Source organism: Camelus ferus, chromosome X (genome assembly GCF_009834535.1).
Source record: "Camelus ferus isolate YT-003-E chromosome X, BCGSAC_Cfer_1.0, whole genome shotgun sequence".
Taxonomy (NCBI): Eukaryota; Metazoa; Chordata; class Mammalia; order Artiodactyla; family Camelidae; genus Camelus; species Camelus ferus.
The window spans coordinates 39,875,781-39,947,869 of NC_045732.1; the positions used below are offsets into that span (position 1 = coordinate 39,875,781).

The 72,089-nt window shown below is 37.1% G+C and overlaps 1 protein-coding gene across 2 annotated transcripts; it reads left to right on the plus strand.

The window, feature by feature from the left end:
* The first annotated feature begins 7,104 nt into the window (after positions 1 to 7,104).
* On the plus strand, positions 7,105 to 33,440 carry RRAGB (Ras related GTP binding B). 2 transcript variants are annotated; one of them, XM_006194299.3, is made up of 11 exons: positions 7,105 to 7,842; positions 8,676 to 8,709; positions 11,524 to 11,623; positions 15,889 to 15,972; positions 17,893 to 17,959; positions 23,586 to 23,808; positions 26,279 to 26,374; positions 28,548 to 28,670; positions 30,701 to 30,792; positions 31,868 to 31,983; positions 32,910 to 33,440. In XM_006194299.3, the coding sequence occupies exons 1-11, from the start codon at positions 7,751 to 7,753 to the stop codon at positions 33,005 to 33,007; spliced, it is 1,125 nt and encodes a 374-aa protein (XP_006194361.1). In that variant the 5' UTR covers positions 7,105 to 7,750; the 3' UTR covers positions 33,008 to 33,440. The 2 variants fall into 2 exon arrangements, with proteins under 2 accessions (XP_006194361.1, XP_006194362.1); XM_006194300.3 differs by lacking the exon at positions 15,889 to 15,972 and having other exon boundaries at positions 7,107 to 7,842.
* The last annotated feature ends 38,649 nt before the right edge of the window (positions 33,441 to 72,089 follow it).

Genomic DNA, 72,089 nt, shown 5'->3' on the forward strand with positions numbered 1-72,089 from the left:
TATACATGGTCATGCTGGATTAAGTTAAATTTAATTAGATCAATATATTTTGTTACTAAAAGTAGGCTAGTAGAAGACAAACTTTGGTTCCTCTCTCTGTTAAGAGAGTGAAGTTTTCTTGGAATACTGCTTTTGATAACAGATTGCATAAGTTTCCTTGCCTTCAAGTGATCTGTATTTATTTTTTACATCCTTTGTCACTTTGATGAAGTGAGCAAGTATTGTTTCACAGTAACCTATGATCCTATTTGACCAAGAATTTTTAAACCTTTTTGATATTTTTGACAGCTTTCCCAAATATTAAATTCTAACTAAGTTATTATGATCTCCAGCTAACTCTAGGATGATTCAAAGAAACCCTGAGATATCTCAGAGAGAAATGTTAAATTAATCAGGCTTTATTTGGTATGTTAAATTACTTGAAAAGCATTGTCAAGTGACTGGATTTAAACTTTAGGTTATATAGTATGGGTAAATGTCATAAATATAAATATTCCAAAATTTATATGAAATTCCTAAAAATGTGCTATATCCTGGTATAATGTTGTCAGTCATAATTCTAGTTATTATCTTAAAATTCTATTTGTCACAGAAATATCCAAGTTTCCTGTTAAATAGCAATTTAATCCTTTCCTTAACCATGCCATTTTAAATCTTTTGTCATTTGCAGACAATTATTATTTTACTCTGATACTCTTATAAAATGAAGAACTTCAAGAAGATTCATATAAAGAACTTTTTGACAGATATAACCTGATAACTTTTAGATCATACCACTTAACTGAGTAAGAAATTATAAAACTCTAATTTAAAAACTGATGACTTCATCTAGATCAACAGGAATCAATTACACGAGACTGAATGAACTGATAAATATGATTTATAATTTTATAAACTTTATGTAAAATATATTGCCTTTTAATCTTTGTTCTCCAGAAAAATCTAACCCCTTTGCTATGACCCTCAACAAGTTGATAAAGTATACCTTTGTGAACAAAGATGAAACATTTATCTTTTTCTCTCTACCTGATCCTTCCAGAATTTCACTTCTTTAACTGGCTCCCCTCTGGACTTGCTGGTTTATTGTCACCAGATTACAATTAGTTTACTAATCATTCCTTTAATTTTTTTCTCCTTGTTTTCAAATTGTTTATGCTTTGTATCTCTCTCTCTGCTGTACTATGACTTTGTGGATGAAGAATGTCCCCTACCATATCAATAAACAAAGGATGTTGCTGCCATTGAGCCAGTAGCCACTACAGCCACCCCCAACTGTGCACCATGAAAGGATTCGGGATGGAGAAAAGCAGTATACAGGCCCTAGATAGTTAAGATGTGTATGAAAGGAATTATTTCAATAAGCTGAAACTCTTGTATCTTCCCATACGTAGAAAAGCACTAAATTCATTAATTGAGATGTCAGGTTTTTCCGGATTTTTCTTTAATCAACAGTAATTTTTTGATATTCCAACAACCTGTTTTTGTTGCAAAAACTCCCATATATTCTGGCTCTTCCCTTACCTCCTTGGAGCAGCCCCTCAGAGCTATCTGGGAAGCTATCTTCTGGGCCTGAGTACTCAAATTCTGTCAAAGAAAACACAATTCTCAATTTTCAGGTTGTGCATCTTTTTTCAGTTGACAACTTTATTAATACTATTAGCTGTATTACTTATATCCTATCTATTTTATGAGGTTGTTATCTCTTACATTACCCAATGTGTAACCTGGCCTCTGAAAAACTTAAAGATGGCTAAAAGTCTTGAGGCAGTTGATCATATATATAACTCTGCATAGAATAATTGTAATAGTGCAACTCTGGATATGAGAAGAAGCAACAAGGGAAAGCATTTCCTGTGTCATAACAGACTAGTAAGACAGGCAATCCATAGTATTCTAGGTTATTAACAGGGCCTGATCCAAAAAAAGAAAAAAATGAACACATTAAATGGCCTATCAACAGAATCTTCACCTCATAAGGGAATAAGCCTCCTTAGCACCGTGGGACAAAATTTAGTCATGAAATGCCTCCCAAACATTGATTGAATTTATGACCAAGAGGAGGCGCTGTGGACTAGGAATGTCACCTACCATAAAGCTAACAAAGGAAGTTGAGCCCATAAAGGCATCAGTCACTGCAGCTGTTCTTGATCTCAGGATTGAAACAGATAAGATAGTAACCCTAAATAGCTAGGTGCATACCAAAGGAATGATTCCATTGAGCCCAGAATTTTGCACCTTCCTATACAAAGAAAAGCGCTAAATTCTTTAACTTGAAATATCTGGTTTTCTTTAATTAACAATAATCTTTTGATGTTCCAACTACCTGGTCTTTGTTGCAAAACCTCGTATATATCCTGGCTCCTCCCCTACCTCTTCTGAGCAGACTGTCAGATCTATCTGAGAGATTGTACCCCAGGCTTAAGTGCTCAGAAAGTCCACCGAATAATACGTAACTCTCAACTTTTAAGTTGTGCTTTTTTTTTTTTCAATCTACTGGAAGAAGAGAAGCATGGAGGAGAGAAAGGGCAAGGAAGTTATGAAGGACACTTTTGGAACTGGAGACCCATGGATGTGGTTGAGGATAAAGATGAGTAGAATGAGTTTTGCAAGAAAAGGAAATATCTTATTGGATCTTAGGTGTTCTGTATTACTTTTACTTGCTGAGATGGATGGTTGAAAAAAATATGGGGTGGGAAAAACAAAAACATTAATTCAGAAAGATACATACACCCTGCTATTAACAGCAATGTTATTTATGTTTTTATTTTTCTCAATATATGCCCAGGAGTGGAATTGCTGGGCCATGTGGTGGCTCTGTTTTTGGGTTTTTGACAAACCTCCATATTGTTTTCCTAGTGGTTGCACCAATTTACATTCCCACCAACAGTGTACAAGGGTACCCTTTTCTCCACATCCTTGCCAACATTTATTATTTATGTTCTTTTTAATGATGGCCATTCTGAAAGATGTAAAATGATATCTCATTGTGATTTTGATTTGCATTTCCCTGATATTAGTGATGTTGAGCAACTTTTCATGTTCCTGTTGGCCATTTGCATTTCCTTTTTTGGGAAAATGTCTATTCAGTTCTTCTGCCCATATTTTAAATGGGTTGGTTGGTTGGTTGTTGGCTTTTTAATTGAAGTACAGTTCATTTAAAATGTATTAGTTTCTGTTGTACACCATGAATGGACTTGGAAGGCATTATGCTAAGTGAAATAAGTCAGACAGAGAAAGACAAATACTGTAAGATACCACTTACATGTGGAATCTTAAAAAAATACAACAAACTAGTGAATATAACAAAAAAGAAACAGACTCATAGATGTAGAGAAGGAACTAGAGGTTACCAGTGGGGAGATGGAAGGAGGAGGGGCAAGATGGAGGTGGCGGATTAAGAAGTGCAAACTATCAGGTACAAAATAAGCTACAAGGATGTATTGTACAACAAGGAGAATATAGTCAATATTTTAAAATAACTATAAATGGTGCATAACCTTTAAAAATTTGTGAATCACCATATTACATACCTGTAACATATTGTACATCAACTATACTTCAATTAAAAAATATGATATTGTAAAATAAATACATAAATAAATTTTAAAGTGGTTAAAAATATGGGGTGGGATCTGGACAGATGGAATACTAATATGTTTGTACGTGTGTATAAGTGTATATGATTATAGTGAAGCTGAGGTGCTACACAGAAGCATCTGACAGGCAGTGGGACCTGAAATAAAGGAATGTTTGTATCTCTAGTGTGTAACATAGTTCCTGGCACTGAATGGCTGCTCAATAAGTATTTGTTGAATGAATGCATGAATAACTCTGCAGAATTTAACACTTTCTGAAAAGAATATAAAATAAAAAGTTTAAAAATTAACTAGACAAAAATGAAAAAGCAAGCTTTTTTGCCTGTTATTGCCGAAATGTTGGCCTCTATGCACTGGTGTTGAATTGAGTCTTGGAGACAGTTTCAGGTGAAGTAGAAAAGAAACAGCTTTAATTGCTTTGTCAGACAAAGGGGACCACAGTAGGCTAGTGCCTTTAGGACTGTGTGTCCACCAGGCATGGGTATGGGAAAGTTTTATGGGAAGATCTGGGGTGCAGAGCAGGTGATAAGGATCAGAGGTGAGGGTCTTGCATTCTTCTTATTCCAGAAGTCCACTCAGACACAATTGCATCTGGTGTCATGGTCATCTCATGATGGGTTTGTGGATTTCTGGAGCTCTGGTAGTTATTAAAATGTGATCTTCTTCCTAGAACAAAGGAGGTTGGGGGGATGAGTGAGTGTAATGGGAAGGTTAGAGGCTATTTAGCACAAAACCAGTTGAGCAAGGTAAACAGAGATGGGGGTTTGTCAGAAGAAAAAAAGTTGCAAGAATTCCAAGTCAGAGTGAATCAGCAAACAGCTTTAGCATCAGGGGAGCCATTTTGGAACAGAGGCTAGTTTACTGCTTCGGTATCTATGTAAGATTCTTTAATGAAATGTAAAAATAAGCAGCCAAGGATACCTGGGTGAAAACCAGAATCTTAACCTCTACATCATAGAGGAATGCATCATATCAACAGTCTTCTTTGTCATTCTCTGGAATCAAATCTCAATTTTGTTTAGTTCCTCTATCATTTTCTAATCCTTTTCTTCCACTCCCATCCTCCTACCCCTATTCCTCCTCTTCCCTATTCTCCTTTCTCCTCTCTTCCTTACCTCTTCCCCTCTTCCCCTTTTCTTCTTCATCCTCTCTTCCTTTCTTCATCTGTTCTTCATGGAACTTGAGGGAGGTAGTGAGAGCAGGTAAAGAAGTATGATGGTTTGGAGCAGAAGGAAAGGGAGACTAGCAACAGGGAGACTGAATTTCTATAAAAGAGTGGTTTAAGGGGACAATTTGGCTGGTGAAGCCTTGTGGTAATGGGGGTTGGAGGCTATGTTGAAAGCTGCCTTTACATAACAAGCACATTATTTACACTGAATGCTTTTCTAGGGGGTGAAATGACTGATGACCATTATTCCATCCACTCCAAACTCCATTGGAGCTGCCACTGTAGGAAAATCACTTAGCAGATTATTGCAATTATCCAGGCCTGATATTATAACAGCTGGGACAAAAAAAGCGACACCAAGAATAGGAAGGAGCAGACAGATTGTAGAAAATGGATTGAGAAATGCAGAACTCTCAGCACATAACTCTGTCCAAACCCCTGCACCAAGAGTCTTGCCAAGCCCCTAGGATGACCCCAGGCTCCCCATTGATCCCCACCCCAACTCCCTCACACCCATTAAAAAGCCTGCCTGAGAATTCTCAACACTGCAAGGAGAATTTACTGTTTGCCTGATGATAGGCCCTGACCTACTTTTCTCAGAACATTTACTCAAAAGAGCTTACAATTGTGAATATGTATCTATTGCAACTCAGAAATGTCTTTTTCAAGGAACTGAAAGCCATTCCTTTGAAACATAATCATCAAGAAGGATAGGTGAGGGAGATTAAGAAGTACAAATTTCCAGTTGCAAATAAATGAATCACAGGTATGAAATGTACAGTGTGGGGAATATAGTCAATAACTATGTAATATCTTTGTATGCTGACGTGTCAAAACTAAACTTACCATGGTGATCATTTTGAAATGCATAGAAATATCGAATTACTATGTTGTGAAATGGGAACTATTAACATAGTGTCATAGATCACTTATACTTCAAAAACAAACTCATAGAAAAAAAGATCAGATTCGTGGTTACCAGAGGTGAGAGGTGGGAGAAGGGGGATTTGGATGAAGGTAGTCAAAAGATAAAAACGTCCCGTTATAAAACAAGTAAGTACTAGGGATGTAATGTACAACATGATAAATATAATTAACACTGCTGTATGTTGTACATGAAAGTTGTTAAAAGAGTAAATTTTAAGATATCTCATCATAAGAAAAATTTTTTTCTATTTCTTTATTTTGGTATCTATATGAGATGATGAATGTTCACTAAACTTACTGTGATAATCATTTCATGATGTATGTAAGTCAAACTATTATGCTGTACACCGTAAACTTATACAGTGCTGTATGTCAATTGACAATACAATATTTTAATAAAACTGGAAGAAAACAGTAATAAAATGACTTTCTAGTTTGGGACTTAACGTCTTTCACCACAAAAGGAAAACTAGAACAGGAGCTGATTAGGGGACAGCTGGTAGGGAAGAGGGAGATTTAGCAAGTGATAGGGTTAAGGAGGCATGGTCAGAATAAAATGAATTTTTCTTGAAATATGTCAGTTGTGGTAAGAAGGAATCATACAGTATGGAAAATGGGGACATCTGGGGGTAGACAACACCCTGTTTCTGTCGTTTCTCTTTCCTTCCGTCTGTCCTTCCTTCTCTCCCTCCAGTTCTTCTTTCTTTTCAAGTAATATATACATGTGGTTTAAATATATACATAGTATATATATTTAAAAGGATTAAGATGAAAAGCAACAACCCCCTCACTTTCTATGCCCTGCCCCTCTCCAGAAGCAGCCCCTTTGAACTATTTCAGACGTTTTTCCCTTGAGTCCCTACATCTAAATGTGTTATGTATATGTCTACCACTAGTCCTTCAGTCATCAATTCTAGACTTTGTCTATTGGCTTTTTACTATGGTGTATGATGATTCGTTTCCCATATTTCCAGTTGTAAACAAGTAGGGAGATGAGGGTGAGTCTTAAAATTCCTTATGAATCCCTGATCACAGCAATAACTTTTATTGCGCGCTATGTGGAAGACACATTTGTAATCACTTTGGATGTATTAACTCACTTAATTACAAGCTCAGTTATAGGGATGGGACTAATAATAAAAGCAGGACGATAAAGATTTAAAAAACAGGAAAAAAAAGTTAATGTTGGGCCTTCCTCATTGAAAAACGTTAAGGGTTAAATAGCAGTTTAAAAAAAAAAAAAAGGCTAGCTTTGACGCACTGAAATTCCAACCGTCTCCTTTAATTCTCCGCAGCGGCGCTGGGGCCTGGTTGCCCACAAGGGAAGCCCCTTCAGACGGGCAGCACCCAACCAAGCCTGTGGCTGAGTCAGAAACCGGGCCACGTGACAGCGACAGACGGCACTCTGTCTTTCTCCGCGCAGTCTCTATGGTATTTTTCCCAGACCACCCGCCCCTAGGGAAGCGGCCGTCAGGTGACAGACTCCGGGTTTACGGCAGGTGCCCACGTGATCCTGGCCTGCAGTCCAGTGGTTGTGGTGAGGTACCTGCGCTCCTGAAGGGCGGGCGGTTAGGTCGTCACCGCTGCAGCCACTGGCGGACTCTCCCGAGCGGCGAGGCTCGGGAACAACGAGCCGGCTGAAGCATTCATCGCTTAGTGCCTACGGCACGGGCCTGCTCTTTCCGCCACCTCTGCCTTCGTCATCCCCACCTCTTTGCGGGTGAAGTCCCCTTTGGGTTTCGAGACTTTGGGGCCAAGGCCCAAACTCGAGACGAACCCCTTCCCCAATCCTTCTTTCCTTCTCATCCTCCATCTCTTCCTTTGCACCAACGAATCATTTAGCCTTTGAGCTGGCCAGCTCGGCGGTGCCTTGAGGCCAAGTTCGAGGCGGTAAAGGTAACCGTGGGGAAAGCAGCCCCCCAGTGGACAAAGGCGGAGGCAAGAATAGAGCAGGCCTAAGGGCCGCAGGCGACAAGAATAGGCGGCAGAGGGGGTGAACAAGGAAAAAACCGAGAGAGTACTGCGTGTTTAGAAGGGACTGGAAAAGACTTGTTGCACGATGGAAGAATCTGACTCTGAGAAAAAGATGGAGAAGGAGAATCTGGGGCCGAGAATGGATCCTCCCATAGGGGAACCGGAAGGATCGCTTGGGTGGGTGAAGGGTATTATGTTAAACCTGGAGGGGGGAGGTTGCGCGTTCTAACTGAAGAGAGTATTGTGAATTAGAACACCCCACCCATGAGAAATTGCTTTGATTTACCAGTAAAGTTGCTTTTGGGTATTGGATAAACTGGGAAGAGTACTGGTTGCTATCTGGGTGGAAGCAACCCTTGGGACAGGCCTGATAATCACTCCGGGGAGGGGGATGTGTTCTAATTGAGGAGGCAGTTATGAATTCCTTTGAATTATCCATAAAGGAGATTTGACACCATCATGTTGAGGATGAGAAGACTAGGAAGAGGGTTGGCATTTCCTGGGCAGCTTGAGAGTGCTTTCTGTGCTAATTTGTACCTGAATTTGAGACTTGTGTTTTATATACCTTGTGCTTGTGATAAGTGAAAAATGACTTGGAAGAACAGCTGAAGGACTAAAGATTTTTAAAACATGCTGTCTTAAAAAAAAGGTATTCAAATATGACAATATTGCTTGAATTATTAAAGCACTTGTAAATGTTGCTTTGATAATTTTTTTTAAGATGAAGGAAAGGTGAATCTTGAATTTTAATGGCTCATCTATATTTCTAAATAAATCCTCCCAAGCACTATCTCCTGAGCACAGAATCAGGAAAGAAGAAGCATAAACCCAGTTTTATAATGTAGGAAAATGAGGGCCTCTACTTAACTGAGGTCCCTCAGACAAATGTACTCAACTGTTGTGCTAAACAGTGCTCTTTTCCACCTCCACTTTTTTTTTGCTATTTCTTTAATTCCAATTTTTAAGGCAACTGGATCATAGAAACTCTGTCTTTTGGTTTATATCTGCAGATGGGTGCTACCAAATACAGCCATGAAGAAAAAGGTAAGATGTGTTAGGTACATCAAAACCACGAAGGTAAAGGTAAGAAGTTACTGGTCAGGAAATAATGTGGTGCATATTTGCCATCTTTTCTGGACTGTTGTAGGAACTTCTACATGTTCTCCCTGACTCTTGTTCCCTTCTTTGTTATCAGGTTTAATTTTTCTAATATATAAATCTAACTAGGCCATTCACATACTTAAGAACTTTTTGTAACTTCCCACAGCCCACAGAATATAATCCAAATTACTTCATCTTGTAGAAAGCCCTTTAAAGATCTATTCCTGACTAAACCATCTGCCACACCTATGCACCCTATCATAGCTATGCAGAATCTGTTTTTCTCCACATTTACAAATTAACTTGCATTTTGTGCAAGTCATATACACACTACACAAGCCTTTGCCTGGACATTTATGTTGAACCCAACTCAAATGTTACCACTGTAAGGTCTTACATGAATTCTCCAAATGGAATTGAACACTCCTTCCGTTGTGCTTTTATGGTACTGAGCTCTACCTTGAGGTTTAGGAAGAATCCATATGAGCACAGCTCTGGAGCAAATTCCTGTACCTTTTGAGCTTTCAGTTTCTTCATTTTTAAAATGGTGATAATAATATTCCCTATCTCATAGAATTGTTATGAAATTTAAATGAGCAAATGCATGTAGAATACTTAGATTAGTACTTAATACAGTTGGCCTTGATAAGTCTTTCATAAACTATTAAAATTAGATTTCTTAAATTGGAAAACAAAAGCCCATAAAAAAGAATGAAATATTGCCATTTGCAGCAACATGGATGAACCTAGAGACTAGTATGTTTAATGAAATCAGTCAGGCAGAGAAAGACAAATACTATATGGTATCACTTATATGTGGAATCTAAAAAATAATACCCATGAATCTATATACGAAACAGAAACAGACTTAACAGACATAGAAAACAAACTTACGGTTACCAAAGGGGAGAGGGAGTGGGGAGGGACAAATTAGGAGTGTAGGATTAACAGATGCAAACTTCTACACAAAATAAATAAGCAACAGAGATTTACCTTTGCACAGGGAATTATACCCAATATCTTGTATTAACCTATGCTGGAATATAATCTGCAAAAAAACCCTCAAAACAAAAATGAATCACCATGCTGTGTACCTGAAACTAACACAATATTGTAAATCAACTATATTTCAGTTAACAGAGAAATGTACTGTATTTAGCCCTAACTTTATCTAATAATTCAGTTATATAACTCCAGTTTGATAAGGAAATGTTCTTGATGAGCCTGTCTAAAGTTGCTATCAACAAAGGTGCCTAAAAATAACAGAAATTGTACGTGATTAAGAATAAAAGCAAAACTTTTTTCTAACAATTTTAGACTGGCTCCTCAGTAACATTTCCTTAGTAAGATAAACTTATGTAGCTAAATAGTTAGATTACATTGAACTTGAGTGCAGCATACTTTCATTAATACTCCATTAATATTTGTAATTGGAAATTTTTATAAAATATCTTGGAATTGAAGTTAGAATATCTATCCCCTCATTTGAAAAGCAAGGTAATTGGAAATACATTTAATAAATTTTAAGTTAGAAAAGACTCTTAAAAGTTACCTCACCCAATTCCCTCCTAGTGCAAGAATCTACATCATCTTTAATAGGTGTTTTTTCTGTCTTTGTTAAATGCTGACATTGACAAGAAGGTGTTTACCTTCATGTGACTACCCTTCCCATTGGACAATTCTCACTGCTAAAAATTTGCTTCTTTTATATCTTTGTTTTGATAGCCTGCTCATTCTTTTGATTAACATATTTTGAGCATCTGTTATATGTTAGGCACTGAAGACTCAGTGGGATTCTCCCTGCCATTCAGGAGCTCAGTCTTGTGAGAGACAGGCCAAAAAAGAAGATTGGATAACTGCAATGCATTATGGTTTTTGCAATGTCATAAGAGTGTCATGGGAGGACAGAGGTAAAACACACCTAAGCCAGCCTAGGGCATTGTAATTAGAGAAGCTTATTGAGGAGATGATTACTGAACCAAGTCTTGAAGGGTAAGTGGAGCTTAGCTGAAGGAAGGAAAGGGAGTGAAAAATTACTGGCAGAGAGTACAGCATGATACAAAGACATAGAGCTGGGCTCCCTGGAGACTTGGGAGCAGTCAAAGGGGCTACATGCATTTCAGTTCAGTTCAGTATGGCTGAACTCTACAAGTTCCAGGCCAGGAGTGGTCAGAAGATGAAGGCAAAGGAGTAGATAAGCCAGATCAGGGAGGGTCTTGTATGTAGTTTAAGGACTTGATCCTGTAGGTGATGGGATGCTTTTAAAAAGAAAAAAAAGAATAATTAATGGAACAAAATCATGAAGATAAGTAGAAAGGATGAGATCAAGGGCAGAGGTGGTAAGGTTGACCCTGAGCAGGAGGAAGAACTTTCAGTTATACTGAAATACCCTGCCAGGTAGTTCAGTGCATAAAACATTAGATAATGAGAGATTAGGGTTCAGTTTCCTCTCAAGTTGGTATTCCTCTAACATAATTCTGAATGTATGATAGTGCATATTAATGCCATAATAAATTCACTGTGATTCTATCACCAAGAGAATGACTCATGACAGGTAAGTGCCTGGCCTCTGGAATTCTAGATACCTTTGCAATCACCATTGGTTGGGGAACTAGTTAGTTACAGATAGCCACACCAGGTTGTTAGTTCTGTCACTTCAGTAAAACATCAAGGATAGGAGAGAAATAGATCCTTTTAGACTTGATTTGCTGTTGATTGCTGACTTCTTTCCTCTCTTTTTCCCCATTTTGTCCTTAGGTGCTGTTGATGGGTAAAAGTGGGTCTGGTAAGACCAGCATGAGGTCTATTATATTTGCAAATTATATTGCAAGAGACACACGTCGCCTTGGTGCAACAAGTAAGATGTTTTATCTTATTGTAAAGTCAGGTGATCTTAATTATTAATAATCTGCATAACACACTTGATTGCTGTAACTTGGGGATGCAGAGATTGACAGATTTGTTTTTGAGCATGTTTCCCTTTTTTTCACTCCTTTTCAGAGGAATGTGACCTAATTCTGGTTACTACTGCTCGCTCTCTTGGGGAAGTTTTTTCCTTTCTAGGTTACTTACCAAATGGGCTGCCCTTGTCCAACTTCTTTTCTATCTTGCTCTTTCTTAAACAAGCATAGGGGCCCTTTTGTTTGTTCATTTGGGGGGAGGCGTTTGTTTTTAACTGTTATTACATTAAAGGGAAATTAATTGATAGGTATTAACCAGCATAACAATAAAATCTAAGATTTTTTAAAAGCAGTAGTTAGTTCTAGTCTTCACTAAAAGGTAAATTGCTGGGATTGGGGGGCTGTTGGACGGAGGTTATCCAGATCTGTACTCTACTGCTTCTCTACCTGGCTACACATAGAAGTTCTCATTAGAGTTCTAGCTTTGACTTGAGAAATGTTTTATTGCCCTTTATGGTTTGAATGTTCAATCTGCCTTCTTAGTATAGGCTAGCTGGGCTGCCGTGGCTACCAGTTAAGTGGATTTATGCTCCTGGGAGACCCTTTCTGTCTCCAGGCTATAATGCCATTTCATTTTGTAGCATTCAAGCATTTCTGGATTCTTCCTTGGTCCTTGGCCTCTATGTGACAAAACTATTGCCCTACTTGGCTTTCAAAGATTCCTGATCTGGGTTGCTAGCATCTTGAACATTTTCAGGAATAAGTCATCCACTACTTCATAAGGTATCTCACTCTGGTTTCAAGAATGACAAACATTTTTAAAACGCCCTATATTCCAGACCCTAGGATACAAAAGAGAAGGAAACCTCACTTTTGTTCTTAGAGTGTAATGTAGACTCTCATAATTGAGGAAGCTTTAATGATTAGAAAGTTATTTCTTATTTAGAGCCCCAAATCTATTTCCCTTTATTTCTGTTAGCTTATACCCTTTCTGTTCTCTTTAGCCTCTACAAATATTTTAGTGTGATTAATGTCTCCATCTATCCTAGGCATCCTTTGCCTCCCAAATCTTATCTTCTTTAAGTTAAACATCTCCAGTCCCTCCATGTATTCCTCATTTGACATCATTCTGAAGCATTTTAAAGGACTTGTTTGAATGTGTCTATATATATTTTTTAAGTGCTGAGTCTTGAGTGAAGATGTGGTCTAATCAGCACAGAGTAGGACTATTACATCTCTTGCTCTGGGCATCACACTGCTGTTAGCACATTCTAGCCCCTACTCTCCTTTTGTGAAGGGGCCTTCATTATACTGAGTCATATGAAAAATATACCTTTTCATATATATTGTTATTAAAACACATATCCTCCTTCTGATTCTTGTGCAGTTAATATTTTGAACCTAAGAATAAATTTTTATCTCTATTCAGTTTTGTTTGTTTTAGACCATGATATGTTTCTGTACACAGTGTTTGCTAACTATGAAGTCCAAGACAAGTTACTATCTCACTGAGACTCAGTTTTCTGATCCATACAAAAAGAGTTGGATACTATTTTCATTTTAACTACTTATTCTCTCATCTGATATATTAGCTATCCTTCCTAGCTTTGTACAATTTGTATATTTGATAAGCATCTCATCTAGTTTTCATCAAAGTCATTTATCAAAAATTTTGGTTAAGACGGGGTGCTATGGCCTATTATGCCTTGAGAGACTTCCTTCTAGAAAGTACCTGTTCAGACTTCTCCCTGTTTTGATTTGCTATATTTTAAATTTTTTCTGCTCTTCCAAGTTTAATATCTGGACCTAATAAACACAGTTTCAGTAGATTAGAGGAAGCTAATGTTTATTGTATGCTGTTTTATTTACTTTGGTTCTCACGTTAACTTCATTTTAATAGACTTAGAAATGGAGCTCATGCTACAGCTGCAATTCCTGGCAGATTTCTTTCTCTTTGTATTTTAAATTCTGCACATTTTATTGAAGTGTTTTTTTTCTAGTCCAATTAATATTTTTGTTTTTAGCTAATCAGCAGAGTTGATTGACTACCCTAAATCTAGTGAATAGTCTTGCAACCCAAATTTCAGAGCTAGTCAAGCTACTTAAAATAGTTTTAAAATAATCTAGCAGCATCATTAAAAAAGTTTTAGACAAGATATTTGCAAATTATATGAACCCTGTACATTAAAGCAGGCCATTTATTTAACAGATGTTTTCCTGGAGCTTCCAGGAACAGGGCTCTTGATCTTAAGGATATCTCAATGGGACCATTACTGATAGTACTTTATTAGTAATTACTGTATTTCTTAAAGGTAGTAAAAGTATACTTTAAAATATAATGCTGGCCTTAATGCTTTAGTGTATCTTTAGTTTGTCATTGCTGAAGAAAGGTCTGAGTTCTACTGCTAAACTTATAGACTAATTAAAAATATTATGTATAGTGTATTGCTTTTTACTTACTATTCATTTTTATGCAGTTGCTGATTTTCTTTAAAAATACTGGAAAAGTACTTATTCTAAACTATTATATCACCTTTAATGTTTTAGTATTTTTATAGTTTGTCATTGCTGAAAAAAGCCTAGTTTCATTTTGTTAAAATTAGAATCTACTGTTTTGAAATTTGAAGTAAGGATACAGAATGGTGGTGTAATTAATTATTAGGGGGCTGTTAAAATGTGTTTGTTGAAATAGTAAACTTGTCAATAAAATTGTGAATATGAAGTATTTTAGTCTCAAACACTGTTGACGTCTCCAAGATTTCCTACCTTCTCAAAATTCTCTGTTCCCTTGGCTTTTATTTAATACTTTATTACCCTTATTTTATTCCTGTATCTTTAACCATCCTTCCCTTTTAAAAAACAAGAATATTTTCTTCTTTCTGCCCCATAAGTGTATGTGATTTCCCAAAGCTCTATTCTTGGTTCTTTTCAGTTGCTATTATGACAACAGGACAGAAAGACTAGGAGAGCCAGAGGGCCCTATAGGAGACATGAGATTAAAGAGGGAGACAGAAGGTGGGGGTTAGATCATAAAGCTAAGTCAGGTAGTTTAAACTAAACTGAGGGTAGAGGGCAACCCTTAGAGTTTCAAACAGAGAGGTAGTAGGATAGATTTCATTATTTTTAATTTAAAATTTTAATTACAGAAGTAATACTTGTGAAAAATTCAAACATTATAGAAGTATGGAAAGTCTACTCCTTCCCTCATTCTCAGGCTTACTTGCTAGGGACAATCACCATTAGTAATTTGAGGTTACCCTTTTGGCCTTTTTTTTTCTGGGTGTATATAGTCATACATAGACATGTTATATTTTTTTTTCTTTTTAAAGAAGAATGGAATAAAATCTGCATTGTTGAGAGATCATTTTATCTGTAATATGAAGGATAGATTGGAGGGAGACAAGGGTAGAAAAAGGTTGACAAATTGGGAGATGGTTTTTAGTAGACCAAGTAAGAGATGCTGGGGGCTTAACTTTGGTTAGGGTGGTGGCAGTGGATATGGTAAGAAGCAAATGCATTTGGGATATATTTAAGAGGTAGAGTCAGTAGGATTTGCTTATAGGTTTGGGGGGAATAATGGGGGAAAGAGTAGACTCAAGGATGAAACTAAGATTTTGGCTTAGACTGAAAGAGGAATAGATTTTGTGGGAAGAATGGGAGGAGAATGAGTTATATTTGGATACATTGAGTTTGGGATACTTTTGTGGTTTATGCAAGTGAAGATGTCCAATGTATGATTCAGAAAGGGAAGAAAGAAATCTGTATTTTATATATATATATCTATAGATATATATCCAAATGGTAAGTAAAAAATATGAATTGACTTGCTTGCCTGCGGGAAGAATACAGAGTGAAGAGTAGGTGGCCAAAGATGGAATCCTGTAGAACCCCAACATTTAAGGGACAGAAAGAAGAATAGGAGACTGTAAAGGAGGATGTGCCAGAGAGGTTATAGGTATGATATCAGAGGCCAAGAGAAGAGAATCTTTTGAGAAGAGAGTAGTCAACAGTGTCATGCTGCAGAAAGTAAGACAAGGACTAAAAGTCCACTGGATTTGATAATGGGGCAGTTGGTTACTTGATGAGAACAATTTCAATATATGGGAATAGAAACCAGATTTCTATCCCATGTGCTCAGTATCTAAACAGTCACTGAATCCTGTCACTTCTTTTGTTATTGTCTTTCCCTTTCTCAGTAGCACTTCTTTCCATTTTTTTTTAGTACTAGACCGTTTACATAGTCTTCAAATTAATAGCAGTTTGAGCACCTACTCTCTCGTAGACTCTGTTGGAAATACAAAGACATGTAAGATATGATTCCTTTTCCAAGGAGGGGGAAGTAAGGGGGAAAAGGGAAGTAGTTTGAGCACCTACTACGTGCCAGGCACTTTACGTATGATAACTCCTTTAATCCTCACAGTAATCCTGTGAGGTCAACAGTATGCCTCCCACTTTTTTAAATGGAAGAGGAAACTAAGACTTGAGGTTAAGTGACTTACCCAAGGTCACACAGAGAGGTAAAGCTGATATTTTAATTAAGAACTGTTCGACTCCAATGCCCGTGTTTTTTGTTTTTTCTTTTTTTTTAAGATAATGCTTTGCTGATTAGGATCTAGTTTATGAGAAGATAAAATTGCACAAGAGTTAGATGGCAGTCAATTTAAGCAACAGCTTCAAGATAGCTGCAGAAGAAGCACTACTGTGTGATTGATTATCACATAAATTATAAAGATGATGATTGCTAGACTTTACGCAGTTTCCAGGATAAGAATTTTCATTATTCCTCCTTGTGATTTTTAGTGCCTGGCAGAGAGTAGATGCTTAATAAATGTTTAAATGAATTCAGAGGGAGTGATGATGGTAAGTGGGGGTGGCCAGTTAAGGATTTTACAGGATGTGGGATTTAAGCTGGCTCTTAGAAGATGAATCTAACTTTGGAAGAAAGGTGGGGAGGATGTTCTAGGCAGATGGACAGAGCAGGCAAAGTATAGGGTGGGGAGGGAAGTGTAAGGCAGAGGTCGCAAACAGGCAGCCTGTATGCTGGATGAGGCCTGTAGATGTGTTTTGTTTGGCCTGTGCAATGTTTTAGAAAAATTGAAATTAGTTATCAATATGTAAAAGTTTCCATAAAAATCTGGATTTCCTACTACTATTGAAAAATCTAAAGATCTGGTAATTCTGAGCCCACACGTTCCTGCATGACAAATGAGCTAGAGCTGAGTAACTGCTACCCACTCCATCGTCCCCTTGGGTGGATATTTACTCTCCATACATGATCAACTTCGCTCTTGTACATTTCCCAGCCTGGCTCCTGTTAGCAAGTTTGCGACCCCTGATGTGAGGTATGTTGGGGGTTGGGGAGGTAGTGGGGTTTGGGAGGACTATGAGTAAACCAAATTGGACTGGCAAAAGGCTTTATTAAATCATTGGGGGACATAAAGGTAGATTGGAAGCCAAATTCTGAAGGACCTTGAATGCTCCCACTATAGGCATGGAGGAGCCATTGAAAGTTTTTTTGAATGGGGAGTGACATGTTCAAAGTAGTGTTAAGAAGATAAACCTGGCAGTAGCCTATAGGATGAAGCAAAGTGAGTAAGGCTTCCTGGTGGGAGGTAATTGAGGAGCTATTGTAGTTGTGTAGGCTTGAGAAGGTAAGGGCTTTCCCTAATGTTAGTGGCAGGTTGTAAAATGAACAGTGGAATTGAGAGAGATTACAAAGGAATGGCAATGAGTTGAATGTGGACAGAAAGGTCAAAATGACCCCCCTCAAAATGGGAAAATGGTAGGATCATTAATCAAAATAAATCAATAGAAGGAGTGAGTTTGGTTGTTTTATGTTTGTTTTGTATTTGGTTTTTGTTGTCATTTAAAATTTTTTTTTTGTGAAGGCTGTTGGCAGGTCAGAAAAGAGCTCTTAAATGGTATATGTCTCTGTCTTACATGTTGAAATTTTAACAGTATTATAATTGGGAATTGTTTCTGCTCTAAGCACTAAACTACTAAAAAGTAAAATGACTTACATGAGAGCCAGTTCTGTAGCTCAGGGTAGTTTAGGTGCCCACCTTGCCACTAAACCACACTACTAAGCTGAAAATCACCTTCTTGTTGTAGCTTTGAGCATTTCACTCCACTTTGGTTCTTCTAAATTCCATGGGTTAGCACTTTGCTTATTTTGAATTTCACCTCACATACTACAATTACTAGAGTTGTCATATTTGTCTTCCAGTTGATGTAGAACATTCTCATGTTCGATTTCTGGGGAACCTGGTATTGAACCTGTGGGACTGTGGTGGGTAAGTACCATCTGCTTAATTATTTGTGCAGCCAAAGGCAGTAATCATGGCATCTGGTATAATCAGCACAGAGAATACACTAGAGTTAACTATCATTTTAAAAAGTACATTAGATAGAAATTACTTCAGAATTGGCACTTGGTTAAATAAAGATCTCTGACTTTTATATAATTGTGAAAATGTCCTCTGTATGTGACATGTTAAGCAGTAGTAACACTATATCTAGGTATCTGTAGTATGAAATAGATTACCGCCCCACCTCTTTTGCAAGTGATGAAATCAGATTTCTTTTTCAGGTGACCTAACACTAGTGCTGAGCTCTTAGCCATCACACTATACCACTTTATTCTTTGTTATTTCAATAATTGTCTCCAGGCAGTCTCAGGACTGTAGATTGGACCTGAGAGCATATATTCTCCAGCTGAGCCCCCACTGTTGGTGGAATAGGAGATAGTTTTTCCTCTTATGGCCAAGACACTTCCAGAATATTCCATCACAAATACAAATTCACTATGCTTGTGTGCCGGGTATTGTACCCTACCCTATGGTTAGGAGCTCCCTACCACATGGTGTGCTTCCCCTCCTTGCATCTCTGTGCTGAAGCAGCAACATGTAGTGTACAGTGGTTAGGGGCCTAAGCCATGGAGTTAGATTGGGGTTTATATCTCAGTTCTTTTAGCTGTGTCATCTTGGGTAGATCATTAAAGTCTCTGAGCTACAGTTTCTTCATCTGTACAATAGGAATAATGATGGTACCTAGTGCCTCACAAAATAAATAAATATCATTGTTAGTTCAGTGTCTCTCAGCTCCTAGCATAGAGCTAGCCATGGATTAGATGCTCAATGAATATTTGTTAAAAGAATAACAAAATAGCCAAATATTCTGTAAGAAAATGACTTCATTATTGCTAGCAGATGGATCACTTAACACCCTAGCAGCTTTCTCCATACAAATCCTTCCTCATTATCACTGCTTGCAATTCTGTCATCTGTGCTGAGAGTAGTACAAGTCTCTTGCTTTTAGGCACTAAGATGTATTGTCACTTTTGCAGATAGGGCAGCTGAGTTCCAGTCAGTTATGAATCTCCCAAGGTCACACAGCTAATTAATAGCAAACTGTAGGACTAGAAGCTAGGTTCATGATTTTTTGATAGGAACTTCTATTTATTGGGAGCATGACATATGCCAGGTTTCATGCTACATTTTTCCCTATAGGAAAAAAAAATCCATAGATTTTTAGGATAGCCTCCAGAAATTTAGAAAATTAAGTTGATCAGAATTCCCCACCCCAATTCACTGAATATTCTAGTTTTTTAGAAATTTATTCAGCATTCATTCAACAAATATCTATTGATCACATACTATGTACCACACAGTGAATAAATCATTGGAAGTTATACCATAGTAGATAATACACAGTGTTTGGTGGCTACAAGAAAACCTTGAAAGTACATGTATTTTTTCTTTGCTTCTTTATTTAGTTATTTTTGTTTATTTTTTTAAGATTTATTTTTGTTGAGGTAGCATTGGTTTATAATATCATTTAAGTTTCATTTGTACAACATTGTATTACTACTTTTGTATACCCTATAGCATGCCCACTACCAAAACCTTAGTTTCTATCCATCACCATTACAATTGATCCCCTTTACCCTTTTCACTCTTCCCCCCACCTCCTCTTTCCCCCTGGTAACACTATTCTGTTCTCTGTATCTATGTGTTCATTTTTGTTTGGTTTGGTTTGTTCATTTATTTTTTGTTTGTTTGTTTTTTATATTCTATGGATGAGTGAAACCATATGGTATTTGTCTTTGTCCATCTGACTTACTTCATTTAGCATAATAACCTCAAGATCCATCCATACTGCAAATGGCAAAATTTCACCTTTTCATGGCAGAGTAGCGTCCATTTTATATGGATGCCACATCTTTTCCATCTGTTCATCTATTGATGAGCTCTTAGATTGTTTCCATATTTTGGCAATTGTAAATAATGCCACAGTGAACATAGGGCTGCATTTATCTTTTCCAATTAGTGTTTTCATATTTTTGGATAAATACCCAGAAGTGGAATAGCTGGATTATATGGTAGTTCTATTCTTAATTTTTTTTGAGGAATCTTCGTATTTCTTCCTTAGTGGCTGTACCAGTTTACAGTCCCACAAACTGTTTAAGGTTCCCTTCTCTTCACATCTTCTCAAACACTTATTTCTTGCCTTTTTGGTAATAGACAATCTAATAGGCATGAGATGGTATATTATTGTGGTTTAGATTTACATTTCCCTAGTAATTAGTGACGTTGAACATCTTTTCATGCGCCTGTTGGCCATCTATATGTCTTCTCTGGAAATATGTGTACACAGTTGCTCTGCCCATTTTTTAATCAAGGTGTTTGCTTTTTTATTGTTGTTGAGTTGTATGGTTTCTTTATATATTTTGGGTATTAACCCCTTATCAGATATATGATTTGAAAATATTTTCTCCCATTTGGTAGGTTGTCTTTTTATTTTTTTTATGGTTTCCTTAGCTGTGCAGAAGCTTTTTAGTTTGATGTAGTCCCGTTTGTTTATTTTTGCTTTTGTTTCCTTTGCCTAAGGAGACATCTAGAAAGATATTGCTAAGACTAGTGTCAGAAAGCATAGTGCCTACGTTTTCTTCTAGGAGTTTTATGGTTTCAAATCTTACACTGAAGTCTGTAAACATTTTTCAGTTAATTTTTGAGTATGATGTGAGTTAGTGGTCTAGTTTCATTTTTTTGCATGTCACATTTATTTTTTCCAATACCGTTTACTGAACAGATTATTCTTTCTCCATTGTATTTTTTTTTGCTCCTTTGTCATAAATTAATTGTTCATATATGTGTGAGTTTATTTCTAGGCTCTCAATTCTGCTCCATTGATTTGTGTATCTGTTTTTCTGCTAATACCATGCAGTTTTGATTACTGTGGCTTTGTAGTATATTTTGAAATAAGGGCATGTTGTACCTCCAGCTTTGTTCTTTTTTTTTTTTTTCAGAATTGTGTTGACTATTAGGGTTCATATGTGTTTTCATACAAATTTTAGAATTATTTGTCCTATTTCTGTGAAAAAATGTTGTTGGAATTTTGATAGGGATTGCATTCAGTTTGTATATTGCTTTGGGTAATACAGACATTTTAGCAATATTAATTCTTCCAATAGAAGAGCACAGAATATCTTCCCATGTATTTGTTTCTTCTTCAGTTCCTATCATCAGTGACTTATAAATTTCAATGTTCAGTTCTTCTACCTCCTTTGTTAAATTTATTCCTAGATATTTTATTCTTTTTGTTGCAATTATCAATGGGATTGTTTACCTAATTTTGCTTTCTGCTAGCTCATTGTTAGTGTATAGAAACACAACAGGTATTTGTATATTGATTTTGTATCCTGCCACTTTACTGTATTTGTTTATTACTTCTGACAGATTTTTGATGGAGACTTTAGGGTTTTCTGTATATAAAATAATATCATCTACAAATAGTGAAAGTTTTACTTCTTCCTTTCTAATTTGGATGCCTTTTATTTCCTTTTCTTGCCTAATAGCTCTGGCTAAGACTTTGAGTACTATGTTGAATAAGACTGGTGAGGGTGGGCATTCTTGTCTTGTGCCTGATTTTAGAGGAGGTAGCTTTCAGTTTTTCACTGTTGAGTATGATGCTAGCTGTGGGTTTGTTATATGTGGCCTTTATTATGTTGAAGAACATTCCTGCTATACTTACTTTACTGAGTTTTTTTTCATAAATGGGTGTTGAATCTTGTCAAATGCTTTTTCTGCATTGATTGAGACGATCATATAGTTTTTATATTTCATTTTGTTAATGTGGTATGTCATGTTGATTGATTTGAAAATGTTGGGCCACCCTTGCATTCCTGGAATAAATCCCACCTGATTGTGCTGCATGATCCTTAAATTAATGCATTGTGTTTTGTTTGCTGACATTTTGTTGAGGATTTTTGCACCTATGTGCATCAGAGATACTGGCTTGTAATTTTCTTTTTGTGTGTGTTGGCTTTGCCTGGTTTTGGTATCAGGGTGACGTTGGCCTCATAAAATGAGTTAGGAATTACTCCCTTCTCTTCAATTTTTTTGGAGTTGTTTGAGAAGTATAGATATTAAATCTTCCTTGAATGTTTGGTAGAATTCATCTGTGAAGCCATCTGGTCCTAGACTTTTGTGGGTTTTTTTTTTTTTGGTAGCTTTATGATTACTGTTTCAATCTCTGTATTAGTGATCATTCTCTTCAGATTTTGTTTCCTCATGGTTCAGTCCTAGAAGGTTATACATTCTAAGAATTTGTCTATTTCTTCTAGATTGTTCAGTTTGTTGGAATATATCTACTCATAATATTCTGTTATAGTCCTTTGTATTTCTGTGTTATCTGTTGTCATTCTTTTCTTTTGTTTCTGATTTTATTTATCAAGGTTTCCTCTTGTTTTTAGTTATTTGTCAGTTTTGTTTATCTTTTCAAAGAACCAGCCCTTGGTTTCATTTATCTTTTCTATTGTTCTTTTAGTCTCAATTTCATTTATTTCTGCTTTGATCTTTACTATTTACTTCCTTCTACTGACTCCGCGGCTGTGGGCTCAGCTGCCCTGGTCAGAGGGCTGGGATTGCCTCCACTGTTCGTTTGATTCTGCCTCCTCTATCTGTTCCAGTCTTTCTACTTTTAAATGTATAGGTGTGTGGAATTCTGTAGCATTCTGGTGTGTTGGGTAAAGGTACCTTTGTTGAACTGTGGATGTTTTACTGGTTGTAGATTGAAGGGGAGAGACAAAGGTAGCCTTTCATTCTACCATGTTGCTGATGGCATTCCTTGATTTTTTTGTTCAGGACAAATCTTTACTATTTTCTGCTAGGCAGCAGGTAATTGAGAACTTCTTGGGAAACAGCACACAGCCTAAGGAGCAAAGAGCAACATTCTGCTAAAAACTTGTCTTGAAGCCATTTTCATATAGTTTAGAGTGCTTGACTAGTTATTCATTCTGTAAATATTCATTGAGAAACTACTCTATGGCAGGCTCTGAGCTAAAAACCTGGGAAACAATGGCGAACAGTAAAGGACATAATTCCTGCCTTTAAGGGACTTGCTGTCTAGGGAAGTGAATGCCATTAATTAAAAATTCACACATACATGTGTAATATAATTGTGGTAAGTATGAAAAATAAGAGCAATGTATTAATATAGGGGCCTATGGTGACCAGATTTGCCCAAGTCATTGAGGTCAGGGATGGTTTCTGTGAGGAAGTATGGATTGAACTGAAATCCAGTGGAACAAGTAGGGGTTAATTAGATGTAAAGGTAGAGGGATAGCATGTGAGGCAGAGTGAACAGAATGTGTAAAGGTCCCTTGGTAGATAGACCACAGGTCACTAGAACTGGGGGAATGTCAAAGCATATTTGGGACACAAGGAGAAGGGAAAAAGGTAGTGCAAGGTGTGGCTCAAGAAGTAAGAAAGTGAGGCCAGCCTGATTTGCTGTCATTTGTCCTTTAATTTTAAGCCTTCAGATTATCTTTCACATTGATCAAGCCAACAAAAATAGATCATAAGTAGGAGTGATTAAATGAGGACTTGCTTACTCCCTAGATTTATTTTTTCTTACTAGACAGGACACCTTCATGGAAAATTATTTCACTAGCCAACGAGACAACATCTTCCGAAATGTGGAGGTTCTGATTTATGTTTTTGATGTGGAAAGCCGTGAACTGGAAAAGGACATGCATTATTACCAATCATGCCTGGAGGCCATTCTGCAGAACTCTCCAGATGCCAAAATCTTTTGCTTGGTGCACAAAATGGATCTGGTACAGGAGGATCAACGAGACCTGGTAAGAAATAGAAAGGGTGATGCACCAAATTTGACATACTTCATAAACTTCTTTTATAGAGGTATAGATAAATTTGTACCATTCTGTTTTCAGGGAAAAAATCTCAGCATAAGCTTTCAAAATAAAGTTCTGTCATTTGTTTTTAAAAACACTCATAAACAAATTTTCCATGGTAATGGAAAGATAATATTCATTTAGCAAATAATTTTCAAATTTAGGAAAGGATCCTGACCATGTGATATCACTAAGCAGCTTTATATATTTTTAAAATATATTTGCTGCCCCTGTTTTACTGTCCTTCAGAATAGGAAGTTATTGTCAAGGCTAGAAGACCAAGCAGGGGTGAGATGAAGAAAGGTCACAGCTGTCACCAGGCTGGCTTAAGAAACGGGTATGCACCAATTCACATGCCAACTATACTGTGTTAGGCACAATGCCAAGGCCCTCATAATTGCACTGGTATGGTATATGTATCTTCTTTTCTAGCATAGGAGTTAGTATGTATAAATTTAAACCAGAAAACACATATTAGGAAGGGCAAACTTCTAGCTAGCTATGAGACCCCAGGACTGGCAAGTCACAAATATAGCCTAGCTTCAGTTTGGTCAGTATAAAATAAGAAGTATGGATTTAAAGTGTAAGTGGAAAGAGAAGATCCTCTATTTCCAAGGGTAAAGTTGAGGAAAGCAGTTTTAGAATATGCTGGTAATGTAGAAGAATACAGTTCTTCTTTGGGTTGGAGCCTAGGAATCTAAGGATAACTTTTATTTAAGAATTTTTTTGGTAATAGCTGTGGTCAGGAGTACTTTTTTTTCCATAATTAGTTCCAAGATTGTCTTCAGTGTTCCAGTGTTTGAGTATGTTTTGGTGTTTCTAGGTTAGCTTACAGGCTTTCAAAAACTGCTTGAGAGGGTTCTATATTTGACTCTGAAAAGTACTTTTGAATATCTACTCTTTTTAGTTCCTTCTCCCTCTCACTCTCTCACCAAGTATTAATTATGTTTCAGTTCAGGAGAAAATCCTGTATGTAGCTTGGGTCTTGAGATTTTGAGGGCTTTGTTATTATTATCATTTTCTGTTTTGTTTCCCTGGCCCAGTTTGCAACAAAGTTTAGAGTGTTCCAACAAATGACCACCTTACGGATTTTTTTAATTGCTTCTAATTTTTAGTGATCAGCTTATTGTTTTCTAAATGCTTATATAACTATCCCCAAAGATGTATTGATGTTCTTTGTGGGATTTTAAGCTTAACTAAGGAAAATATACTTTATTTCATTAAAGATTCAGACTTGGAAGTTTCTGAGTAAAATGACTAGGGCGCTTCCTTAAACGTCAGTTTCAGACAAGATAGATGTTTCCCTTTATGTGTGTGTGTATTAGGGTTCCTCAGAGAAACAGAACCAATAAGAAGTTCGTGTGTGTGTGTGTGTGTGTGTGTGCTCGCGCGTATAGATAGAGAGAATGAGAAGGAGAGATTGATTAATTTTAAGGAATTGACTCATGATTGTGGAGGCTGGCAAGTCCAAAATCTGCAGGGCAGGGTGATAGGCTGGAGACCCAGGAAAGAGTATATATTGCAGCTGAAGTCAGAAGGCAGTCTGGAAGGCAGAATTCCCTCTTCCTGGGGAATGACAGTCTTTTTCTCTTAAGGCTTTCAACTGATTGAATAAAGCCTACTCGTATTATGGAAGAAGATCTGCTTTACTCAAAGTGTGCTGATTTAAATATTAATATTAATCACATTTAAAAAATACCTTCAAAGCAACATATAAATTGGTGTTTAACCAAATGTCTGGGTACTGTGGCGTAGCCAAGTTGATATATAAAATTAACCATTACAGTCTGAACATGCACTCACGACAAGCCCATCCAGTTCTTATGTGTGTATGTATTTAAATTTGTATAAATAGATATTTTTTCATGTGTATATGGGCAGATATGTGTAGATACACAGCCAAGAAGGATATATATTTGTGTGTGAGGGGGTGTTATATCTATGCAGCTAAATAAATACAGTCCATACAAAAATAATATATCTGAGTGTATGCATATTGTGTATGAGAGAAAAAGATATCTACACAAATTGAAGTATTTTGATTTATAAAATCTTGATACTGGTATATCCATCTTAAAATGACCCAGATTGGGTGACTTGGAATGTTAGATATATTTTATTAAGATTCCTCTGTATGGTAAGTTTTATTTTCCAACATAGTGCTCTCAGTGAGTACTCAGAACAATCCTGAATCAAGCACAATCCTGAAGAATTCTAGTAGCTGTTGCACTTGAAGACCTGACCTGAAATCATTTCTGCCATCCAAGTTTGTGAAGTAATGTACTCACTTAAAAATTCCTCTAAGGAAAGATGAAGTGCCCCTGTTTAAAATATGCTAAAATATTACATCTCAAATTTTGCAGTGAACGAGGATAGCTGTTATATGCTGATCAGTATATTGTTCTGTTTACTTCAGATTTTTAAAGAGCGAGAAGAAGATCTGAGGCGTTTGTCTCGTCCATTGGAATGCTCTTGCTTTCGAACATCTATCTGGGATGAAACTCTCTATAAGGTGTGTATGTTTCCCTGAGTTCCCTCATTTTAAGAGCATGAAAAAAAGCTAGAAGGGTATTATCAAATCTAAAAGATTTTAAACTCTTTCATAGCCATCTAGATGTGTTGAACTAAAAGAAGAAATAATCTACAATAAATTGTTTGAAAAATAGCACTTAACCTTAAGAAATTTTGGTTTTGCTCTTAGCTTGGGTCGACATACCAACCAAATCACAGTGAATTAGCCAGTTTGATCATGAGTAATTTGACACAGATCTTCATGACAGTAGAGGTTTCACTGGCCATCATCCATTTTGACCTGTTGTAGTCTCAGTGCTGATTGGAACTGTGTCTAATATTTAGGTACCTTTACAGGATATAAGCTTGTCTGCTTAAGTTTGGATGGCAATAGAAGAACAAAATTTAGGGGAGAGATTGGAAAAGGGAATCTTAGAATGAGACGTTATGCTGAGAGTGTGATAGCTTCAACTTTCATGCCAAATTGAAGACTAGCTTTCTTTCAACCAGAGAGATTGTTTCCATTGCTGGAATGGATACCACACTGCTTGCAATAGTTGTAGAGGTTACAACAATAGCTGTGTTATGGATGAAGCTGAAATTACCTTATTGGCACATAGGCTCCTTATCGTGCTTCCTCCCTTTCTCCTACTGATCTAGTGATTTGAAAGACTAGGTCATTTTGGTTCTCCAGCGGTCAGACGTTTCCCTCAAACTGCTTCTGGTATCCATTGACAAGTCTGGGTAGGAAGGCATCCTTCTCTGTCACTGGTAGCTACAGCCTCAGTATCAACTGCACCTGACAAGTATCTACAGCCAGAAGCACAGAAACCTGATTTGCCAAGGAGAAACACAATTGGACTTTAAAATAGCCACTGATTTATTTTTTTAACTAATTTATTTTTTTCCAATATTATGTTGACCCAGCCTCACTCTAGTAACAGATCATTTGAGATACCTGTCTAGGAAGTACTGTTCTAGATTAATTTGGGCCGAATTTCTCTCAAAGCCTTATTCCCATAGAACAGGTAACCGTGAATAAGGATGGACATGACGCACTGATAAGAACCAACTGCGGTGTGAAGGATGGCAATACATAACACGACCAAAGACAATTGGCTAATCACAACACTGCTGTGAGTGACAATGTCTCTGCTGTGGTTAGCTTTGGTGCCTTCTCCAAGGTAAATTCAGCAGTGACATTAACACCGACCTGGGAACTTGGAACCTGAACCCCCATGCCTAAGTAATAAAACTAATTGGAACAGAGACATGGCACTACTACCTCTTACATCAATGTTGCATAGAGCTGACATAAATTTTTATATTAAGTTTTATTCTACAAGCACTCATTGGATATCTGCCTGATGCTGTTGGACACACAAATGACTAAGACCAGGTTCCTGCCCTCTAGTAGGGGAGAGAAGAACATTGTACACCTTACCAGACAAATTGGAGTGAAATTGAAGGAAGTATTATAATGAAAATTCAAATAAAAGAGCCTTAAGAGAATAGAGGGAGGGTATGGTTAATTTCAATTCCTTATTTAGGTCATACTCTTCTGGATAAAGTCAGTTTTAGGCAAACACACAGTGGACCATTTTTAATTCAATTGGATCAATTTATACAGCTGACAGTAAGCCTTTTGGAATGATAATGCCAATGATTTCTTTTGTAATTTCTCTTGTATGTTATCCCATTGAGGGGAAGGGCCATTTTTCTCTGTGGCTCTGATATTTTCACAAAATTGATTCTTAGATCTATGTTAAATATAACATTACTAGGTTCTGATCTTTAGAGCTATCTACATTATTGGACTTGAATATTTGTTGAATGGCTGGGTTAGAAGCTCTTTAGCCCAGTAGATCAGTTTTCATCTTATCCTAAGGCAAAATGATGAAATTAGATTATTTGTTTATTTTTAATTATCAGTGTAAAGAAGCATTTTATGAGAGTGTTTGAAATGCTAAAAAATCCAACTGAAGGATAAAAATCAAATATTAGCTTCATTGTCTCACTTTATTTGTGTTATATCATATTTGTTGTCAATATTTGTGTAGGATTCAATTATCACCATATTTTGCTTACCGTATGTAATAGTGTATTTTCTCATTTGCAAAGTTCTGGGACTGCCTACCTGTTAGTAATATTACTCAGTGTTTCTGTTCTGTTAGGCTTGGTCCAGCATTGTTTATCAACTGATTCCCAATGTCCAGCAGCTGGAAATGAACCTAAGGAATTTTGCTGAAATTATCGAGGCTGATGAAGTGCTTCTATTTGAGAGAGCCACTTTTCTGGTGAGAACTTTCTGCTCTGCAGATGTACTTCACACTGAACCTTCGTCTGTTCAGCAACAGAGAACATGTTGCCACCTTCACAAAGAACCTTTCCCTCTTGTCATTACTTCAGCATGCATAGCCTTATTTATAAAGTAGTATTGTCAGCAAGTGACCTGAAAGAAGTCCTTTGGTGTGTGGGTCTTTAGTAATTAGCAAAACTTTAATGTTTGCAGGTACACCTTACTAGAGAGTTTAGATTATTTCTGCTAATGATTGTTAATTTGTGTTAAAGGATTCCTATTTCCTATTGACTTTTATTATGAAATGAGGAGTATTTTCCTTTTGAGAAAACTTGCATCCAACCTCTTTCCCCAGAGGACTGAGTTGAAAATTTTTAACATGGAAGAGATGTAATGGTCAACTCAGTGACATAGATCAGAGTTCAGATGGGGAGGTAAAAGGCAAAGAGACATGTTGGTATTTTTATTTTTCTTATTAATTCAGCCTACTGTGTGTGTGGCCCTGAGGGGGTGTGCAAAAAAACAATATTATATTTATAAGTAAAATTTTAAACAATAGTAATAGAAACTAATTTGAAATGTCACAAAGCACTGCATAAGTAATTGCTGATCAGCTTAATAAATGTAACTCTAAGAGCAGCTCACAGTAAATAATTTGTTTCTGAGCTCCACCAATGCTTGGTGATTTTAGATGCATTTCTTAATTTCTCTGAGTTTGGTTCCCCTTTTATAAAATGGAGATAATAATACCTATATCATATGTCTATTGTGTGTATTAAAATGGGACAAGGTAACGTTAACCTTAGCACAAAGCTTAGCATATAGTTGGCAAACTATTAAATGATTCCTTTTGCTATTATAGCCAACAGAGGACAGAGAATGCAGGGTACAGTTTTTCCTCCTTCCTTTGTGTAAACGTTATTTGTAACTAGTGTATTTGGAAGTCATCCTTCCTGGAAGCTAAGTGGTACAGCTGAGGCATGGAGTCCTAACTGGAGTGTCTTTCTGCCTCAGTCCATGGCCAGGGGTCACTTGTTTGGAGTTAGACTACCCTGAGCCCTGTCTTTCCTGCTAGTGTGAATAGCAGCAAGCAGGTGAGCTCTTCTATCTGTCTTGATACACATGGCATGATAGAATCCTGCTTCAGCAGTATTCTCCTGCCCTATCTGTTATACATGATCATAGAGGTTCACCTAATATAAACTCTCTATTCTTCACTAACAGTAATTGGTGGCTTTGGTTTCTCTTGAACACTAACTTTAGGTGTGATTAACCATTTTCACTGAGGTGGTTAAAGTCAAGCAAGGGGAACCTGTTCCACCATTGGTCTAAGAATTATGTTTTGAAAGTATCACGTGGTTTCAGGGAATTGCCTTGTGAATTTTCGTCTGGCAAATGACTTAGTTTTGCTTCCTACTAGAAACTTTACATCAGCCTATAGAAAATAGTTGTGTGGTTTTATTAAAATCTGAAAGTGTTAGGGGAAGTATTTTCAGCTGGCATGGGCATCCATCATAAATAGGTTCATTTATAAATAGTAAATCTTCAGAGTTTAGAATCATTTAGTTAAGACTTTTAAATGTAAAACCAAAAGCCACTTGGTTATAGCCTTCGTTAAAATTAAATACATTAAGTATGCTTCAAGAACAGCTAAGAATTTTTATTAATTTTTCTTTTTTGATTTGTACTTTTTTTTGGATCAAAGACATCCTGTTAAATACTGAAACAAGATGAATATTTAATCATTAAGGTAAGTGAGAAAGAACAGCAGTGAACCAAAATAGATAATAATTAAATGATCTAATAAAATTATAACCAAACTACTGGGTGGGTCATCCTTAGGGATGTTGAAATTATGCAAAATGTTAACAAGATATGAGACAGAGGAAAAGAGACAGTAAAGCCAGTTGCCAAGTCTACCCTGAAAATCAGAGTGACCAAGAGACTGACAGATGTATGCCTTGAGGAGTATTAGAGGGTGATATGACAACACTGCATGGATTTAAAGGGCATTGCTCTTTTTCATAGGTGATTTCTCACTATCAGTGTAAAGAACAGCGTGATGCCCACAGATTTGAGAAAATCAGCAACATTATTAAGCAATTTAAACTGAGCTGCAGGTAAGAGATCTTATGTGATCTATTTATCCCTGGAAAAAGTTTATCATGTTAGAGTGGTTCAAATAACTATAGTACTGCACTTTTTCTATTCAGAATTGTTCCTTAAAGTAAAGATAGAGCTAAATTCTAAAGGCATCTGCAGTTGACTGAAAGGAAAGACACTGTCCTTTAATGTAAATTCAACTGATAAAGAAGAAGATACAGAAGAAGCATATGAAAAATAACTAAGCAGAGTGCCTTTTTGTTATGTACATTCGATACTATTTGGGAAGAAATAAATAGAAAATGTCCAAGAGAATTTTGAAAAAGAAGAAAGAAGGAGAATTTACACTACCAAATACCAGATTTACTATAAAACTACAGTAATTAAAATAGTGAGGTACTAATGCAGGAATGGTACAAAATAGAAATCTTTAAGTATATTGTCTCAGCTTTGATTAAATACACTTTGAATCTTAACATTGTGAATAAAGGAAGAAAGAATGGCTGAACATCATAATTTAATAAAGTTTTAATAATCAAAATTCTTATCCTGGTAAAACTTTGATGCCTAGGCAATAGAATAAGTTTATCCCTTTTATGCATTAGCATACTTTGAGACTTTCTGACATGTTTATGCTAATATTTTTAAGAAGAAATAACAAATGACATGTAAATATCATTACCCTTGTTTGTTTTCAAAGAAAAGAGATCACTTTTTGAATTTTTATATAACTAACCTTCAAAAGATATAGTTGTTAATCTCAATGATAGGGAAATTTCAACTTAAGAAACTTCTTAAATATTGGAGAACTTGTTGGTAACATGATTTTTATCGTGAAACTAGGTCTAAGCCTACTTTCATTTCACAGTCACTGTCACGTCCTAACCCACTTTCTGCCTAAGTCACTTTGCAAGACATGTTAAAATTAGCATTAGAGTTTCCTTGGAAAACAAATAGGGTTAGTGATTAATTGTCTTAATGAGGTGGTGAATTGAAGTATAATGCTATGAAAATGTTTAACTTAAAAGATAAAAATTTCTTATATTGCTATTATTTTATGTTCTTTATTCACTTTTTTCCTTTCTCCTATAGCAAGCTGGCTGCCTCTTTCCAGAGCATGGAAGTCAGGAACTCTAACTTCGCTGCTTTCATTGACATCTTTACATCCAACACTTACGTGATGGTTGTGATGTCCGATCCATCCATTCGTAAGTTTAAATTAAGCTTACATAGTTTCAAAGAATACACATATTCTTTAAACTAATTGCCCTAGGGATAGTACTCTATTAAAGATACTGAAAAACTATTTTGTAGTGGCAGTTGGTGCACAACACAGTGAATGTACTTAATGCCACTGACCTATAGATTTAAAAATGGTTAAAAATGGTAAATTTCATGTTTAGGTATATTTTACCACAATGAAGAAAAAACAATTTTAGTATTAGTGGTAAATGCCTTTTATATTTAATAGGCATATTTTGAAGCTTAAAAATGATTTAGACTCTAGGGTATTATATTTTCTTCATGGGAACTTCAAAACTCAGATTATTAACTGTAGGGATTTTAAAGAAAAAAGAGCCCAAATATGTGCCTTGTATTCCACATGATATAGATTTTTAAAAGACTAATCAATGTAAGCTCTGAATTACCAAAAGTTGAATCGTTTTATATGACATTGTATATTCCTAAGTGCCATATTCCCCTATTTGTGTTACTGGCATGAAGAGAGTTTTTTGGTGCTTCCATGCCATAATAGCCATAACCATCACAACCATTGAAATAAAAGTTATAGCAGCATTTCCAGGATGCTCCCAGAAATTTAAATTATCTTTTAAATTATCTACCTTGGGTTAATATTGGAATATAACATAAGATAATGGGTTTTACATTATTAGCCCCAAACCAAAAGAGTTTGAAATTTTATTTTAAAAATGTTATGTTTAGAATATAAACAAATCTTTTACTTTTTCAGAATAATTAAACTCTGGTTAACTTGAGCCCTCCTATTTCCGTATATTTTCTGTGACATACCTTGAGGGATTTGGCTCTCTTTTATTTGTTTATAGGTTTTTAATAGGCAGACATTCCTTTGGCTGCTTGTACTTATTGGGTGTCTCTCCACCCCTACCCTTAGCTTCCGCAGCTACTCTGATCAATATCCGCAATGCCAGGAAACACTTTGAAAAGCTGGAAAGAGTGGATGGACCAAAGCAGTGTCTTCTCATGCGCTAAAACATTGCCAAATGCTGTTTCAGAAAAAAAATTGAAATACTATTTCTCAATCTTAATGTTGTATTCGTATATGTAGGCTCTGAAATGTTGTGATGCTTATCACTTCTGTATTTCTTCCCTACTCCCCAGTCTAAATGTTTAACCTTCAATGCTATTTACTCAAATAGCCAGTGAGGAGTTAGAAGATAAACTGTCTATGAAGTTGGTGTGACATAAAAGTAAGTGATATATAAATGTTCTAATAACAAGGTTCTAATAGTGTAAGTGTTCTGATAACCTGGTTCCAATAGTTGTGTATGCCAAAGCCTTTCCCAACATCATCTTGTATTCCTTATCAGCTAGTAACCTGTAAGTTTGGAATATTACTGTTTTCTCAGCATGCGTTAAAAATATTCCTTAACTTCAATTGTAAATAAACTTTTGCTGTTAGGGATTTCAGTGTCTGTTTTTCTTTTCCTTGTTTCTTCAACTTTTCTCTAAGAAACAGCAAATGAATTTCACAGTTATCCTAGGGGAAGGGGACCTGCTGTCTGGGAAATAGTACAAAATAAAGTTGGATGGTAAGAACGAGCCAAATGATAGCCTTAAAGCTAGGCAGAAAAGTTTAGACATAATGTGATAGGAAATGGCAAAAGAATTTTGAAAGAAAATTAACCTAGACTATATGGGCTGACTGATGGCAGTTGGAGAAGCTGTGATAGTAATACAGGCTTGAGGTGTGTTGAAAGTCTATTCCAGGATGAAACTAGAGAAGGAATGAATAAAAGGTTGAGGGAAAATAAATAGCATTATGAGATGTAAGTCTTCTTTCTTTGAGGTCTGGGAATGCTTAATTTTATATATTCCATAATACATAATGGGATATGCCTTCATTATACTAGTTAAGTAATACTAAAACCTCTTTCAAGCTGGGAGTTTATTTGACTTCATCACGTAAGGAAAAGGTGAAGCATTGTGAAGTGGAAGAAATGGAGCTTGACAACACTGACTAGAATTACTCAAAGCCCTAACTTTTTCAGTTTCCATAGAACTGAAACAGAACACAAAAGCATTTAGGGAATCTACAGCACAGTAGACTCATCTCAGTTCTCTTGTCTCTATGTCATGAAGAAACTTCTAGACTGCCAGAACCTCACCTTTCCCCATTTTATTGTCCCCAGTTGAGTGATAATATAGTTTTTACTAAGCAGCACAGAACATATTATTTTTTTAGGTAGCTTAACATTATGTAGATTAAAAATCTCAAGTCTTAAAAGAACCTCATCCGACTAATTTTAGCAATAGTTGTATAAATCTTCTAAAGAAGGAGAGGTTTTTTTTAAGTAGATGTTCCAGATTCTTTATCCTGTTAACATCTGGGAAAATGAAAAGAGCAAATGAACCTGGGGGTCTGTTCTGAGACTAGTATGACTCATAATTTGGCATGTTCTCATTATCCTCTGTCTGGGATGGGGTTTTAAGGAAAATACCTTAAAGTGTTTTTGTTTGTTTGTTTTGAAGATGGATAGATATAGACATTCAAATGTCTGTATATCTTTGCACACAAAAAACAAAGTTGTATAATTACTCTATTTGCTCTTGGTTCAACCCTTGCTCAGATTCTAGTTATGATTTGAACTTAGAGGATGTATAAAAGGATGAAAGTTTAGGAAAATAAGCTTATTATTTGATTTAATCCTTATTATGGTAATGAGCATCCAACCTTCTTTGTCACTGAAGACAAAAAAAGTATTTTGAGATAGATATTTGTCCAAAGATGGAACTACTTAGAAATTGAAGTAAACACAAGTAGACAGTGAAGGCAGGTACCCAGACAGAAACAGATGGAGAGGAGAAATCAAAACCAGAGATGTGAAAATGATGAGATTAGTGATACAATGAAGTGATGCTATTTATAGGCCATGTTAACTATGTCAGTAAGATAGGGCAATGGTTCTGAAACTTGAGCATGCATCAGAAGCACTTGGAGGGTTATTGTTAAAACACACACTTCTGCCTCACCCCTCACCACCAAGAGTTTCAGATCCAGTAGGTCTTGAGTGGGGCCCATGAATATATGTTTCTAACAAGTTCCCAGGTATTGCTGATACTGATCCTGTTAGTCCAGGGATTATACTTTGGGAACCACAGCTTTAGGGAAAAGAAGAGGAAATGTAGATTTGGAAGCAGGAATGGGAAAGCATGTGCTCACCAGGTTTGCAAGGATGAGTTGACGACATTATACCAAATAAGATATATATAGTTTAGACCACTGATTTTCAAAGTGATCTAAAAGTTTGTGGAGCACTGTTTTAGATAAAAGCAATGATTAGAAAGCTTCTATTTCATAAGTAATATGTTGCAAATGGAAACCATTGCTAGCATAAAGAGAGTATGCATAGTGATTTGTGTAGGAACCTAGCTTTTTCCAGTTTCAACCAGCTTTATTTGCTAACTCAATAGGATATCTTGAAAACTTAGGTGGTTTGCCAAATGAAAATAGTGCTACCTTTGGTTCAGTATTTACTAAGTGTCATGTTGTAAATGCTTTATAAAAATTATCTCATTTAGTCTTCACAAGAACCCGTTTGAGGTAAGTACTGTCACTATCACATCATTTTAGATGGGGAAACTGAGCCTAGAGAGATTAAGAAACTTGCATATATTTATATAGTAGTAGTAGTAGTAGACCTGGGATTTGAATTCAGGTAGTCTAACTCTGGAGCTTGTGCACTTAAACTTAACCTTGAAAGTTATATGGCCTTCTTGAATTTAAGGGGCTCCTCAGGGTGGTACATTTAGGTGCACTCAGGTGTGAGAAGTAGTAAACCTATGTTACTTCTGTGTTCACTGGGGCTTCACCACGTGGAATAAGGTTTACCACAGTAGGTACTGAAAAGCAGAGTCAACAGGAGGGAAAAAAAAACAAACAAACCTCTAGTTTGAGGGACTTAGATCAAACCTAAGCAGTTTTGCAGTATTTATGGTTTTTCCTCCAGAACTGGACTACTGTGAGTGGTTAGTTACAGTCTCTACTTCTCTGGGGCCCTTTAAAAACAGGAGGGAAAAAGTTTGTAACTTTTTTAGATTTCCCACAGCAATGTTTGGCAAAGGCTGGCTTATGGTTTCCTACTTAAACTCCTGACTTCCTTATAAAGCAGGAAAGCAGTCAGGGTCTTCCTGCAGCCTTCACTAACAAGATTTCTGGCCTCATTGAATGTAAATGTCATCACTGCATGTGATTTAGTGGAATACAATAAACATTTTTCCAACTTTATTGAGGTATGATTGACCAATAAAAATTGTATATATTTAGACTGTACAATGTGATGTTTGGTTTTTTTAAGGTGTACAACATTACTTAATGTACATATACATTTTGAAACTGATTACCACAATCAAGTTAATTGACATGTTCATCACCTCACATAGTTACCTTTTTTTTTTCTGGTAAAGAACACTTAAAATCTACTCTCCTAGCAAATTTCAAGGATACAATACAGTATTCTTAACTATAGGCACCACACTGTAACTAGATCCCCAGAACTTATTCATCTTATAGCTGGAAAATGGGTACCATTTGACAAATATCTTCCCATTTCCCCCCAACCCTTAGCCCCTGACAACTACCATTCTACCCTGCTTTTATTAAGTTCGATGTTTTTAGATTCCACATGTAAGCGAGATCATACAGTATTTGTCTTTCTCTGTCCGACTTATCTCACTTAGCATTATATCCTCAAGGTCAGTCCATATTGTCTCAAATGGTTACATTGGCGTGGAGGAGGCAGAAGCCACACTCACTGGGCTTAAAGAGTCTGTGGACAGTGATGAAGCGAAAAAGTGACAACTCCTCCTTCAAAGAAGTATAGTTATGCATGGAAGAAAAGAGGATGGCAGCAATGTCCAGGGAAGTATTTTTTCATTCCTTAAGAATTTCTTCCTTAGGCTGGTCTCATTCCAAAAGAAATTTCTCAAAGTCTGACCAGCAGCTTCTGAGTCAAAGATTGTTTCATTTATAATCTGTTTTCAACACCACATGTATTCTCCTCTTGAGCACTTCTTGAAACTGGAAAGACTGAACTGAGTGTAGAAGAGAATGCAGCCAAATTCTCACCCCATAAAAAAATAAGAAATGGAATTTCTTTGGAGTAGCTTAATTGGAAACAACTAACTTTTGGTAACTCCCTTCATTCTAGCTCCAGAATAACAATTATGATTTCCAACATTTATTGACTGCTGACATTATGTTATGCACTCTTCCAAGCATTTGTTTTAATTATATTATTAATATATATTAATTCATTTAATCCTAAAAAATTCCATTAATTAGTTACTATTATATATGATGAAACGAAGACACAGAGAAGCTAGGTTACTTGCCCACAACTCACGTGGTTAGTGAGGGACAGAGCTGGGACTTGAATCCATGCATCTAGTGTGTGCCACTAACCTCTCCAGCTGTACTGCTGGAGTAGCAGAAAAGATCTTAGAGACGGAGATGCTTACACCTTGTATAGCTCAGGAGCTTCAGAATAAAGTAGACAGAACTGGACAGACACACTATCTCTAGACTAGGTTGAAGCTAAATTAGCCCCATAGGGTATCAGTTCCATTTTTCCTTCCTATGGTAGTAAGCCTTGACTGAGGAGCCCTGTGTATTTAGTTGTTTTAAGCCTCGTGGTTGGGAAGACAAAAAAAAAAAAAAAAAAAAAAAGCTTACAAAAAAGCTCTTCCCATAATAGTGGAAACTCCTTGAGGGCATAAACATGTCTATTTTCCCTCCTCACTGACTCTCCACAATATAGTACAATGCCTGACATGTCATAGGCATTCAGTAAATAGTTAATGAATGGAGAATAAAGCTTCTGCTCTAGAGTATCTCTAGAGAGGAAACAAGTAATGCTGGCTGGATTGAGGTCAAGAATAAATCTAACTCTAATTACTAGCTTTTAGATTGTTGTACAGTCAGATTTTTTTAAGGTTTCTGTTGGAGGCAGGGGTCAAATTCCTGAGCCAGCTGCTTGGTGTTTTTCTGAGTCAGATTGCTAAAATACCTCCCAAAACTTTGAACAAGATAGAGGCATTCTGCAGCTGCAGGCTTCTGAGAACATGATTGGTTCTTTTCACACTTTGTAACATAATCTGAGGTAAGGAAACATTGTCTTACTTTGAGGCTATTCACTGATTGGTATCTAGTAGGAAAAGGATGACTAAGGTTATGCATACTTTATATTTTTCCACTACAGACACTTTCTCTGCCTCCAGGCATGTTTTCTTAAGTAGAACTCTCATGGACTTGGGTCTAAAAAACCCCAAAGCAGATGCTTGGTCTTCCTTCTGCCACCTACTCAATGGGATAAATGGAGTGCAACTTTCAGTAGCCCAGGTTGCCAAGAGCTACCTAGATGTCCAAACATAAAAGATAATGACTTCTCTAAGGCAATCAGGTGTAGAAGTAAACAGACAGGCATTAAAATCAGACCAGGTATATTCTTTCTAGGTGGATTATTCTGGATAGTCTCTTAACCTCTCCCAGCTTCAATTTTCTCATCAACAAAATGGTAATAACATAAGTTTTACAAGGCTGTGTGTAGAATGAGATGAGATAATGTATCTAAAGCTCCCTAACAATGACATATATTTGGTACTCAACAATGGTAAATAATAATAGCAACAACTGTAAGTTCATTCAGTTGGTAGATCCATGGTGAGAGGAAGCTGGAATATTTGACTCAGGAGGATGTTACAAGGAAGATGGGAGGAGGCCAAGATGGTGGAGTAGTAGGACGCATGTAGCTCACCCTCTCCCACAGATACACCAAGACTCACATCTACGGATCCACTCAGCCAACCAGAGCACCTGCAGAACTCCAACAGAACATTGTCCTCTTCAAAAGATAAAGACAAAAATCTGGTAGGAAAAAGGAAAAAAAAAAAAGGAAGACGAAAAGGCAAAACAGTGCAGGACCTTTCCGCAGGGAGGGAGCGGCAAAGGAGGACTGGCGCTCTTTGCTGGGTCTCCCCTCTCCAACTGAGAGGCCAGCGGGACAGAGGGGGAGCCTCTGAAGCTCCAATCTGTAAGGAACAGCCCTTGACTGACAGAACTAAGTTAAACGGGCACAGAGGGTCCCTGTGACCCCCAGCCTGAGACCCGCCGGGAGCTGGGGGCCAGGACAGGCTGCTCCAGCCTGGTGGAGGACGGGGACGGCTGCACTGAGGCAGCCCTGGGGGACTGCTGTGTGCTACACAACATGGATGAGTGGTTGCATAGGGCAGAACAACCTGGGCCCTCCATGAAACAGGATGGCTGATGTGCCCTGGGGAGAAGGGTGCATACCCCCATCTCTGAAAACCCAGGGAAGGTTTTCTGCGAGGAGAGGCGGGGCTCAGGTGCAGCCACCATATCCTCCGGCGCTTGGCACCCAGGTGGGGGCGGGGGCGAAACCTGAGTCCACGCCTGGGAGCTTGGCAGCGTTGGAGGCCAGACAGTGACTTGTTTGCAGCCCGAATCAGATAGGATCCTTCCGCCCTGGTGCCTTGCAAAGTTCGCGCCACCACAACAAACAAGGAGCTGAGTTTGGACACGAAGCAGGGGTGGGGCTGTTCTTCAGTCTTCCCCGGGCTGCCTGTGGAGCGCCGACCTGGGGTGGAGTGCGCGGTGGCACGGAGCTGCAGAGCGACCGGCGCTGGGAGACAGCGGGCCACCACCCCCACCCCCCGCACTGAGGCGGAGCGAGCAGCATCACGGAGCCACTGAGCGACTGGTGCCAGGAGACAGCGGGTGGCCCCTAGCCTTTCCAGGAGGAACTGCTGTGCTGGGAGGGGGCGCGATCTGCTTGCCAACAGTCACTGGGAGCATCACAGATGACTGCGCCAATGGAGGGCCTCGGGAAACAACAAGCCGAGCTCATGAAACAGGGTGAACACAGAAAGACTTCTCATTAAGAGCACACAGTCTCCAGGAGAACACTCCCTCCTCTTTTTATTTTTTATTTTTGATCTGTTTTTGCCTGTTGTATTTTCTGTTACCTTTTTGATTTTTGCTTTTTAAACAGTTGTATATCCTCCCAGTTTTGGACACTTTTGAACTTTTCTTTTAAAATGGTATAGTTGTTATTTTGAAAGATCCACATCGTGTCATTTTTCTCTCCCTTGGTTTTGATCGCCTGTTGTTGATTGTACACAGGTTTCAAATGTGTTTTTTTCCTCTTTTGTCCTATTTTGGAGCTTTTTGGGAGACGTCTCAACCCGATTGCTGTTCTACTTCAGCTTACTCTTCAGTTGTTCATTGTACGCTTTTTTCAGTCCTTTTTTTTTTTTTTTTACTCCTCTTCTTCAGAATTCTCTATTCCTATTCACTACTCCTATTCAACAGAGTCTTGGAAGTCCTAGCCAAAGCAATCAGACAAGAGAGAGAAATAAAAGGGATCCAAGTTGGAAAACAAGAGGTAAAAGTGTCACTATATGCCTACGACATGTTACTATATATATAAAACCCTAAAAGGTCCACACAGAAACTACTAGAGCTGATCAAATAATTCAGCAAGGTAGCAGGTTACAAGACTAACGTTCAAAAATCAGTTGCATTTCTTTACACTAATGATGAATGAACAGAAAAAGAAAGTAAAGAAACAATCCCCTTTAAAATAGCACCCAAAGTAATAAAATACCTAGGAATAAATCTCACCAAGGAGGTGAAAGAATTACACACAGAAAACTATAAACCGTTGATGAAGGAAATTAAAGAAGACTTTAAAAAATGGAAAGATATCCCATGCTCTTGGATTGGAAGAATCAATATTGTTAAAATGGTCACACTGCCCAAGGAAATCTACAGATTTAATGCAATCCCTATCAAATTACTCAGGACATATTTCACAGAACTAGAACAAACCTTAATAAAATTTATATGGAACCATCAAAGACCTAGAATTGCCAAAGCATTACTAAAGAGAAAGAAAGAGGCTGGAGGAATAACTCTCCCAGACTTCACACAATACTATGGAGCTACAGTCATCAAGACAGCATGGACCAATGGAACAGAATAGAGAGCCAGAAATGAACCCACAAACCTTTGGTCAACAAATCTTTGACAAAGGAGGCAAGAATATACAATGGAATAAAGAAAGTCTCTTCAGCAAATGGTGGTGGGAAAACTGGACAGCAACATGTAAAGCAATGAAGCTAGAACACTCCCTTACACCATACACAAAAATCAACTCAAAATGGATCGAAGACTTACCCATAAGACAAGATACAATAAACCTCCTAGAAGAAAATATAGGCAAAACATTGTCTCACATACATCTCAAAAATGTTTTCCTAGGAGAGTCTACCCAAGCAATAGAAATAAAAGTGAGAATAAACAAATGGGACCTAATGAAACTTACAAGCTTCTGCACAGCACAGGAAACCATAAGTAAAACAAAAAGACAACCTACAGAATGGGAGCAAATGTTTCCAAATGAAACCGACAAAGGCTTGATCTCCAGAATATATAAGCAGCTCATACGACTTAATAAGAAACAACCAAACAACCCAATCCAAAACTGGGCAAAAGACCTAAACAAGCAATTCTCCAAGGAAGACATACAAATGATCAATAAGCACATGAAAAAATGCTCAATATCACTAATTATCAGAGAAATGCAAATCAAAACTACAATGAGGTATCACCTCACACCAATCAGAATGGTCATCATTCAAAAATCCACAAATGACAATTGCTGGAGAGGCTATGGAGAAAGGGGAACACTTTTACACTGCTGGTGGGAATGCAGTTTGTTGCAGCCACTATGGATAACAGTATGAAGATTCCTCAAAAGAGTAGGAATAGACTTACCATATGACTCAGGAATCCCGCTCCTGGGCTTATATCCAGAAGGAATCCTACCTCAGGATGACACCTGCACCCCAATGTTCATAGCAGCACTATTTACAATAGCCAAGACATGGAAACAGCCTAAATGTCCATCAATGGATGACTGGATAAAGAAGAAGTGGTACATTTAAACAATGGAATGCTCCTCAGCCATAAAAATTGACAACATAATGCCATTTGCAGCAACATGGATGTTCCTGGAGTTTGTCATTCTAAGTGAAGTAAGCCAGAAAGAGAAAGAAAAATACCATATGAGATCGCTTATATGTGGAATCTAAAGAACAAAAAAAAACCAAAAAACAAAAAACAAAAAAAAAAACAAAGCATAAATACAAAACAGAAATAGACTTTTAGACATAGAATACAAACTTGTGGTTGCCAATGGGGCAGAGGGTGGGAAGGGATATACGGGATTTCAAAATTGTAGAATAGATAAACAAGATTATACTGTGCAGCACAGGGAAATATATACAAGATCTTATGGTAGTTCACAGAGAAAAAATTGTGACAATGAATATATATATGTTCATGTGTAACTGAAAAATTGTGCTGTACACTGGAATTTGACACAATATTGTAAAATGATTATAAATCAATAAAAAATGTTTAAAAAAGAGGAAGATGACTTAATTAACTCCCCAGAAACTGAAGTTCTAGACCATTGAAATGTCAGGAGACATTGGACTCTACAGATCTCTGGTAATATTGAGCCTGGGCAGGGTCACTAGGAAGCTCCATGGTCCTGCCTTCCTAAGCTTTCACATGAGCAGAGATACCACTTGAGGTAGTGAGAGAGCTTAGCTCGGAGGTGTGCCTGACTGTGGCTTTCTCTACAGACTTGGCTCTGATTTGATTGCTGTGATTGCAATAACTCCTTTGCCTAATTCCTATCCATCCTTATTAAGTCTCTACCATACCTTGCTCCTTGTTGGCTTTCCCCCCAATCAGATGGATCCCCAGTTCTGTTGCCACTCTTTTTGGTCATTCTGGTCTCAACCTCACTGAAGATGGCAACTTTATCAGCATCTTGCCATAATAATAGTGGTAATAACTGCTATTTGCAGAGTACCTACTATATAATAGGCACTTTACTTATTTTGTTTCATCCCCAAGGTAATCTTACTTACTTAAAACTTCCTTGTGAAAAACTCTCAGATGGTGCTTACTTTTCAGACATAAATGACAAATGAGAAAAGGATAGGAAATGTGAAATTTGCTTCAAAATTATCTGAAGGTGTGTGAGGAGTAGGTGGCCATGAATTGATGACCTGATGATTATTAAAGCTGAGTGATGAGCATAAGGGGTTCATTATATTATTAAACCTCTCTACTTTTGTGTATATTCAAAACTTGCCATAATAAAAATATATTTTAAAGGAAGCAAGATGGCAGAGTAGAAGGACACTTGTAGCTCGCCCTCTCCCAAAAATACACCAAAACTCACACCTACGGACCCACTCAGCCAACCAGAGCACCTGCCGAACTCCGACAGAACATTGCCTTCTTCAAAAGACAAAGATGCCAAAAATCTGGTAGGAAAAAAGAAAGAAGAAAAAGCAAAACAGTGTGGGACTGATCCCATGGGGATGGTGCGGCAAAGGAGGACTGGCGCTTGTTCGCTGGGTCTACCCTTTCCAATGGAGAGGCCAGCGGGATGGAGGGGGAACCTCCAAGGCTCAGATCTTCCCCGAGCACCCCTTGACCAACAGAACTGAGTTAAATGGGCACAAAGTGTCCCCACAACACCCAGGCCAAGACACAAGCTGGCAGCTGTGGCCGGGGCAGGCGGTCCGAGCCAGGCAGAGGACTGTGGACTGCAGGGTGCTGTGTGCCATGGCTGGGAGGGGATACAGAGCAGAACAACCTTGGTCCCCCATAAATTGCGAATAAAGCAAAGCAACGCAGCTGGTGTGCCCTGGGGGGAGGGGCACCATAGCCTTTGTCTCCTCAGACCTGCGCCGCCATTACGGGCATTTCTCGGGAGAAGAGATGCGGGGCTCAACCACAGCCGCCATATTCTCCTGTGCGCAGCCCCTGGGCGGGGGTGGGGCTGAGACCTCAATCCACACCTGGGGGCTCCGCAACCTCCTAGGCAAGACTGAGGCTTGTTTACAGCTGGAGGCAGATAGGATCTTTCTGCCCTGGCACCTCAGAGAACTCATGCCACCAAGACAAACAAGGAGCTGCAATTTGGCTTGGAGCAGGGGCTGGGCCATTCCACGGTTTTCCCCAAGCCTGCCTTCGGAATGCTGACCCGAGAAAGAGCGGGCAGTTGCACCGAGCAGCAGAGCAACCGACGCCAGGAAAGGGCAGGCGGCAACCCACTTTCCTGGCAGGAATGCAGCACCTGACCACGGTGCTGGGTGGGAGCGCGATCCACCCACTTGCCTCGTCCGAGTGTAGCAATTGACTGTGACATTGGGAGGGGGAATGACCAACCCACCCACCGGATAAGAGCTCAGTACCTGACCCAGTGTTGGGAGGGGGCGTGATCTGCTAGCCAACAGCCACTGGGAGCAGCACAGAAGAGAGTGCCAACAGAGGGCTTCTGGAAACAGCAAGCTGAGTTCATAAAACAGGGTGAAGACATGAAGACCTTGCGATAAAATCATTAAGAGCACAGCATCTCCAGGAGAACTAGATAACTGATACTCCTTAAGCCACAGTGCCAGAGAGATATGAGCAATATGAAGAAGCAGAGAAACCACTCCCAATTAAAAGATCAAGAGAAATCCCCTGAAAGCACGATCAAGGAAATAGACATTGATGGCCTACTAGATCAAGATTTCAAAAAAGGAGTGATCAAAGTACTGAAGGAACTAAAAGAAATAGTGTTTACAGATATAAAATATGTCAAAAATGAATTGAAGCTGAAAAGAACCAAGTAGAATTGGTAAACTCATTTGCTGAGATGAGAGCTGACCTAAAGGCTGTACAAAGCAGGCTAGATAATGCAGAGGAATAAATCAGTGACCTAGAAGACAGGACAACAGAAAGCAACCAATCAGAACAGCTGAAAGAAAAACAAATAAAATCAGTGACAACAATGTAAGAGACCTATGGGATAATATAAAGTATGCCAATCTATGCATAATAGGGGTTCCAGAAGGGGAAGAAAGAACAAAGGGGATTGAAAAGGTATTTGAAGAGATCATGACTGAAAACTTCCCAAACCTAAAGGAATCAGATATCCAAGTACAGAAGATTCAGAGAGCCCCAAACAGGAAGAACCCGAACAGACCCACAGCAAGACATATTATAATGAAGATGGCCAGAGTCAAGGATAAAGAAATGATCCTAAAGGCAGCAAGAGAAAAGCAAAGAGTGAGTTACAAGGGAACCCCCAGAAGGCTCTCAGCTGATTTCTCTACACAAACACTACAGGTCAGAAGGGAGTGGCAAGATATATTCAAAGTCCTGAATGAAAAAAAGATGCAGCCTAGGATACTCTATCCAGCAAGGCTATCCTTTAGAATAGAAGGAGAGATAAAGAACTTCACAGACAAGCAAAAACTAAGAGTTTAGCAACACTAAACCAAGGCTAAAAGAAATATTGACAGGTCTACTCTAAATAGAAAAGAAAAAGAATGCTACAAAAATGAGAAACTCATAACTGGAAAGGAGATAACTGCCATGAATTATAAAAAGTATAAACACAAAGTTGTAAAAGAAGACATCTAAATCATTAAGAGTAGGAGAGGGAGGCAAGGAAAGCCATTGTGGAAAACTGTACGGAGATTCCTTAAAAGACTAGGAATACACTTACCATATGACCCAGGAATCCCACTCCTGGGCATATATCCAGAAGGAACCCTACTTCAAAATGACACCTGCACCCCAATGTTCATAGCAGCACTATTTACAATAACCAAGACATGGAAGCAGCCTAAATGTCCATCAACAGATGACTGAGTAAAGAAGATGTGGTATATTTATATGATGGAATATTATTCAGCCATAAAAACCGACAACATAATGCCATTTGCAGCAACATGGATGTTCCTGGAGAATGTCATTCTAAGCGAAGTGAGCCAGAAAGCGAAAGAAAAATACCATACAAGATCGCTCATATGAGGAATCTAAAAATAAACATAAATACAAAACAGAAGCAGACTCATAGACATAGAATACAAACTTGTGGTTGCCAAGGGGACACGGGATAGGAAGGGACAGACTGGGATTTTAAAATGCAGAATAGATAAACAAGATTATACTGTATAGCACAGGGAAATATATACAAGATATACAAGATATGGTAGCTCACAGAGAAAAAAATGTGACAATGAATATATATATGTTCATATATAACTGAAAAATTGTGCTCTACACTAGAATTTGACACAACTTTGTAAAATGACTATTACTCAATAAAAAATGTTAAAATATTATATATATATTAATTAAAGAGAAAAGTAAAACAGATAAACATACACATGCAAAACAAAAACAAAAATTCTCTCAGATGGCTGCTCATCACACCTAGAACAAATGCCAAATTGCTTAATAAGACTTAATGGTAACTACGTGACTTGTTTTGATCTCATTTCCTACCACTCTTCCCCTGGCCTGCTAAATTCCATCCATACTTTTCTCCTTGCTGTTCTTTGAATATGCTAAGCCTGCCTATGCATCAGAGCTTTGCACTTGTTTCCTCTGTCTGGACCACTCCTTTCCAGAATATTTACATGCCTTGCTCCTTCATTTCATTTAGGTCTCTTCTCAAATGTTACCTCCTCAGGGAAGTCTTTTCTGACCTTGAAAGATAGCCCCATTCCCACCTGTTACTCTCTAACCTTTTACCCTGTGTTTCAGCTTTTTAAAACTACTTATCACTATCCAAAATGGTAATAAACATTTTTATTTACTTGTTTATGTTTTGCCTATCCCACTAAAACGTGACTTTTCTGAGGACAAGGACTTGTAAACTGTTATATCCTAAAGCACCTAAAACAATCTCTAGGAATAATAGTTATCAAATATTCATTAAGTGAACTTAATTGAAATATAAGTAATTGACATGACCCTTAAATGAAGTCCCAGGAAATGTTACTGCCATACTAAAGGCAGACATGTGTAACACAGTCAAGGTAATTACTTAGTTCCCCAAGCCAATAGTCTTCAAATATTAATTCAGCATTTTTGAAATTATGATCAGTTTTCCTACTAATACATTTTTATATCTCTTTACTTCAAAATAAAGGATTTGGTATGTATTCATTACATGTGATATTCAAAAATTAGACAGTTTCTTGGAAAGCTTTTTTTTGAAGTGTATTCAGTTTACAATGTGTTTATTTCTGGTGTACAGCATAGTGAATCAGTTATATATATATATCCCTTTTCATATTTTTTTCATTATAGGGTATCACAAGGTATTGAATATAGTTCCCTGTGCTATACAGTAGGATATGACAATGAATATATATATGTTCATGTATAACTGAAAAATTGTGCTCTACATTGGAATTTGACACAACATTGTAAAATGACTATAACTCAATAAAAAAAAAAATTAAAAAAAGACCTAGATTCTAGAGTACATGCACAGTCATACCACTGAGAGGTAAACGGCAAGTCACTTAACCTCTTTCAGCCTCAATTTCCTCATATAAAACTCTGGGATAATAACATTTACCTCATTGACTCATTGCACCTACCCTTTTATGGGAATTCCCAGAGCATCCTCTACATGTTTCTAGCATCATGCTTTCCAAGTTATATTGAAATCAGATATTTATATCTTTCCCACCAACACTTGAGCTGCTCATTGGCAGAGATTGTGCCTTATTCATTTCTGTATCACCAAATACTTACCATTAAGGCCTCTAAGAAATGTTGTTCAACTAAACAAAGCACTTGTAAATTAAAAAGGCATTGAGAGTAGTTGAGAACAAGTTTTCAATTAGTTTTGCTAGCACCTAACTAATATAATGTAAACTATAAGAGTCTTTCCCCCAAAATGTGGAATCCTCCCCTCCAGACTCCACTCCATAACTGCTGTCATATCTCTATACCTTGCCCTTTCTCTAGATGCGTGATGATTAATATTTTGAGGTCATGACTCCCTTAGATGGTCGGATGAAATCCATGGACATCTACCTAGTAAAATGTATACCTATGCCAAATGTTTTTCAGTTTCGTGGGGTTTCTAACTCCCTAAACCCATCCATGGGTTCCAGCTTAACAATCACCACTCAAGAAGAAACATGGACTACCCTGGGGAAAATGAGGAAGACTTGCATCTCACACTGCTGTAGGCCTGAGGTCTAGGTCTGAAAGCAGCTCACATTCAAAGGAGGACTATAACTGCAAGGAAGACCATGCTGAACTGCTGAGCAAGTGCCAGGAAAAGGTCAGTGCTGTTCATTCTACTGCTTTGACGTTAAGCAGAGAATGGTCCTACGTGCCCCCAAAGAAGCAGGAAAGGCAGAAAGCAATTGTGAAGGGCTCTCAGAGGTTGGCCAAGGAACCTAGTAAGTTCATACCCAATTTATGTTCAAAAGATTGTGATATGAGGAAAAGTTTGATCTCCTTCTCCAGCTTGAGTCTAGCTCTGAATCATTTGAACTCATAAAACATCCAAGCCCCTCTGAGGACTCTGTTTCATTGACTGATCCAAGTTTCAATAAGGAAATAGTAGCAGTTTTAACCAGCTTTTAACAAACAAGAATAAAACAAAGATAGACCAAGAAATGCTCAGGAAAAGACTGAGATACAGACAGATGCACTCATACAACACACACATCTCAAAAAAGGAAAAGGATTCCCTCAAGAACTTCATCCATGATTCAGAACAATTAACCCCATCCTCTCTCCCTACCCAAGATTAACCTCAAGTTTAAATGAAGACAACTCCCAATCATACACTGTAATCCACCCAGCATCAGGAGAAACTTTTCACTAACTAGAACAAACTCTTTAAAGATCATTAAAAAGTTAAATTGAATTGATTTCTGGAAAGCTATGAGTATCCTCTTCAATATAGTAGAAAGGGAATATCAAAGCAACAAAAACAAAAGTGAGTTCTGTGAATGGGAGGGCTTTTACTAACATGCACAAGTAAAATTTTCTAACCCATCTTGAAAAATGACTAAACCTAGAGGCACAAATCTCCAGAAAATGTTATTTTTTTTAAAAATCTCTAGGGGAAGTGTGTAGCTCAGTGGTAGAGTTCATGCTTAGCATGCATGAAGTCCTGGGTTCAATCCCCAACACCTCCATTAAAATAAATAAATATATCTAATTACCCCGCCGATTAAAAAAACAAAACAAAGACAAACAAACAAACAAAAAAATCTCTGTAATAACGTCACCTGTAATGTACCTAACTCATTCTCTCTTGGCATCAGTATGTACCCGTGAATTATGTCTAGGTCTAGAAATATTTTTCTGGAAACTAGGAAGCATGGAAATACATGCCAGACAAGAGCATCCTTTCTTTATATTCTATACATTTATCACTCACTGAAATGGGGTAATGGAATGACAGCTAGTCTGGGTCAGTGGAGACTCTGATGTGTTTTGACTCCTGAGTCAGCACATGCAAGCACAATGACTCTATCAGAGTGGAGAAAGAGACAGTCTCTCATTCACCTGAGCCTTGAAGAGAAAGAAGCATATTTTTATTGATTTAAACAATAGAGCAATTAATAAGCATTCTTGGAGAGTCTGTTCTGTGTGATACCCTGTGTTAGACTCTAAGGACAGCCATTCATTTATTTGTGCAGAAAACACTACTGCGTGCTTTATGCCATACAATCTTCTAGGTTCTAGGGATGCAGTGATGATTAAGACTAGTCTCTGGCCTCAAGTAGCTCAAAGTAAGTTACTGGAGGAGACATACGTTATAACAGATAACATGAACAAAATGCCAAAAAATAACTTACCTTATCTTTCTTTCAGTCTTAGCTTCATAATATGTTACAGGATTTATAAATTGATATATTTTGATTAAATATTTCAAACAAGGAATGGAAATGTAGAAAATAATGTAACAGATATCCATGGACCCAACCCCCACCCCCAGCTTTACCACATGTGTCTGGAAATTGTCTTGGTTCCATTATAAAATATCTTCCTGTTTGTCTTAGAACTCTTTGATCATTTTTTTCTATTTCATTTATTCATTCATTCGCTAAATATTTGTTTACTCATCTATTCCACTTCCACTACCAATTGTCTTAAATGTCAGCTTTCTTCAAAGCTTCATCCTCAGCTCATTGCTCTTCTTGAACTGCAGATTATCCTTGGAAGAGTTCATCTACTTGCACAGCTCTAATGACAATAAATAAGCTCAGGGCTGCCATTAATGTTTATGGCACCTTTGTGAGAATATGAAAAAAAGTACCCCCTCTTGTGGACTCATTCCTTTGGGCACAATGCTTGCTTAGTGAGCAACAAAATTGTGCTGAATTTTTTAAAAAATCACATTTTCCTCTCAGCAGACTGTTTTTTGTTGGAGTGCACACGTTAGTAAGCAGTATGTAGACTGAATTTCAGTCTCAAGTGAGCCCCTAAACCAGGCACTTTGCATAATACACAACCTGCACAACTATATGTGCTTCTGTATTTGATGATGATTCACAAATTTATATGTTTAGCCCTCATTTCTCCTATGAGATCCAGACTAAGATATCAAACTTCCTATTGGACATTTCTGCCTAGACATACCACAAATATCTTAAATCCAACATGTTCAGAACTGAACCTTCCAACTCTTCTGCTTTCCCTCTCTCAGTTGGCAGCTTAACCATCAATTTAAGAATGGAAAAAAACATAAAGGCATTACTAACTATTTTATTTCTTCTACTCCCACATCCAATCACTAAACCATCCCATTTAGACTTCCTAATGATTCTTTCTACTACTGCTATCTTGATTTAGACCTTCATAATCCTTCACCAGCACTATTACATTAGCCTCCTAACTTGTAACCCAGCTTCTAGGTTCGTTCTTCCTTTCCAACTACAGCCCTCCAAAATATTTTTTTTCCATTCTGCTACCAGAGTAGTTTATGTAAAAAGCAAATAAACCCTCTCAGTTCTTTTTATAAAATTTTGCAATGTCTTCCCATTACTTGGTAAATAAAGTTCAAGCTTTTTAGCATGGCATACTATGATCCTTCATACTTCTCTTGCTTTATTTCTTCTCTTTTATTACTTCTCAGTTTATACTGCAGCAATACTGAATGGCTTGCACTTCCATAAACACAACATGATCTTCAAAGCCTTATAACTCACCCTCTCCTGAAACTCTCTTTCCCTCAGTCTTCATCTGGCTTTACCTCCTGCTTTTTCCTTCAAGGTTCAGCTCAGGTGTCACCCTGCTCTACGAAGTTTTTCCCTGATCACACCTTCAGAGCAAGCAGAATGTGCTATATTGAAATCATCTGTTTGCTCTATTATTCTCTTGACTCCAAACCTTTCAAAGGGAAGTGGGAATGTTGAAACACTTCTAAGAGGAGGTGACACTTGAACTGAGTCTTAAAAGATGATAAGTTACTGGATAGATCGATTCATTGGGGGAGAGTGTTAGGATCAGTAAGGCAGAACATTTCAGGTCGAGAATAGTATGAACAAGGGAAAGAAGCAGAGCTTACAAATGGATTTCCCTTGAACAGAATTCAGACTGCAGACGTGTTTTACTTGGCCCTTACAGCATTTTTTTTTTTAAAAATGAATTAATTGCCAACATTAAAAAAAATCAGGATACCTAATAAAAATTGGATTTCTGGCTTCTCTTCAACAACTAGAAGGTCTGCTGACAGTATACCAGTAATTCTATATGACAACTGGCTGGAGGGAATTAGTGGCTACCATCTTTAGAGGAGAATTTTAATACTCCAGTCTGTTACCATCTCCATCTTTTCCACTTGCTTATACTTGGCCTGCTTTCCTCATGTGTGTTAAGCACCACACCACTGTAGAATTTTGAGTTTGTCAACCTTTACATAGAGTCATAAGGGAGTGTGACAGGTTTGGGAATCTGTGATAAGTCAGCATCACACATAAAATAGGAAAAACATTACCCTCTGCTTTTTAAGAGCTTAATTGGAATATAAGACAAAAACAAATGAAAAACTAATTTTAAGTATTAAAATTATTGGTATATGGTAGTGTTCTAAACCAGTAGTTTTCAAAATATTAAAAAGCAATGGAACTTTTTCAAGTGAAATCTACAGAAATTCTACTTCTAGTTACCATTAACTCTCCCCTGCAGTCTTTGTTCTTGCCATCCTATATTCTATTCTCCACAAGGCAACAAAAGTGATCAAGCCACCCTTCTAGTCAAATTTTTCATTACTTCCTATTTTTCTCAGAGTAAATCCCAAAGTTTTTACAATGGCCTTCAAAACTGGTCTCTGAATACTTCTCTAACTTCATCTCCTACCATTCTATCTCCCACTCATTTCACTCCAGGCATGTGAGTCTGCTTGTTGTTCTCTGAACACATCAGGAACATTTGAGTTTTCCACTCCCTCTGCTTGGATTGCTTTTCCCACAAATAACTGCATGACTCACCCCCTCATTCAAGCCATCTTGTCATATGTTATCTTGTCAAAGAGGCCTTCTCTGATCACTCTATATAAAATTGAACCACTTTCACTCTTTATTATTTTACCCTGGTTTATTTGGTTTTGATAGCATTTATCACTATATAACATTATCATCATATATGCATTTACTTGGTGTGTATGGATGGATGCATTATATATATTGTATTATGCATACTTTATTGGGATATAAATTCTATGTGGCAGGATCCATATTTTTTGTTAATTTATGTATCTCTAGCCTTGTTAGAATACTTGGCACATAGTAGACAGTCAATGCATAGTTGTTGAAGAAAGGAACTAAGCAAAGGAAGAAAAGTGTGGAAAATGAGGAAGATGAAGGATAGTTTCTGAAAGATGTTGAAAATCAGGCCTAGGAGCTTGTTTTATAGGTAATGATGAGCCACTGAAAGTTTATGAACAGGAGATTTGTGTTTTCAAAGCAACATTTTAGCAAGATTAAAGTGACATCAGGTTGTCAGAACAGATAATGCCTCCTTGTAGAGCCCCATACACATCTTTCCAACTAAAACATCTCCCTTTCTCCTTCAACAGTCCTAGGAACTTAAAAAAAGTAAAATTATTTGAAACCTCCTGAAATGGACAACTCTCTATGTGCTATAGGCCAAGATCTGAGCCTTTGTCCAAGAGCTGATTTGCATCTCTCATTTTTTCAGTTCTATATCCATTTTATCAATGGGAATCAACATTAAAATGAGAAAAGACATTAATTATTGCCCTCCTACCCCAAAACTGTCTATTTATTTGGTCTAGAATTTAAGATAGAACTCTTAGGAAGCTTAAATCTCCTGAGTAAAATGTGAGCTACAGAAAAGAAGTCTGCAATTTATTCCCTGTGGGAATATATATTTATATATGTTTGTATACTTTTAGAGAAAGCTATGGAAGGATACACACTGAATTTTTTGGAAAAGTAAACTGATGGCATGTAGTAAGTACATAAAAGGTGAGCTGGTTAGGAAAAAAAGCTTTTCAAATTTTCAAATATATATATAAAACTCTCCTCTATATGAAATGATGGATGTTCACTAAACTTACTGTGATAATCATTTCATAATGTTTGTAAGTGAAATCATTGTGCTGCACATCTTAAACTTATACAATCCTATTTCTCAACTATATCTCAATCAAACTGGAAGAATAAAAAGCAGGAAAAAAAAACTCACTCCAAGGGAGAGAGAATCTATATGAACATATTTAGTTCAAGTGTCAATGTTAAAGAGGGAAGATAAGTACAATGGCTTTACTAATATTTTCTTCTGACCCTGCTCCAAGGGACCTATGTCTGATACCTAAAGTGATGGGACTGAAACAAAATAATGAAAAGAATAATTAAAATAACTAGTTCAATGAAAGTGTTGAAAGGTGGCATTAAAAGCATGTGTTTCACCTTTTGATGTCTTTAGTCCAACAGTTCATTCAGAAAATTTGAGTACCATGCACTTGTTACACTTCTCGCTTGGCACCAGGGAGTCACAAGAGATCATGGTGTGGCTTATATTAGAGCCTTACAAACACAAGGCATATGATGGCTGAGGAAGGATATAGACTCAAAAAACAGTCCTGTAAACTACACCTTATGCATGTAGCATGAATAAGTTGGTTATTATCTACTCTACTACTTCATAGGCTTGACTCTGAATTGGCTAAGGAGGGAAAGGACAGGAGTATATTACAAACTCAAAGTAGACTTGGAGATGATCTGGTACTTTAAAAATCTCCTAGAATAGGAATCACCACCCATGTAACAAAGCCAATAAAAACTTACTAAAGCATTACAGAAAGTACTTATTTATGAAAAAAACTTAGCTCTTTTGAACATTTAATAGGCAGTGTATACTGGGCATCAAAGAGCAATAAAATAGAGGAGGGAAGAAGGGAAGAAACTAAACTGTGAGTTCCATGCAACTCTTTTACAGTACTTCCCACAGCAGTCCTAGAATTGGCTTTCATTGGCTGGCTTAGGTCACATATCCATTTCTATATAAATCACTGTGGCATAGGAACAAATTGGCTTGGCCTGAGCCATGCATCTACCCTTTTAGCTGGGATTCAGATGTCTGGGTCTGAAGGTGAACTGGAAGTTGAGGCAATTACCCAGAATAAAATCAAGATGCTATTACCAGTTAAAGGTGGGATGATGCTAGGCAGACAAAAACACCAAATATCCACTAGAGAAACTAACCTCAGGGAAAGTAATGAGCACCAACATAGTAGGAATGAGAATATTTGGGGAAGTATGGCAAAACTTTAGCCTCTGGGGGTGGGCCAACAACTGCAAACTGAGCCTGGAGAGAGTATAGTGAGTTCATCCACATCCTGACTTGGCTTTAAATGTGCAAAGGAAAATTGATTTACAAGGGATTGAAGGGAAGATAGTTGCAGAAATGTGGAAACAGGAAGAGACCAGTTAGAAACCAGCTTTGGCAAAGGAGAAGGAGGTAGTACCAAACTCTCTGGAAATAACTCCCATGGTAAAATTTTGTCTCACAGGGCTGGTACCCTGGAAGAGGATAGAGAAACCTAACTAATTTAATAGACTAAAACCTTGCAGTGCATCTCAGAGTCAGGAAGAAGGCAGAAACATTTTTTCTCTGTAATAAGATTTGAAAGTAATGCTAGTATGGACAGTAAAAGTCTTGTGTGTGGTTTATATAGTTTGGTGAGAGTTATTGGTCCCACATTCATGGATGGAGCTTTATTATGACATAATAAGGGTTAGTTCATTGGGTGGCTTAGATGTAATAAAGCTAGTGTTCAGATTTAGGAGCCAGAATGCTTGAATCAGAACCTCAGGTTCTACACATATACCATTAGCTGTGACTTCAGGCAAGTTAGTTGACCTTTCTATCCTTCTGTTCCTTAATCTCTAAAACAGGGATAATTAAGAGTATATACCTCCTAGGGCTAATCTGAACATTGAGTTAATAGACATGAAGTTTACAGTAGTACAATGCTTGACTTTTCACCCCATCTTGACCCCAACTCTATATGACTTGGATTCTTTCACTAGGAACATGAAGGAAAACTGATAGAATTGATTTGGGCTTTTGTATTTGTGTGTTCACTCAGCAGAGAATGGAGGGTAGATCTCTTACCTTCACCAGAGTCAAAAACAGACCCTGACACCTTCTGTGGGGACTACTGGGGACAAAGAAGCTATCAAGGTGATCACCAAGACAAACAAAACAGCATGCCTGATTCTCCTGATTTCTTTCCCTCTCCCTAGAGAACTGCTCAGATACTCCCTGTCAACCAAAGTTGAGGTGCCTGGTACCTGTGCTACATATTTAGTAAATTGTGTCACAGGGGATATTACTGCATCTGTACAAGATATAGTAGGGGCATAAAGGAGTGAAAGCTCAATGTGGAAAAATACATGTACAGTCTGAGAAGGATTCATAAAGTGATGCTCAAGCTGAATCCAAGCAGAGGTTTATAAACACTCTGAATGTATATGAACATCTGTGTGTAGGTATAGGTATAATTTTCTAAAGAGAGTTCCTTTATCTTCAATGAAATTCTCATAGAAACCTGTGTTCCAGAAAGAACAACTCTTCTAGGGCTTCTATGTCAGAAGTCACAAGCAGTAGCCCACTGGCCCTCTTCTGGCCCACAGACTTAACATTTTATTTGATTTTCATAGTGGTTAGAAAGATGAGAGAGAGAGGGAGTGGGAAAGAGAGTTAGTTTACAGCACTAAGAAAATCAGGAAATTTCACATAAAAATCCAGATTTTTTAACTTCCCTTGAAACGGCAAGAAATCTGGATACACTGGGTTCATTGATCTGCATTACAGCCATTGTTGGAGTTGAGTAGCGATAATGCCCCTTCAGATAAAGCATGCACTCTTCAATTTGCTACAATCCCCATTCAGCCCATTGCACACGAATATGTTATCTATCCAGCTCTTTTAGTGTGCACTTAACTTACTACTCCTCCTTTATGGCAGTGATGGAGTTCAGGAATTCCCCTGCATGCTGGGGGTGATCATCCCAGGACTTACCAGAGACTTTACTTTCAGGTCTTCTCTTGCCCTGACAGGTTAGTTTGGGGGCTTTCCTTAGACAATCTACAGGGATGGTTAAGCTGAATCAATTTATCTGAATCTGATTCAAACCCCTCCTGATCTGACAGGGGTTCTCCATAGTGTTTCCATATATGTTTCTGTTTTGATTTCTCCTCAGGGGAAACCAGCTGAGGATATCAGATAGTATGCTTCTCCATCCTCACCTTATCTGTAAGACAAGACGGTAGCAGAAGCCAAGGGGGCTGCTGATGGATAACTGACTGATAGGGTAGCTTCCAATGAAGTGATTCTAAGGTGTGGCAAGGTACCTGTGCAAACTCATTTCAACCTCAAAGCAAAAGTCACTGCCTACTTCTCAAATTTCCAAGCCCAATGTCCACACTCCACAATTAAAGGGCTACTCCTTCCCCACCCTTGATCTAAACTACCACCAATGGAATATATGCTAGATGATCTCAGTTACCACCAAGACCTGAATGCCCTCCACATAAAGTTCTTGGAGAGATGACAGATTATCAACACATCTGCCTAGCACAGTAAAAGCAACAATTTGCAGAGTCTACAGGAGCAAGTCAGATCAGAATCTAATCTGAACTGCTGCAAAAATCCAAGGCACTGCTATGTTTTAAATTCCTACAGAACAGACTAGAGGATTTTGTAGAATGACAAAAACAAAACTCAAAAAGCCAAAATTGTCTTTACTCTTACTTTTCCCCTCTTTCCCACCCCTTTGGCTAAAGGAAGATTTGTTATAAATCACAGCTATGAAACCTGTCATTGTACCCCTTGTACTTCTTTGTGTGCAGCACTAGGTGCTAATATATGGTGTAATTCTGATGAGAATGTGCATATCAATGTTTTTAGATTTGCAGTAGAGATATACACTAAGTGAGCATTACACTTTCCTGAGACCTGGGGAGGGATTTGGTTACTACACCACTGCCTCCTGAGAGATAACAATCTGCTTTATTATCCAGCTTTGATAGCAGGGCATAAAAGTATAATGAAAAAGGAAGTATTCTCTTCTTTAACTGCCCCCTCTATGCACACATACTATTCTAGGGATTTATTTAGTGTGTATCAGGTACATATTTTTCTCCTTATAGCAGTTTCAGCGAAAAGAGTGTGTAAAAGTCATTTCTCAGAATACATCTGGGTTCACGTTGGTTGTGAAAGAACAATCATTTGGAAAGCACCAGAGACCCTTTTCGCTGCACTTGGTAGTGACAGCTCTGAATTACTTAGGATGCGACTGGAGCTAAAAGGCGTGCATTGAACCCATCTCTGCCCTGGGAGCTACTACTTTCACAGGAAGCATAGAAGAGCCTTGTATTGGACTCAAGAGCTCAAGGTAAGTTAGTCCAGTGGAATATTTAACTTCTAGAGCTCCAGAGAGAGTATCAACTGTGGATATGGAGGAAGCATAAGAAAAATTATTAAATATAATTCCAGTGGATCGGAGAGTCATGCCAAGTTTGTTCCCCAGCAGCAAGTCACAAACGGTAAGGTTTGGGGGACAATGAGGGGCTGAATATGTACAACAGTGTTTACTATTGCACCTCCAGAGACTTTTGAATGGGTGCTGGAGGGCATAGTATCTACATTTAGCTACTCTAAATTTATCAGGGATATCTGATACTTGGGTCAGTTTATTGATACTTGGCCACAAGTCCTCAATAACTGTCTCACAGAAGACCCTGCTCAACTAGTCAGAAACAGAACATTTTCTTTTTATGTATTTGACTCCTTGATGGTTGGAGATGGCAGCCAGAAGTTTTTCTTTGTAACTTAAACTTTAATTCATATGTTCTTAATGAGGTAATGTCACTCCCAAGGGGTTAAAAACTGGTTCCTGGAAAGTGAAAAATTCTTAGATTTTACAATGGTTTGGGAGACTTAAAAGTTCAATCCTACCTGACAAAATCATATTCCTTAATATTCAATTTCTCTTTAGGGAGGTAACAATTAAAAAAAAATGAGAAACACTAACTAAAGCTATGGATAATCTGGTTGTGCAGCATTGTACCTTTAGGGAAATTATATATGATCGTGCCTACTTAAAGCTTCTTGTATTTTACTTGTGTGGAAAGCACAGAACCTGGTAGGTAGTAAAGAGTGAAATGTTGGAGTTTGATTTTAAAAGTTGTTTCTCTCTTGGCAGATAGCTAAATAGCTTAAAGAACAGCAAATGGTAATGAGGGGCCACAGGAATACCCCTATGGTTCATGATCTTAATAGGTAAGGTCACTGGACTCAGTCCTTGATACGAGTGTGTGTTTGCATGTGTGAGTTAATTTTCATTTATTGTCAAATATTATTATTTATTTAAATTCATATTTGAAGCATTTTTCTTCTACTTCCAAACAAAAGAACCAAAATTTAACATAATACTGAATTATTCGCCAAATCCAAATTGATACCTAAATTATTATTTTAATTGAACATATGTTCCCTTTACTGCTCAGCCCAGTGTTAAAATGCTGTAGAGTAGATATTCTCATATAATAGTCTTAATCTTAACACAGTTGACATGAAGCTACTAATTCTGACAATAATTAGCCAGAAAATTTGCTACTAAGTTTGCTTCCAGTGCTTTCTCAATAGTTAAGGAAAAACTGTTGGAAGGAATGAGGGCTTTGGGAGAGGGTGATAATACAGTGCAAAGGAAAATGTTTCTTTCTTCTTTTAAAATTAAACAGTTTTATTTTTCACTTTTGGACTTCTCAAAGCATTTCATGTGCTAACTTATGGTGAGAAGCTTCAAAAGGCAAGCTTATGTGAAGACAGAACTCTTTGTTCTTTGAGCACCAATTAACATCTGAAGCTAGTATCCTACAATATGATTATGCAAGTGCTGTTAAAATGATTTTCTTATTATCGGCGCCTTGTGTAACCATGACGCATAGTAAGTGTTCACTGAATTTTTGTTGAATGAATGAATGATAAATGAAAACTATATCAAGTTTTTGAAATGTCTTTAAAAGAAAGGACATTAGTCGATGGACACTTAGGCTGTTTCCATGTCTTGGCTACTGTAAATAGTGATGCTATGAAAATTGTGGTGCAGGTGTCTTTTTGAAGTAGGGTTCCTTCTGGATATATGCCCAGGAGCAGGATTCCTGTGTCATATGATAAGCATATGCCTAGCCTTTTGAGGAATCTCCATACTGTTTTCCACAGTGGCTGCACCAAACTGCATTCCCACCAGCAGTGTAGGAGGGTTCCCTTTTCTCCACAGCCTCTACAGCATTTTTCATTTGTGAACTATTGAATGATGGCCATTCTGACTGGTGTGAGGTGATACCTCATTGTCATTTTGATTTGCATTTCTCTGATAATTAGTGATATTGAGCATTTTTTCATGTGCCTATTGATCATTTGTATTTCTTCCTTGGAGAATTGCTTGTTTAGGTCTTCTGCCCATTTTTGGATTGGGTTGTTTGTTTTGTTCTTATTAAGTCATATGAGCTGCTTATATATTCTATTCAGCCATAAAATATGGCAACATAACGCCATTTGCAGCAACATGTATGTCCCTGGAGAATGTGATTCTAACTGAAGTAAGCCAGAAAGAGAAAGAAAAATACCATATGAAATCACTAATTTGTGGAATTTAAAAAAGAAAAGAAAAGAAAAAGACAAATGAACATAAATACAAAACAGAAACAGGCTGACAGACATAGAATACAAACTTGTGGTTGCCAAGGGGGGGTGGGAATGGATAGACTGGGAGTTCAAAATTTGTAGATACTCACAGGCATATGTAGAATAGATAAACAAGATTATACTGTATAGCACAGGGAAATATATACAAGACTTGGTGGTACCTCACAGCGAAAAAGAATGACAATTAATACATGTCTGTTCATGTATAACTGAAAAATTGTTCTCTACACTGGAAATTGACAAAACATTGTAAACTGACTATAACTTAATAAGAAAAAAAGAAAGGGCATTAGGACAGTTAAATTTTTTTAACTTTTGGTGTTGAATAGAGATCATATGAAATTGGCTTATGAAATTTCACTACAAGGTAGCTGATTAAAAAAGGCTACTTCAAGAACAGTACATGTTGCAAACAGTATTATGTTATCAACTTTTCTTTATGAGATAAAAATAATAGTGATTTATAAAATTGTCATAGAACTGTCATATATTACTTGTTACAGTAGAATTGTAATAGTAGAATTGTCATAACCTAGCTGTAGGCATGCTGGAAGTTTCTGAGAGGAATGCTGGAAGAGGGAGTGAACTGAAGTATACTGAGGAGAGGGTTGGGGAGGGATGAGACTGGAAGAGAAGTACTGGCCACAACCAACAGAAAGAGGCCAGAACTCCGTATCATCAAGTCCAAGGGAAATGCAATGACTCCAGCAATTATCATTGTCTAAAGGTCTGAATGGGTGGGAAATGGCTTCTAAGCAGTTCTTGGAGTTAGATGAGTGTCAAAATTATAGGTTAGGATTAGTGGAAGTGGGGTGCAGTTAGACACCCTCAGCTAATTGGGCTGTTATTCATGGTTCAGACTCTAGCCTGGGTAGGAATCTAGAGTAGGGACCAGGAATCAACAATCTGAGAGAAAATCATCAAAGTAAACTCACTATACTCTGCAGGAGTGAGGGAGGGATGTTACAGCTCCCAAGTTATTCAGTCAACTATTGGGCCAAGTTTTCCTTGGGCACACTCCTGATGTGCTAATTCCATGTCTCATCCACCCACTGGCCATAGGCTTTCAGGAATAACTATGTTTAAGGTATTTCCCCCAAATATTTGGTTGACAGACATATTAGTAATTATAGCTAACATTTATTCAGGGTTTATTGTGTGCCAGGTTCTAAATCTAATCCTCACAACAAGCCTGTGAGGTTTATAATTATCCTTATTTTATAGGTGAGAATGACAAAGAATAGAAAGGGTAAGTGACTAGGCTAGTGTGACACAGCTAGTAAGTAACATAAATTCATTTAGGTTTATCTACTTCCAGAGCCTTCTGTGCTCTTTTATACTCCTGGTATTTTAAACTGTTGGCACTTTGGCTGAATCTAGCCCACAAACCCATTATATTATGCTGGAACAATGTTTTAAACTCTTTAAAAATTTGAATGCCTTTAAGCGAGATGTGGCTTTCCACTTAACACGAACATTTCTTGTATTTACATTACCTGTTTATCCTTGAAAAGCATTCAAGTTTGTAAGTTCTCCATACTGTCTCCCACATTCCTCACAGTCCTAGATAGTTCTACTTATTAAGTAGGCAGTCACATTGACTCCATGGCTAGAGATATATATGATATTCCCACTAGATTTATCCCATAAACAATAATTTAGATGATTATATTGTCATCATAAATGACTCTGATGGAGATATTTTTATTAGTTGTATTCCTCTATCCTGCAGAGAAGGCCCTTGGAAATTATCTCAGTCATGTTTTTCTATAGGTCAAACCACTGCTGCTGATTTTGGTATCCATGTGCCAAACAATGTATGGTTAGATAATATAAAGTTCTGAAGATTGTCTAATTTGATTTGACTATCTGGGGAAATCAATGTACAAATTAGTAACAGAGAGGTAATATATTTGAAGAGGACAAGATCATTTAATAGAGCTGGTAGCAAGAAAGCTGCCCCTATAATGCTAATAAGACTTGTGAGGCTAGCCCTGCATTCTAAGTACAATAACCATTATGAGAACACTGGGAGAGAAAAAGACATGTAATTTTGGACCATTTAATAATTACCTGCTGTAAAGGAAGCCGTCTACAAAATGAAAAAAAGACAGCCTAGTGAATGGGAGAAAATATTTACAAATTATATGACCAATAAGGGGTTAATATTCAAAGTATATAAACAGCTCATACAACTCAACATCAAAAAACAAACAACTCAATTAAAAATGAGCAGAAGATCTGAACAGACATTTTTCTGAAGAGGAAATGCAGATGAACCACAGGCACATGAAAAGATGCTCAAAATCGCTAATCATCAGGGAAATGCAAATCAAAACCACAGTGAGATATCACCTCACACCTGTCAGAATGGCTATCATCAAAAAGAGCACAAATAAATGTTGCCAAAGATGTGGAGAAAAGGGAACCTTCGTACACTCTTGGTGGGGATGTAAATTGGTGCAGCCACTGTGGAAAACAATATAGAGGTGTCTCAAAAACCTAAAAATAGAACTGCCATGTTACTCAGCTACTCCATTCTTGAGTATATATATGAAAAAAGCAAAAACACAAATTTGGAAAGATACATGCACCCCAACGTTCCTAACAGCACTATTTACAATTGTCAATATATGAAAGCAACCTAGCTGTCCATCAATAGATGAATGGATAAAGAAGTTGTGGCATACACACACACACACACACACACACACACACACACACACATACACACACATACATGGAACACTACTTAGCAATAAAAAAGAATTAAATTTTGCCATTTGCAGCATCATGGATGGACTTGGAGGGTATTATGCTAAGTAAAATAAGTTATACAGAAAAGGATAAATATTGTATATGTGGAATCTAAAAAATACAACAAACTAGTGAATATAACCAAAAAGAAGCAGACTCACAGATGTAGAGAACAAACTAGTGGTGACCAATGGGGAGAGGGTAGGGGATAGGGCAAGATAGGGGTAGGGGATTAAGAGGTACAAACTGTTATGTATAAAATAAGCTACAAGGATATATGGTATAACACAGGGAATATAGTCAATATTTTATAATAACTATAAATGGAGTATAACTTTTAAAAATTGTGAGTCAGTATATTGTACACCTGTAATATATAATATTCTACATCAACTATCCTTCAATAAAAAAGATTTAAAATAATTACCTACTATTTGTCAGGTCCTATCTCTATCATTATTTATATCCATCCACACTTATGTATCTTATTCTATCCTCACAACAATTCTATTATATAGATATTATTTTCTAAAATTTACAGGTAAGGAAACTAAACCTTAGACATGGTACAGTCAGAGTTGTTATTTTTTCCCCAAAGAAAACATCACATCTTACACTTCTTTATTTTCTATTATTGAAAAAAATTTATCATAACTCCCACCATCCCCAAATCTTGGAAATGACAAGGAGGCAGGGGAAGGAGTCTTTAAGCTTAAAACATTTAATTAGTGCTGTATCAGACACCTGTTGATTTAAGTAATCTCTTTGGGAAAATTCAGTTTCTGTGCAATAAAGCCTTAGTCTTTCAAATTCCTGTCATTTTCCACATTCCTAGATGCTTCATAAGTATAGTGGGGTGGGGTAAGAGTTTAACTGCTATGGAACATTGCTGCATTGAAGGAGCTGTTGAGAAGGTTTTCGGTCTGCTGTAAAGAACAAGGATTTGAATCTAGGTGCTCCTGACTCCTAAGCTTGTACAAGCTCTTTTCTTGTTAAATAGTGCCTCTCTGCCAAGATCTGGATCTCTTAGGGAGATGAAATGAAAACCCAGAATAATGTTTGTAGGTTAATGCTAGGCCCCTATCCTACAGGAGCTAGACTTCAAAGCACAATTGCACCATCAGGTGAATTGATACCTTCCATTCCACCAGCAGCCCTTCTACATGTCTCTATCCAGCTCCTCCTGTTTTTCTCTGCAGCTATTCCCAAGCATTCATCAAAGAACATTACTCAAAGTGTTTCTCTAAAATATAGAAGTCACCAGACTGGAAAAACCTCATTTTTCTCCTCCTCCTCTTCCCTGGCAACAAACAAACCTATCTGTATCTGTTCATATCCTGTCCACCTTCCCTTTGACAATATGGATGACCTCTCCTTCCCCTGGGATAAAGTACTCCCCAGCTCACCCCTTACCTGCTCTTTAAATTTTCTTCTTCCTGCCTCTTCAGGGATCTTCTTTATTCATTTACTACTGTCTCTTGTACTTTCAATCTCTTCCTTCTTTTGTACTCATGTCCCATTTTCTTTTTTTATCTTTCTTCTTGAGAAAATCATGGTTAACTATTGATTAATAGCATGGGCTGTAAATCCAGCCCAATTGGGTTTAAGTACCAGTTTTGCCACTTTCCATCTTTGTTACCTTAAGTGTGTTTCCTTTCTTCTCTGTGCCTCCATTTTCTCATTGCTAAAATGAGGCTAATCTTATACTTAACTTACTAGGTTATTGAGAGAATTCAATGAGCAAATATATTTTGTTTTTTATTGTATATATATTTTTATTGAAGTATAGTCAGTTTACAATGTGTCAGTTTCTGGTGTACAGCATAATGCTTCAATCATACATATATTTGTTTACATATTCTTTTTCACCATAATTTACTACAAGATGTTGAATATAGTTCCCTGTCCTATACAGCATGAACTTGTTGTTTATCTGTTTTATATATATTAGTATCTGCAAATCTCAAACTCCCAATTTATCCTTTCCCACCCTCTTTTGAAGCAACTGTGCCTGACACACATGAAGCACTATATAAAATGCTAATGACTATTATTATCTATAAAGTGGGGATAGTACAAGTATCTATTTCACAGAGTTGTGATGTGGATTAAGTGAGTTACTATATATAAAGTATTTAGAAGTTCAAAGCAGCTTCTTAATAAACACTGACTCTTTATTTTATACTCCTTTTTTTCTACTGTCTTACCTCTCATTTATTGTTTATCCCCCTGGAATTCAGCCTTGATTCCCACCACTTCACTAGTCTCTACAATGTGACTAGTGACCTCATAGATGGTGAATTCAATAAACATCTTTCTATTCCTATTGTATTAAACATCTCTGCATAATTTTATATATTTTTAAATAATTCCCTTTTTGAAATTCTTCTCCCATGGCCTGTTGAATGCATTTATGTCTTTCTTACTGTTACTTCTTTGGTAGGCTCTTTCCCCTTGCTCTTAATTTAAGTGTTCTCTAGAACTTTTTCCTGGCTTTTTCTCTTCTCCAGGCTCCACTTGGATGACCACATCTATCTCTATCATTGCAAATACGATGTGTGTGTGTGTGTGTGTGTGTGTGTGTGTGTGTGTGTGTGTGTATGTATCCCAAATATGTATCTCTCTAGTCTCTTCCTTTCATCTGACATCCAGATCTGAATACCCAACGGGAAATGTCCACCTGAGTGTTCTACAGGAACCTTATAAGCACTATGCCAAAATTTGAATTCAGTGCCCTCCTCTACATATATCAGTTAACCCTCTTACTAGAAACTTCATCTCTTTGAGTGGACCTTCTATCTTTCCATTCACCTCATACAGTGCCACAGTGTGACCTGGCAAATTATCTCTCTGGGAAAACAAACAAACCCTAATTTGTAGCATTTTCTCATTTCCATAATGTAAATATGTCTACTGTGACTATTTCAAACTGTCAATTGTTTAGCAAGTGGCTCTCAAAGTTTCTGAAAAGTTGAAAATAAGCTCTCATGAGCTAACACAAAAAGCTCAGAACAAAACTATCTCTATCTCACTCTACATATAAAATTATCTACTCTGCCTTACCACTCTACCTCCTAAATATCTCTCCACTTGTTCCTCTCCTCTCCATCCTGCTAGCCAACACTTATAGTCTAGGCCTTTATCATCTTTCCCTTCTATTTTTACCTGTTTCAAGCCTATTATTTAAAAAAAAACAGCAAAAGTAGTTTCTAATACACAAATATGAGCATGCCACTTCCGTGTGTAAAACCTTTCAATCATTCATTGTTACTTTCAGGATTAAGTCCATATTCCTCTGCTAGGCATTAATAGAAACATTCAGTCTTGAACTCTACCATGGCCCCCTGATTTATTATACAAATTATACTTATTTCAGAAAGCTTTTTCTGATTATGTCAATGCTCAAATGTTATTTACTACAATCTGCATTGTAGCACGGCTTTTATAAAACTAAATTTATTTGGATATAGTATACATACACAAGTTTTGTTTGTATTTTTCAGGGACATTACATCTAGATTAAAGTTACTGAATGTAGGGGCCAAGTCTTACAGATATTTTTATTTCAGTACATAGAAAACTAAAAAGAACTTGCTCAAAAAAAGAGTGTTTGAGTAATGAATCACTGAGTATAAATGCCATGATCAGTTGTAGTCTGGAAATTAATTATCTGTGATCTGTGGGCCAATAAAGTTAGATAATGAGAAGCAATAATAGCCATTCCACTATCCTCAGCATGGATAGCAACATACTTTGGAGTTCTTGATACTGGATTTTATAAGAAAAAAATAATAATTGAACATGTCTAGAGGAAAATGACTATAAATAGTAACAGAATAAGAAACTGTGTCACATATAAAGAAATAAATGGCATTGGATGTGGAGTGGTATGTACCCTAAGGAAGTATACAGTCATTGCTTTCAAAACTGGACAAAATGTTGTGAGAACAAGACTTACCCTACTTGGCATAGACTTGCTCTATATGATCTGAAAGAGTAAAATGAGAGCCAAGGAAAAGAATGTACAAAGAGACATTATCCCACATCCTAACAGTCACAGCTCTGCAAACAAATGCTTGTAGAAAAGGTAATAATATGTGCATATCATAAGCTAGAAAACATGCACAAAAATTGGGATTTAAGAGCTAAAAGTTATAATTATAATGACTTCCCACATCTACATAAACCATATTTTGCACCAAGTGGGTAAACATCCCCACTTTGGAAACTACTCACTGAGCCCAGGGTTTCCTGATTGATATTAAGACCTGGTTGATATTAAGAACTCTGAATCAGGCCTGAATGTTAAAAGGATGGTAAGCACAAAGAAAAGTTCTGGATAAGACAGCTTCACTGGTGAATTCTACCAAATATTTATAGAAGAAGTAACACCTATCCATCTCAAACTTTCCTCAAAAAATTAAATATGGGAAAACAATTCCTAACTCATTCTATGAGGCCAGCATTACTCTAACACAAAAGCCAGAAAAAAAAATACTACAAAGAAAGAAAACTGCAGAACAACATCTCTTATGAACATTGATGCAAAAGCACTAGCAAACTGAATTCAGCAGCATATTAAGATGATTATACACCCGGACTAAATGGGATATATTCTTGGAAGGCAAAGACAGATTTTTTAAAATTTTTTATGGGTAAACACTCTTTCTTTCTTTCTTTCTTTCTTTCTTTCTTTTCTTTCTTTCTTTTCTTTCTTTCTTTTCTTTCTTTCTTTCTTTCTTAATTCTTCACTGATTCATAATCAGATTACAATGTCATGCCAAACTCCAGTGCAGAGCACCAGTCCCCCAGCCACATATGAAAACACATACACTAATTGCCACATTCCCTCCTCCATGAGCCACCACAAGATCCTGCACATACCTCCCTGTGCCGTACATTACAATCCCGTTCATCTATTCTACATTTTGAAATTCCAGTCTATCCCTTACTACCCCTCGCCCCCTTGGCAACCACAAGTTTGTATTCTATGTCTTTGAGTCTATTTCTGTTTTGTATTTATGCTTTGGTGTTTTTTTGTTTTTTGGAGTTTTTTTAGATTCCACATATGAGCGATCTCATATGGTATTTTTCTTTCTCCATATGGCTTACTTCACTTAGAATGACATTCTCCAGGAACATCCATGTTGCTGCAAATGGCATTATGTTGTCAGTTTTTAGGGCTGAATAGTATTCCATTGTATAAATGTACAACTTGTTCTTTATCCAGTCATCCGATGATGGACATTTAGGCTGTCTCCATGTCCTGGCTATTAGAAATAGTGCTGCTGTGAATATTGGGGTGCAGGTGTCTTTTTGAAGTAGGTTTCCATCTGGATATATGCCCAGGAGTGGGATTCCTGGGTCATAAGGTAAGTCTATTCCTAGTCTTGTGAGGAATCTCCATACTGTTTTCCACAGTGGCTGCACCAAACTACATTCCCACCAGCAGTTTAGGAGGGTTCCCTTTTTCCACAGCCTCTCCAGTATTTGTCATTTGTGGATTTTTGAATAACGGCCATTCTGGCTGGTGTGAGGTGATACCTCATTGTAGTTTTGATTTGCATTTCTCTGATAATTAGTGATATTGAGCATTTTCTCATGTGCCAATTGATCATTTGTATATCTTCTTTGCAGAATTGCTTGTTTAGGACTTCTGCCCATTTTTGGATTGGATTGCTTGTTTTTTATATTAAGTCATATGAGCTGCTTATATATTCTGCAGATCAAGCTTTTGTTGGTTTCATTTGCAAACATTTTCTCCCATTCCATAGGTTGTCTTTTTCTTTTACTTATGGTTTCCTTTGCTGTGCAGAAACTTGTAAGTTTCATTAGGTCCCATTTGTTTATTCTCACTTTTATTTTTATTGCTTGAGTAGAGTGTTCTAGGAGAATATTTTTGAGATGTATGTCAGATAATGTTTTGCCTGTTTTCCTCGAGGAGGTTTATTGTATCTTGTCTTATGTTTAAGTCTTTGATCCATCTTGAGTTGATTTTTGTATATGGTGTAAGGGAGTGTTCTAGCTTCATTGCTTTACATGCTGCTGTCCAGTATTCCCAACACCATTTGCTGAAGAGACTGTCTTTATTCCATTGTATATTCTTGCCTCCTTTGTCAAAGATTTGTTGACCAAAGGTTTGTGGGTTCATTTCTGGCTCTCTATTCTGTTCCAGTGGTATATATGTCTGTTTTGGTACCAATACCATGCTGTCTTGATGACTGTAGCTCTATAGTATTGTGTGAAGTCTGGGAGAGTTATTCCTCCAGCCTCTTTCTTTCTCTTCAGTAATGCTTTGGCAATTCTAGGTCTTTTGTGGTTCCATATAAATTTTATTATGATTTGTTCTAGTTCTGTGAAATATGTCCTGGATAATTTGATAGGGGTTGCATTAAATCTGTAGATTGCCTTGGGCAGTGTGACCATTTTAACAATATTGATTCTTCCAATCCAAAAGCATGGGATATCTTTCCATTTTTTAAAATCTTCTTTAATTTCCTTCACCAACGGTTTATAGTTTTCTGTGTATAATTCTTTCACCTCCTTGGTTAGATTTATTCCTAGGTATTTTATTACTTTGCGTGCTATTTTAAATGGGATTGTTTCTTTACTTTCTTTTTCTGTTGATTTATCGTTAGTGTAAAGAAATGCAACTGATTTTTGAACGTTAATCTTGTAACTTGCTACCTTGCTGAATTCTTCAATCAGATCTAGTAGTTTTTGGGTGGACCTTTTAGGGTTTTCTATATGTTGCAACTTATCATCGGCATATAGTGACACTTTTACCTCTTGTTTTCCGACTTGTATCCCTTTTATTTCTCTCTCTTGTCTGATTGCTGTGGCTAAGACTTCCAAGACAATGTTGAATAGGAGTGGTGATAGTGGGCATCCTTGTCTTGTCCCAGATTTTAGTGGGAAGCATTTGAATTTTTCACCGTTGAGTACTATGCTGGCTGTAGGTTTGTCATATATAGCTTTTATTATGTTGAGATATGTCCCTTCTATCCCTACTTTGGGGAGAGTTTTTATCATAAATGGATGTTGAATTTTACCAAATGCTTTTTCTGCATCTATTGAGATGAATATGTGGTTTTTGTCCTTTCTCTTGTTGATGTGATGTATTACATTGATTGATTTGCATATGTTGAACCACCCTTGTGTCCCTGGGATGAACCCCACTTGGTCGTGATGTATAATTTTTTTTTATGTGTTGTTGGATTCTATTTGCTAATATTTTGGTGAGGATTTTGGCATCTATGTTCATCAGTGATATTGGCCTATAATTCTCTTTTTTGGTAGTGTCTTTGCCTGGTTTTGGCATCAGGGTGATGGTGGTTTCATAGAATGAGTTTGGGAGTATTCCCTTCTTTTCAATCTTCTTGAAGAGTTTGAGAAGGACTGGTATGAATTCTTCATTGTATGTTTAGTATAATTCCCCAGTGAAGCTGTCGGGTCCTGGACTTTTATTTGTAGGGAGGTTTTTTAATTGCTATTTCGATTTCATTTCTAGTGGTCGGTTTGTTCAAGTGGTCAGTTTCTTCTTGATTCAGTCTTGGTGGACTGTATTTTTCCAGAAACTTGTCCATCTCCTCTAGGTTACCCAGTTTGGTTTCATATAATTTTTCATAATATTGTCATATGACATTCTGTATTTCTATGTTTTTGTTGTAATTTCTCCATTTTTCTTTCTTATTTTGCTAATTTGTGCTCCCTCTTTTTTCTTCTTTGTGCGTTTGGCCAGAGGTTTGTTGATTTTATTTACTTTTTCAAAAAAAATCTTTTGGTTTGATTGATTTTTTTGTATGGTTTTTTAAAATCTCTATTTTATTTATTTCCTTGCTGATCTTTATAATTTACTTCCTTCCGCTGCCTTTTGTGGTTTTTTGTTCTTCTTTTTCTAGTTCTTTCAGCTGGTGGGTTAAATTGTTTATTTGAGATTGTTCTTCTTTTTTGAGGAAGGCCTGTATCGCTATAAACTTCCCTATTAACACTGCCTTTGCTGTGTCCCATAGATTTTGTGCGGTTGTGCTTTCATTGTCATTTGTCTCAAGGTGTTTTTTTAATTTCAACTTTGATTTCCTCATTAGCCCATTGGTTTTTTAATAACATATTGTTTAATCTCCATGCCTTCCTATTTTTCTCCTTTTGGTCAGTAATGATGCTTGAGATAATTTCTATCTTCTTAAAATTGCTGAGGTTTCTTTTGTGCCCACATACATGATCAATCCTAGAAAATATTCCATGTACACTTGAAAAGATTATATATTCTATTTTTTGGGGGTGTAATGCCCTGAAAATATCTACCATATCTAATGTTTCTATTACATTATTTAGTTTCTCTGTTGCCTTATTTATGTTCTGTCTGGAAGATCAGTCTAGTGATGTTAATGCGGTGTAAAATCTCAAACTATGATTGTATTCCCATCAATGTCTCCCTTTATCTCTGTTAGTAATTGGTTTATGTACTTAGGTGCTCCTATATTGGGTGCATATATAATAATGAGTGTAATATCCTCATCTTGTGTTACTCCTTTAATCATTATAAAATGTCTTTCTTTATCTTTCCTTATGGCCTTTGTTTTAAAGTCTATTTTGTCTGAAATCAGTACTGCTACACCTGCCTTTTTGGCTTTTCCATTTGCATGGAATATCCTTTTCCATCCTTTCACTCTCAATCTATATGTGTCCTTCTCCTTAAAGTGGGTCTCTCATATGCAGCATATTGAAGGTTCTTGCTTTATTATCCAGTCTGCCACTCTATTTCTTTTGACTGGAGCATTTAGTCCATTAACATTTACAGTAGTTAGTGATAGATGTGTGTTTATTGCCATTTTGAACTTATTTTTGCAGTTGATTTGTTATTTCCTCTTTGTTCCTTTCTTCTTCCTTTTGTGGTTTGGTAATCTTCCTTTGTATTATCATGGATTTTATTTAGTTTTTGTGACTCCCTTGTAAGTGTTTGGCTTGTGGTTACCCTTCTTTGTAAGTCTATTAGCCCATTACTTTATCTCAAACCCATCCTACCGAGAACAAAAAGTTTAAAAAAGAAAGAAAAAAAAATTCTATATTCTTGCTTCCCTCTGCCACTGTTAATGATTTAGATATCTTCTTTTACAATTTCGTGTTTATTTTATTTGTAATTCTTGAGATATCACCTTTCCAGTTATGAGTTTCTCATTTCTGTATTATCCT

Bases quoted from the DNA above. Each gene is read 5' to 3' on its own strand.
- RRAGB (XM_006194299.3), top strand. From the start codon at position 7,751: ATGGAAGAATCTGACTCTGAGAAAAAGATGGAGAAGGAGAATCTGGGG. The intron at 11,624-15,888 runs GTAAGATGTTTT...ATTTTTTTTTAG, and splicing joins ACGTCGCCTTGGTGCAACAA to TACTAGACCGTTTACATAGT. The intron at 26,375-28,547 runs GTGTGTATGTTT...CTGTTCTGTTAG, and splicing joins GGGATGAAACTCTCTATAAG to GCTTGGTCCAGCATTGTTTA.